This window comes from Artemia sp. Qi Xiang Cuo, chromosome 6 (assembly GCF_049724085.1).
Source record: "Artemia sp. Qi Xiang Cuo chromosome 6, ASM4972408v1, whole genome shotgun sequence".
Lineage (NCBI taxonomy): Eukaryota > Metazoa > Arthropoda > Branchiopoda > Anostraca > Artemiidae > Artemia > Artemia sp. Qi Xiang Cuo.
The window spans coordinates 70,778,845-70,850,933 of record NC_142799.1 but is presented as its reverse complement, the minus strand read 5'-3'; the positions used below and the strand labels follow the sequence as shown (position 1 = coordinate 70,850,933).

The 72,089-nt window shown below is 33.9% G+C and overlaps 1 protein-coding gene across 1 annotated transcript; it reads right to left on the bottom strand.

Annotated features, from left to right (window-relative positions):
- Window positions 1-15,763: 15,763 nt before the first annotated feature.
- LOC148951566 (uncharacterized) lies at window positions 15,764-27,506 on the bottom strand. The gene is made up of 8 exons (XM_089090336.1): window positions 26,590-27,506; window positions 24,751-24,921; window positions 21,354-21,524; window positions 17,416-17,497; window positions 16,790-17,271; window positions 16,455-16,738; window positions 16,069-16,118; window positions 15,764-15,985 (listed from the first exon to the last, which is right to left on the bottom strand). The coding sequence occupies exons 1-8, from the start codon at window positions 26,657-26,659 to the stop codon at window positions 15,793-15,795; spliced, it is 1,503 nt and encodes a 500-aa protein (XP_088946462.1). The 5' UTR covers window positions 26,660-27,506; the 3' UTR covers window positions 15,764-15,792.
- Between the last annotated feature and the right edge of the window lie 44,583 nt (window positions 27,507-72,089).

Sequence of the window (72,089 nt, the reverse complement as noted above, 5' to 3'; positions counted from 1 at the left end):
CTTCAAGAAAGTATGTACATATGATAGAGTTATCGTAGCATTGAATGCTGACATTGACACATATTTGAACTTTGAGAAAAGCACTAACAGTGACACCATTGGAAATGTATGTTTGCATTGTCATAACAGTGAGAGATTAAATTCTTTTGAGCTACCAAAAAAATTAATCATTACTAATGGAGGATATATTAGAATAAAATTCCCAGAGATGATATTGTTTAAACAAATTGCACACCTAAAAGTAATAGTTTAAATCGAGAGTAGATTCTTGCTAGCAGCGCGGGTAACACGTTACCTCTTGATAAGTCATACAGCCATCTTTCGGATATTAGCATTTAACGGAAGATAAAAAGAAGACAGTCATACTGCTACACCAATGTCATGAAACTTATCACGTCTCAGTGTCAGAACTGTTACCTGTGTATACAATTAGGTAATAGACAGTGAAATCGCCGGCAAAATAAAAGAGCATTGGCAGATAATATCACCATGGAAATTAATGACAATTCTAAGAAAAGCAAAGTATCGGTGAATGTTCCTAATATCGTCGACAGTTTACCATAGGATACTGTTAATGAACACAATAGTACCTATGATGAGATGTATGATGCAATTGTATTTGAAACCAGGTTAAAAGTCGTATATAACACCGAAATGGAATAAGTGCCCAGTCACGATAAAATATTATGAAAAAATGTTTGGAACGAATTCAAACATTTAAATGTTTTATATGATGATAATAATATCATGTAACGGTGTATATGCCATTATTTCAATCAAAATATTTTATGCATTACTTTTTTATGACTCCATTAATTTTAGGATACGGTAGCAAACCGAATGTTTAGAATGTTGATTAATATCGCCATAGAAATTAATGACAATTCTAAGAAAAGCAAAGCATCGGTGAATGTTGCTAGTATCATCGACAGTTTACCATCAGATGCAGTCGATGAACCCAATTAACAAATGGTTCAGTGAAGTGAATATTCTTGGAAGGGTACCAAAAGACAATGCTTGTTTTTTTATTGTACGCGAAGTCAAATACTTTGCTCAGATCCCTACTATCGACATCTATTAATTTACAGTCATAGATGGTGCCGTTTTTGTCTTCCTGTCCATTTACTACCATCTTTTTTTCACTAAGGCTATTGATATTGTCACCAGTGATTTTTCACTTACGTTACATTATGTTAACTGATTTTAACTTATGTTTGTTAATTAAAAAAGTATTTTTGTATAGAACAAATTCAATTATTTGGTAAATTCAAAGTCTTTCAATTGATGACTGAGTATCTAAAATTAATAAGGAAAAAATTTTGCATAGAACAAACTCAACTACTTAGTAAATTCAAAGTCTTTTAGTTGTTGAGTGAGTACCAAAAATTAAAAAAAATCTCTCTTTTATGGAACAAACTCAGCTACTTGGTAAATTCCAAGTCTTTTAATTGATGACTGAGCATCGCAAATTAATAAAAAAAGCACTTTTGCATACAACAAATTCAGCTACTTGGTAAATTTCAAGTCTTTTAATTGGTGACAGAGAATAAAAAATTAATAAGAAAACACCTTCGCATAGAACAAACTCAACCACTTGGTAAATTCCAAATCTTTTAATTAGTGACTGAGTATCAAAAATCATTAAGAAAACACTTTTGCATAGAACTCACTCAACTACTTGGTAAAAATTAATAAAAAAAAGTAACAAACTCAGCTACTTGGAAAATTCCAAGTCTTCCAATAGGTGACTGAGTATCAAAAATTAATAAAAAAAAAAGAGTAACACAATCAGCTACTTGGTAAGTTCCAAGTCTTTTAATTGATGACTAAGAATCAAAAATTAATAATACAAAGGACTTTGGCAAACAATAAACTCAGCTACTTGGTAAATTCCAGGTCTTTTAGTTGTTGAGTGAGTATCAAAAATCAAAAAATCCTTCTTGTATGGAACAAACTCAGCTACTTGATAAGTTCTAAGTCTTTTAATTGATGACTGAGAATCAAAAATTAATAATAAAAAAGAACTTTTGCATACAACAAACACAGCTACTTGGTAAATTCCAAATCTTTTAATTGGTGATTGAGAATCAAAAATTAATAAAAAAAAAACACTTTTGGATAGAACAAACTCAGCTACTTGAAAATTTCCAAGTCTTTCAATTGGTGACTGAGTATAATAAATTAAAAAAAAAAAGTAACACACTCAGCTACTTGGTAAGTTCCATATCTTTTAATTGATGACCAAGAATCAAAAATTAATAATAAAAAGTACTTTGGCAAACAACATACTCAGCTACTTGGAAAATTCCAAATCTTTTAATTGGTGATTGAGAATCAATATGAAAAAAATCACTTTTGAATAGAACAAACTCAGCTACTTGGTAAATTCCAGATCTTTTAGTTCTTGAGTGAGTATAAAAAATAAAAAAAAAAAGCCCTCTTGTATGGAACAAACTCAGCTACCTGGTACATTCCAAGTCTTTTAATTGGTAACTGAGCATAAAAAATAATAAAAAAGCATTTTTGCATAGAACAAATTCAGTTACTTGATAAATTCCAAGTCTTTTAATTCGTGATTGAGTATCAAAAACTAATAAGAAAACACCTTTGCCTAGAACAAACTCAGCTACTTGGTAAATTCCAAATCTTTTAATTAGAGACTGAGTATCAAAAATTATTAAGAAAACACTTTTGCATAGAACTCACTCAACTACTTGGTAAAAATTAATAAAAAAAAAGTAACAAACTCAGCTACTTGGAAAATTCCAAGTCTTGCAATAGGTGACTGAGTATCAAAAATTAATAAAAAAAACACATTCAGATACTTGATAAGTTCAGTCTTTTAATTGATGACTGAGAATCAAAAACTAATAATAAAAAAGAACTTTTGCATACAACAAACACAGCTACTTGGTAAATTCCAAATCTTTTAATTGGTGATTGAGAATCAAAAATTAATAAAAAAGCACTTTTGGATAGAACAAACTCAGCTACTTAAAAATTTCCAAGTCTTTCAATTGGTGACTGAGTATAAAAATTAATAATAAAAAAAGTAACACACTCAGCTACTTGGTAAATTCCAAGTCTTTTAATTGATGACTAAGAATCAAAAATTAATAAATTAATAAAAAAAAACACTTTGGCACACAACAAACTCAGCTAATTGGTAAATTCCAAATCTTTTAATTGGGGATTAAGAATGAACATAAAAAATCACTTTTGAATAGAACAAACTCAGCTAATTGGTAAATTCCAGGTCTTTTAATTTGTGACTGAGTATCGAAAATTAATAAAAAAAGCACTTTTACATAGAACAAACTCGGCTACTTGGTAAATTCTAAGTCTTTTAATTGGTGACCGAATATCAAAAATTAATTAAAAAAAACTTTTGCAGAGAACAAACTCAGCTACATAGTAAGTTCCAAGTCTTTCAATTGGTAAATGAGTATCAAAAATTATTAAGAAAACACTTTTGCATCGAACTAACTCAACTATTTGGTAAAAATTCGGTTATTTAATTGATGACTGAGTATCACCAATTAATAAAAAAACACATTTGCATAGAACAAACTCAGCTAATTGGTAAATTCTATGTCTTGTAATTGGTCACAGAGCACTAAAAATAAATAAGAAAGCACTTTTGCATAGAACAAACTTAGCTGCACGGCAAATTCAAAGGCTTTTCATTGGTGAGTGAATATCAAAAATTAATAAAAAAAAGTACTTTTGCATAGAACAAACTCAGCTACTTGGTAAATTCCAAGTTATTTAATTGGTGACTGAGTATTGCAAATTTATAAAAAAGTTGTTTTGCATAGAACAAACTCAACTACTTGATAAATTCCAAGTCTTTTAATTGGTGACTGAAAATCAAAAATTAATAATCAAAAATTAAAAAGAAAACACTTTTGCCTAGAACAAACTCAACTACATGGTAAATTCTAAGTCTTTTAATTAGTGACTGAGCATCAAAAACTAACAAAAAAAGCACTTTTGCATAGAAAAAATCAGCTACTTGGTAAATTCCAAGTCTTTTAGTTGATGATTGAGTATTAAAAAGTTACAAAAAAAGCACTTTTTCATAGAAGAAACTCAGCTACTTGGTAAATCCCAAAAATTTTAATTTGTGACTGAGCATAAAAAATCAATGAGCATCAAAAAGCTATGCAAAAGGGCTTTTCTACTAATTTTTGATGCTAATTCGCCAATTAAAAGACTTGGAACTTACCAAATGGTTAAGTTTGTTCCTTGCAAAAGTGTTTTCTTATTAATTTTTTATACTTAATCATCAATTAAAAGACTTGGAATTTACCAAGCAGATGGATTTGTTCTATGCCAAAGTGCTTTTTTATTAATTTTCGATACTCACTCACCAATTAAAAGACTTGGAATTTACCAAGTAACTGAGTTTGTTCTATGCAAATGTGTTTCCTTATTAATTTTCGATACTCAGTCATCAATTAAATGACTTGGAACTAACCAATTAGTTGAGTTTGTTCTATGCAAAAGTGTTTCTTATTAATTTTTTATACTCAGTCATCAATTCAAAGACTTGGAATTTACCGTGTACATGAGTTTGCTCTATGCAAAAGTTTTTTTTTATTAATTTTTTATACTCAGTCACCAATTGAAACTCAGAATTTACCAAGTAGCTGAGTTTATTCTATGTAAAAGTGCTTTTTTCTTGATTTTCGATATTCAGCCACCAATTAAAAGACCTAGAATTTACCAAGTAGCTGAGTTTTTTCTATTCAAATGTGCTTTTTTAATTAGGTTTTTTTATTCTCAATCACCAATTAAAAATTTGGAATTTACCAAGTAGCTGAGTTTGTTGTATGCAAGTGTTTTTTTCTTATTAATTTTTATTCTCAGTCATCAATAATAAGACTTTGAATTTACCAAGTACCTGAGTTTTTTAGTTTTTTTATTAATTTTTTATACTCTGTCACCAACTGAAAGACTTGGAAAATTTATCAAGTAGCTGAGTTTTTCTATGCAATATTACTTTTTTATTAATTTTTGATACTCAGTCACCAATTGAAAGACTTGGAATTTATCAAGTAGCCGAGTTTTTTCTATGCAATAGTGCTTTTTAATTCATTTCTTATGCTCAGTCACCAATCAAAAGACTTGTAATTTACCAAGTATTGGAGTTTTTTCTATGCAAAAGTGCTTTTTATTAGTTTTTGATACTCATTCACCAATTAAAAGAATTGGAATTTACCGAGTAGTTAAGTTTTATGGTATGCAAAAGTATTTTCTCCTATTAATTTTTGATTCTCAGTCATCAATTAAAAGACTTCGAATTTACCAAGTAGATGAATTTGTTCTATGCAAAAGTGTTTTCTTATTAATTTATGATACTCAGTCAACAATTAAAAGGCTTAGAATTGACCAAGTGGCTGAGTTTGTTGTATGCAAAAGTCCTTTCTTTTATTAATTTTGATTCTCATTCATCAATTAAAGGACTTTGAATTTACCAAGTAGCTGAGTTTGTTACTTTTTTTATTAATTTTTGATACTCAGTCACCAATTGACAGACTCGAAATTTATCCAGTAGCTGAGTTTGCTACTTTTTTAATTAAATTTTGACACTCAGTCACCAATTAAAAGATTTGAAATTTACCAAGTTGTTGAGTTTGTTCTATGTAAAGGTATTTTTTCTCAATTTTTTAAACTCAGTCACCAAAAAAAGGCTAGGAATTTACCAAGTAACTGAGTTTTTCTATGCAAAAGTGCTTTTTTATTTCTTTTTGATACTCAGTCATCAATTATAAGACTTGGAATTTACCAAGTAGTTGAGTTTGTTCTATGAAAATTGCTTCTTTTTTTTTTGTACACACTCACCAATCAAATGACTTGGAATTGACCAAGTAGCTGATTTTGTTCTATGAAAATGTGTTTTCTTATTAATTTTTGATACTCAATCATCAATTAAATGACTTGGAATTTACCGAGTAATTTAATTTGCTCTACACAAAAATACTTTTTTATTAACGAACCTAAGTCCAAATCAGTATATATAATGTAACCATAAGTGAAAAATCACTTTTGATAACATTAATAGCTTTAGTGAAAAAAAAAAGATGGTAGTATATGGACAGAAAAACAAAAACAGCACCATATATGACTGTAAATTAATAGATATTGGTAGTAGGGATTTGAGCAAAGTATTTGATTTCGAAAACAAAAAATAAACAACAATCGTCTTATGGTACCCTTCCAAGTACATTCATTCCACAGAACCATTTGTTAATTGGGTTTATTGACTGCATCTGATGGTAAACTGTCGATGATACTAGCAACATTCACCGATGGTTTGCTTTCCTTAGAAATGTCATTAATTTCTATGGTGATATTAAAAAACATTCTAAACATTCGATTTACTAGCGTATCCTAAAATTAATAGAGTCACAACAAAGTAATGCATAAAATATTTTAATTAGAATAATGACATATACATTGTTACATGATATTAATATCATCATATAAAAAATTAAATGTTTGAATTCGTTCCAAAAAATTGTTCATAAAGTTTTATTTTGACAGGGCACTTATTCTGTTTCGGTGCCATATACAACTTTTAACATGATGTCAGCTACAATCGCATCATATATCTCATTATTATTGTTTTTGTTGACTGTATCGAACGATAAACTGTCGATGATATTAGTAAAATTCACCGATACATTGCTTTTCTTAGAATTTTCATTAGTTTCCATGGTCATATTATCTGCCAGTGCCCTTTTTATTCTGCCGGCAAATTTCATTGTCTATTATCACATTATTTTTACACAGGTAACAATTCTGCCACTAAGACATGATATATTTTATGACATTGGTTCAGCAGTATGTATGTATTCTTTTTAAGTTCTGTTTAATGCTAATACCCGAAAGACGGCGATAGAATCCATCAAGAGGTAACGTGTGGCCCGCACTACGAGCAAGAAATTGAACCTCGTTGTCAACTTTTACTTTTAGGTATGCAATATTTTTAAACAATATTATATCTGGGAATTTTATTCTATTATATCCAACATCTGTAATGATGAATTTTTCGGTAGTCCAAAGAAGTTTAATCTCTCACTGTCATGACAATGCACACAAATATTTCCAATGGTGTCACCATTGGTGCTTTTTTCATAGTTCAAATATTTGTCTTTGTCAGCATTCAATACTGCGATAACTCTATTTTGTGCATTGACTTTCCTGAAGTATTTCATCTTAACTTTTTCATCACTCCTATTATTCTGTTCAATGATGGTATCTGATGGTAAACTATCTGTGATACTGTTAACGTTCAGTGATGCTTTGCTTTTCATTGAATGGTCTTTAATTTCCTTGTCGCTGTTATCTGCCCATACCCTTTTAATTTTGCTCTCGATTAAACTGTCTATTATCTCATTATTTTTACACAGGTTTCAGCTCTGACATAAAGACATAACATGATTTATGACATTGATGCTGGAGCAGACTCCTTTTGCTTTTAAGACCTGTTGAATTGTAATACAACAAAGATATTGACGTGACTTAACAAGAGGTAAGGTGTTACCCGTAAAATGAGCAAGAAGTTGGCCCTCGTCATCAACTATTAGTTTAGGCTTGCTTTATCTTTGAGCAGTATCATCTCTGGAAAGTTGACTCTGGCATAACTAAGACCATGACCATTCAATTTTTTCGACACCCCAATGAAATTCCATCTCTCATTGACACAACAACGCTCGCATACGTTTACAATGGAGTCACAATTAGTGCTTGCTTCGAAATTCAAATATTTTTCCTTGTCAGCATTCAATGCTATGGCAACTCTATCATGTAGACATACTTTCTTGAAAAAATTCATCTTTACTTTTTCAAAATAATACTTGTGTGTTTATCCTGCTAGTGCACAATCAATAATGATCGAAAACATAGAATAAACCACGTATTGTCAACAACCAGCCATAGAGTGCCAGTGGCGCGACCGCATAAGTAAAATCCCAAAACCTATGTTCACCAGATTGCATGTCATTTTAAAAAATGAAAAAAAATGTTCAAAAAAATCTGTCTTTTTTTCATTCTAAGAAAAAAGGGGGGTTCTGAGGGGGCCCTGGGGGAGAGTTGGGGCCCCTGGAGGTGGCGGCATGAAGTGGGGACTCGGAACCCTGGTGGGGGACTTTCGGCCCTGGTGGGGGACATGGGGTCCTGGAGTGGAAACATGGAGCCCTGGATGCGGAATCGGGGTCCTGGATGAGAATGTGGGGGCTCAAACTCATGCGCAAGCCAGGTAATGGAAAACCGATGTGCACAGTTCCATTAACCATCAGAAGAATCTGTCCGTCCAGTATGCATCTCAAATCAACGTTGTATGCATCTTTTCAGGAGGAAGCCATAAATGATAACCGGGAACAGATCACTGTTAACACCTATCAAAAATCCAATTGATAAATCGAATGTGAAAATAACTTGTTAAGATAATGTGACGCTTAACATCAGTTGGCCAACATCCCGGAAACAAAACATTGAATGCATCAGAACGTATTTCTAAAATCATAATATTTTCAATGACTTGTTGGCTCAGTCGAGTAACGTGTCGGTCTTTTACCATAGGAAATCATGGGTTTCACGTTCGATTCCTACATCAAACATAATTTTCATAAAAATCAATGGGAAGTTACTTAGAAGCTAAAAAACCGGCTGTTGGAAAGAAAACATATCACCATCTATAACTAAAGTTAACAATAACGAAATCTATGACTTTGGTTATGCAGTCGGTAGCATTGGAGGAATCGTCGTTAAACATTCTTCATTATCTAAGACCACATAGGAAAAAAAGAGTAGCACTTTCTTTATCTAATGAAAGCACAGTGCCAATACATTACAACAATGATACCTGTCCAGTTGTAGTCATAATCAATAATCAATATTCGGTTCAATACCATTAGAGTACAAAAAAAGATCTCATCCAATTGTTTATTATAACCTGTGATGTACCTTCATTTAAAAGATATAACATCGATTAAAATTCACTTCTAAACATTGGCTTGAGATAACGAGAGGCCCGCTCTGACAGTTGGCATTCTTATAGAAAAATTCCGAGAAATCCTTATCGCAAAACTCGAGATGAGAATTTTCGCTTGAATATATTACGCCTCTTGGTAAATGCAGAGGGGATATGAGGAATTAGTAACTCCAATATGGGCCCGGTTGTATGGTGGGACAGAGCACCGCTTAAAGTAATAGGCCACCTGTATGGTGGTACAGGGCCCGGCTTAAAGAAATAGGTCGCTTGTATGGTTTACAGGGTACCGCTTAAAGTAATATCCTATGGACCCGTTAAAGTTATTTCCTATGGGCCTGCTTAAAGTAACGTCCTATGGGCCCGCTTGTATCTATTAATACGATAAGGGGATACTGCCCACTTGTATCTATTAACACAATAAGGGGGTACTACCCGCTGGTATCTATTAACCCAATAAGGGCTACTGCCCACTCGTATCTATTAACACAATAACGGGGTACTGCCCTCTTGGAATATAGGGCATCTTGTTTTGTGGGGGTACTGCCCTCCCGGACGTATAAACACAATTCTACTGATATGGGCTTGAAACCTCTATAGTTAGGTTCTTGGATACACTGAATCTGATGATGTTTCATTAAAATTCTATGATTTCTAGAGGGTCTTTCCCTCTTTTTTTCAAAAATCAAACAAATTTTCTCAGGCTCTTAGCTTTTGATGGGTAAGACTAAACTTAATGAAACTTATATATTTAGAATAAGCATAATAAGCCAATTCTGTTGATATATCTATTGGTATCAAAAATATGCTGTTACTATTGAACCGGGTCACTCCTTACTTACAGTTTGTTACCAGGAACTGTTTGATTACCCATTTAAATCCAAACAGAGATCATTGAAATATTGATCGTTTTTCTGTGCTACCAAAAGTATTGCATTCATAAAACTTTACAGTTTCATGAAATGTAATTAAACACGCAGAAAAGGTTTTTCAACTAAATTAAGGAGCAAGTTTAAAACCTAAAACAAATATAAATTACTCTGTATATAAGGGAGACTGTCCAATATTCAACAACTTGCTCATTAAACAAAAGTTTTTTGGTGGTTAAGAAATCTTTTTTCCCAATTACAAATTTTCTTTAAAAATTTGGACAGGAGCCAAACTTCACAATAAAGAGTAAGGACCTAAGGGAGACAGCCCCCTTCATATAAAGAATGATCTGTTCAAATATGTTTCAAATCTTATTTTGCTTTCAGTTGACAAGCTTTTTTAATTTAATTTCTGACCGTTTTCCAAAACATACCCAGGCCTAAACAAGATATAATTTGAGGTACCGGTCCCTTAAATCCCCGGTTAATTGCTTTTAAAATGTGCAAATCAATAACTGAACGTGCATTAGTACCGTCCTACGTTTAAATTTTCAATTTAAATTTTGGATAAAATTTGAATATACTTAGAAAATTGGCGACGAATTGTAATTTTGGTAAAAAGTCCTTGTCAATATTACTACAAAATAATTTCGGTTGGATGAAAAGGAGTACCATATTATTGTTTGTATGGATGGAAATTCTGTGAAGCTTTTGATCTTCTACTTAACTGAAGCCATTACAACCTCTACAATAGGATTTTCTTATTGATAAATACACTACATACATTTATTTAAATACACTGAAGTACTTCATATAAATAGAAAAATAAAAATATTACCATTTAAAATTGCTGAAAACTAAGTTCCTAGCAGTATTTGCCACCCCAAAGAAATTTCCTGGCGGGGCGACCTTACCTTTTCCACCTATGTGCTGGTTGGTATGAGAATGTAATATTTTAGCTGTATAGAGAAACATTTAAATAATTTCTTTTCCCCCCTACCTCTTTCAACATTTATCTGAAGCCTCGTGAAGAGTAAGAAGTTTGTCCATTAAAATGTACCTTTTTAGGAAACTACCCTAACCCCACCTCAACCATGACTCAACCCCCCCCCCCATTATAGCTGATAAGCAATTACAGATCACCAAAAATAGCCTAATTTCATTACAAATAAAGCGAATCAACTTGGTTGAATCAAGTACTGCCACCGTTTGGCATTAACTCTTTTGCAACTAGGAAGCCAAAGATACAGTTACTGATACTTTTAAATCAATTAGCTACTCAGAATTTTAAATTGATTGCAAATTCCCTCTCTTTGGGGTAAAGTCGTAGTTTGTTGCCCTAAAATGGCAGAAAACAAGACCTACCCCTGGCCCAATCTGTATGGTCACTTAAAAAAGAGCTTTAACTCACGTTTGAATGAACTCCCTCCCAATTATCTTGGACCTTCAGTTTGATACAATTACCCCTCAGAAAAAAAAAACAAATAAACCTGCATCGACAATGTTTCCTCTGGAAAAAAAGCGAAATTCCATATTTTGAAGATTGGAGCTTGAAATCTCTACGGTAGTGTTCTCTGATATGATGTATCTAATAAAGAATAAGATCCCTTGCTATTTTGGCAATGTTTCCCCTTTTTCAAAATCAGGCTAATTTTCTCAGATTTTTGGCTGTGGGTGGGTAACAATAAACTGAAAGGATTGTATATATTTAGAATCAGCACAAAAACGATATTGCCGGTGTAGCAATTTAATTGCTCTGCATTTTCCTGCAATTTAATTGCTCTTTTTATTTATAGTCTAGTCGCTTATTCCACAAAACAGGATGATTCATGCGAATTTGGAAAAAAGTATGAAACTTGGTCCACATACGCAGTTTGATGTGCTGTTTCGAATGAGACTGGGACATTTTTATTTATAGTCTAGTCGCTTATTCCACAAAACAGAATGATTCGTGCGAATTTGGAAAAAAGTATGAAACTTAGTCCACATACGCAGTTTGATGTGCTGTTTCGAATGAGACCGGGACACAATCGATCCGACAACCCTAAGGGGGGAAACAAGGAGTAAAAGTCACCCAAACGCGGAAAATGCGAAAAAGTATCTTTTTGTCTATTTCAGCTTGATATTTGGTGAGTATATTCGTTATTAGATAGAAACTGAAGGGAAGTCATGGGAAAAGGGCTTGGATTGTTCCAAAACCCAAGGGAGGGTCATTGAAGAAAGGGCAATCCATTTTCTGAACCAGAAAACGACCTTCTTACCCTCCAAACAAGGAATGTCATGCCCAGTTACGTAGTACACGGCGCGAGGAACGCATACAAAATAGGACCCGGACAATACAAAAAGTTTACAAAAGAGCGACTGACAACATGTTCGAAGCCAGTCACAGATGTTATTAAGAAAAATAACCTGCCACTATTCACAAGTACGATAGCCAAGAAACCGTCAAAGGGGAAACAAGAGATTTATAGTCTGAAAAATAGTTGTTCTTTGTTTGGTAGATTGTACATTGCCTGCCAGTCTTGTGACAGCGACATGGACGAGTTTTTTAAGCAGTAGAACCAGCCCACTCCCACTGTATTGTCCGACAGTGGATCCCTCAGAAAAACTGTAAAATCTGACCTTACAGTTTGTTTAGAAGCATTGCTGGACATACCAACTAATATTCCTCGAGTCAGTGCAAAACTATTCAATGGATCAGCCTTGGTTCATATGCTTGCACCCAGCTCCTGCAAATTTTTCAAAGATTACGCGGACACAGTTTTTCTACCGTACATTCATAGACAACTAGAGACAGTCAGTCGTATCGACGTTATATGGGACAGGTACATCAAAAGCAGCTTGAAGAAAGGAGAAAGGAGGGATTTCGGACAGCCAGTCAGTCTAAGAAATTCGACTACTATCCCTCGGAACAGTGCTGCTTTCCTCCGTAACGAATAAAACAAAAAGCGAATGTTCTTCCTGTTACCACATCACTCGAGAAGCATAAATTTGGTTGGAAAGGAAGTTTATAGTGGAAAATATTCAGATGTTGTACCTTTGGTGTCAGCTGTTTGAGATGATTTTGTCCCTTGCGATCATAGAGAAACAGATGCGCGAATTATCCTCCACGTTCGTCACTGCTACCTGTCTGGTCACCACCAAGTTATTATGCGACCCGTAGATACAGATGTGCTCGTGCTAGCTGTGGCCGATTGCTCATACGTCCCACTTATTGAGCTCTGGGTGGGTGGACTTTGGTGTGAATCGGCAGTGCAGAATCATCCCAGCTCACGAAATTCCTCATACGCTTGGCCCCCAAAAGACAAAAGCTTTGCCTGGTTTCCGCGCGTTTACAGGCTGCGATACAGTATCTTCCTTTTCTGGCATTGGAAAGAAGAAAGCCTTTGATGTCTGGAGAAGTTATCCCGATGCAACTGACATGTTCTTAAATTTATCGTCTGCTACGAGATCGCGAACGCAAGAGCTACTAGAGAGATTTGTAGTTTTATGCTATGAGCGGACAAGCGAAGTCCAGGGTGTTGACGAAGCGAGAAAAGTGCTTTTTGCCAAGGGACGCCAGATTGACCGCATCGTACCAACATCCGACGACTTTCTTCAGCACACAATTACACTTTCAGGCTTCAAAACACTTTCAGAGTGGCCGAATTTGGGGAAGAGCAGCCGACCCCATTCAGAATCCTCCTTTCCCCCTCTGAATTTGGATGGAAGCTCGTAAATGATGAGTGTACTTCTGTCTTGACGACGCGACCCGAGGCTTCCAAGACGTACAATGAACTGGTAAAATGTGGCTGTAAGAAAGCCTGCAAGCCACCATGCAAGTGCATGAAGGCTTCACTACCGCGCACTAATTTGTGTGCCTGTAATGGAGCGTCCCCGGTTTCCTTTGTCCAGTGTTTGCCACCTACTTCCAGTAGTCATCATAACCGCCGCAGCCAAAATTGAAAAGAAACTCAGTTTGGCACTTTCCTGCCCCCCCAGTTTCCCCTCTTTCCCCTGTCCAGGATTTAGGATGTAATACTGTACCACTTGATCTTGAGAATGCCTCCTGAAATGGCGAGAACAAACTTAGAGACAACAGATCAGAGATTTCCCTTCTTTGGCAATTCCCCTGGGGGAAATATTTACCCCTGTTTCCCCCCTCCCAGAACATCCTCTACACTTTCGCCATGGCATTAAATTGATGACTATATAAGATTGAATAAACAAACCTAATACCAATTTGAAATAGACAAAAACAAATATTTCCCGTTTCCCCCGTTAGGTGAATCCCCCCCCCACCTCTCCCTTTGATGGTGGGACACTCCAATCACCTTTTCCATCACTTTGCTTCAATTTCTGTCTAATACCGAGTATACACACTGAATATCAAGCTAAAATAGAGAAAAAGATTTTTTTTTTTTTGCTTGCTCCTTTTTGGGTGGTTTTTACCCCCTGTTTCCCCCTCTTAAAGTGGTCGGATCGCTTGTGTCTCAGTTTCATTCAAAAGAACACATCAAACTGCCCCTGTGAACCAATTTTTACACTTTTTTCCAAATTTGCATGAACCTTTGACTAAGCGACTAGACTATTAAGAATTATTTCCTAAAAGTATTTAAAAATGAACTGATTCCTCGGAAAAAATATCCTGAAATATATTTCCTGTCACCCAACCACCACGGCTATTTTGGCGTCTGTCCCCCCTCCTCTGGAATTTATTCTACCGTCGCCCTTGAAAGGAACGTCACCAAATTAGAACACTCACTTAATGAGCAGACAGTCCCCCTTACTGAGTATAAATCTTGGTAACAATCACGTTTTGAAGATTTTCTTCAGTAAGGACAGACTAAAACCAGGATTAAAAATTATTCACAATGTTTCAATTCAAAGGATATGCAAATAAACTTTCAAAAAAGGCTGGAAAACATTAAAAGAAGAGTAAAATGGACTTTACAGGGGGTGTTAACTCAACCAGGGATACACATATAGACTTACTTGCAGGGGAAGGGAAAAAGTCATAGCTAAAGGAAGGAACAAGTTCAAACAAATGGCAAAAGAAAATCATTTAAGAAACGAACAAAAATATTTCACGAATCAATGAATCAAAAGGATAAGCAAAAACACTTGGCAAAATATGGTAAGAAGAATAAAATGGACTTTACAAAGGTGTTTACTCAATGGGCATACACATACTGGATTTGGTTGTTTTTTAGGGGGGAGCCATAGACAAAGGAACGAACAAGCTAAAACAATAAGCAAAGGAGAAATCACCGAAGAAATAAACAATAATATTCAAAGAAAAAAAGGAATTAATTAAGAAACTGATATAAACATAAAAAAGAGCAAAAAAAAAGAAGCAGAGGTATAATAAACAATAACAAATATATATATATATATATATATATATATATATATATATATATATATATATATATATATATATATATATATATATATATATATATATATATATATATATATATATATATATATATATATATATATATATATATATATATATATATATATATATATATATATATATATATATATATATATATATATATATATATATATATATATATATATATATATATATATATATATATATATATATATATATATATATATATATATATATATATATATATATATATATATATATATATATATATATATATATATATATATATATATATATATATATATATATATATATATATATATATATATATATATATATATATATATATATATATATATATATATATATATATATATATATATATATATATATATATATATATATATATATATATATATATATATATATATATATATATATATATATATATATATATATAAAAACAGATATACATAAAAAAAGAAGCAGAGGTATAATAGGGTTCAGCAAGACCACAGAAATTGTTATTTGTACAATGTGAACTAGCACTTTTTCGAAAAATGGGTTGTTATATGATTATTAAGATTTAATTTAGAAGAATATTCTACCTTGCATATATCACACTTAAACGGTTCATCCCTAGTGTGTACTCTTCGGTGCTGAATCAAATTGCTTAATTGATAAAACTTTTTCTCACAGAACTCACATTTAAACGGTTTCTCCCCAGTGTGCACTCTTTGGTGCTTAATCAAACTGCTTGACACACAAAAAGTTTTTTCACATACCACACATTTAAACGGTTTCTCCCCAGTGTGCACTCTTTGTGTTTAATCAAATGGCTTGACTGAGAAAAAGTTTTCTCACAGATCTCACATTTAAATGGTTACTCCCCAGTGTGTACCCTTTGGTGAGTAATCAAACGACTTTACTGACAAAAGGCTTTTTGAAATATCTCACATTTAAACGGTTATTCCCTCTTGTGCATTTTATGGTGCGTAATCAAACTGCTTGACCGAGAAAAATTTTTTTCACTTACCTCATATTTAAACGGGTACTCCCCAGTGTGAATTCTTTGGTGCGCTATCAAACGGCTTAACTGAGAAAAAGTTTTCTCACTGATCACACATTTAAACGGTTACTCCCCAGTGTGCACTCTTTGGTGTTATATCAAATTGCTTGACTTAGGAAAGGCTCTGTCAAAGACCTTACATTTAAATGGTTTCTCCCCAGTGTGCACTCTTTGGTGTGTTATCAAATTGCTTGACAGAGAAAAGGCTTTCTGACAGACCTCACATTTAAATGGTTTCTCCCTATTGTGCACTTTTTGGTGGTTAATCAAACTGCTTGACTGACAAAAAGTTTTATCACAGACCTCACATTTAAACGGTTTCTCCCCAGTGTGCACTCTTTGGTGCTGAATCAAATTGCTTGACTTAGAAAAAGCTTTCTGACAGACCTCACATTTAAATGGTTTCTCCCTATTGTGAACTTTTTGGTGGTGAATCAAATTGTTTGAAAAAGTTTTTTCACAGACCTCACATTTAAACGGTTTCTCTCCAGTGTGTACTCTTTGGTGCTCAATCAAAATGCTTGACTGATAAAAAGTATTCTCACAGACCTCACATTTCAACGGTTTCTCCCCAGTGTGCACTCTTTGGTGCTGAATCAACTTGCTTGACGCAGCAATAATTTTCTCACAGACCTCACATATGAACGGTTTCTCCCCCGTGTGCACTCTTTGGTGCTGAATCAAATTTCTTGACACAAAAAAAGTTTTCTCACAGACCTCACATTTAAACGGTTTCTCCCCAGTGTGCACTGTTTGGTGCTTAATCAAACTGCTTGACACAGAAAAAGTTTTATCACAGACCTCACATTTAAACAGTTTCTCCCCAGTGTGTATTCTTTGGTGCTGAATGAAAATGCTTGACTTAGAAAAGCTCTTGTCACATACATCACAAATATATTGCTTTATCTTTATATGGTTTTTTTTCAGTCTTTTCAGTGTTTTTTGTATTTTACTGCGCAAGGAACTGTTCCAATATATCTTATGATTGTCCAAGTTTTTTGTTTCAGAATCCAATTCGAATGAATTGAAACTAACATTTGTAGAATGATTCTGTGTGACAGCTAGCGATGCACTTCCCTGTAGTTCTAACTCAGACGAGCTTGGTGACAAATGTTTTGGGCCAAGGAGTTTTGGTTGATCCATACCATCAGAACTGCACACAGTAGAATGAATTAGCTCTGTAGTGAAAAAAAATTTTTTTATTAAAATTAAATAAGATGAAAACGATTCAATAATTAGACATCATAGCAATTACAAATGAAAGGTGAACATTCTATAACTGTTACCTGTTTGGGATCTACACTGCCTACCACTTTCGATGAAACAAAAATCTGTACCACTTTCTGAACAAAACTTGAAATTAGTTTCACTTCATAGAAAAATTAGAATTGGAAGAATAACCTACAAACTCTTTACTAGCTTTAAGACTTGAAAGTCATACAGGATTGAAAAAAAACTTGATAGGTTTTAACCAATAATTTCCTTTTCTACCCCTAGTTGAACTTATATTAAACTTGTATCATAACTTCAATTTGAAAACTAATTTAACAGCAACATTCCATAAATTAGGAAGGTCATTGTACCAATAAACTCATAAACAACAGAAAATAATTACGTAGCTCTAAAACTGGGGATCTACAGGGAAAAGTGCCCACCTATCACCGCGATTTCTGAACAAACTTAGGTTTAAACTAAATTGATTTTCAGCTTTTGTTTTCAGCCTACTAACATTTTTTGTAGACTGAAATGCTTGATTTTTATTTTTTTTTTAACGTTAATGATTTTCATTTATTTAGAAATTCCTTTAAGGGAAGAATTTTTTTAGCATTGCTATCAGCGTGATGATAGATGTCTAGGAGACGATAAAAGAGACGCAGTTGTTCGCAGAACTGTCATCTGGATTTTACATTGGTCAACACAATCGGCAGGCTCAATTCTTTGATTGGTTTAAAGTACCATGAACTTCAAAATAAAATAAAAATTAAGCCCTTAGTCCCATCTTAGGTCTATTCATAACTGAAAACCTCATTTTTTAATATTTTTATTTTGGTGGTTCAGAATTTTGAGGTTTCTCGGTGAGTACCGCATTTTCGCCAGTGTTGTCACCTTGAACTGTGACAATTAATAAGCAAAATTATTTAATTAAATTTGACAAAGCACAAAATTTTAATTATTAAAACTGAAATTTTGCACACTTTTATTGTTATTCATTGTTCAACTATACTTTGCTTCTTAACTGTCATTTGCTATTAAGGTGTCGTGATTTTTTTTTCATAAAAAAATTGCTCTATAAATAATTTCTTTCTTTCCCAAGACATGATAATTGACGTCCACCTTAAAAAATAAAATAAACCAAAATATCAAAAATTTTCATCATATTTATAGGCTTTTGGCAATAAGCCGGACTTGCCAGTTTCTTTCAAATTCCCAATTTTTAAAATAGTTTCAACACTTTTTTAGAAAAAAACGCACAAAAAACGCACCCTGAGGTCCATAACAGAAACTCGGGCTCCCTCTCCCATGGGCCGTAAATACAGGCGGAGGAGGAAGAAAGCCCCTCTAATGCATACTTAGCAGGGCCCACCGGCGTAGTGACACGTCTCGTGAGTTACATATCTTCTCCCGGCAATGGGTTAAATTGCATGTTGATGCAGAACATCATCGTGGAGGATCCTCTACAGGAGGACAACTGCAGCAGGGCGCAAGATCAAGATATATAAACAAAGGCCTCTGCAGAGGGCTGCCTTGACCCAGTCAGGTGCCTTGGCCCAAAGGACTGAGGACCTCACGATCAACTCTATTCCCACTTGAGGAGTAGCATCCCTCGAGGAAATTATATCCTAGTAAACGACACAGCATCTACACAGGATTCTGACTAATGGTTGGGGGTGTTTTAGGGCTAAAAACCTCTTTCTAATCAATTATCTACTACGGATTGTATTCAAAGATAACCTTATTCATTACGCTATTGTAAGGATAAATACAAGATCCTAGGATATATAGGAGTGCTGTTATTGATGCTAAAAGTAATGATCACCATCTAGTAGTGTCTATGGTTAATTTGAAGCTGAAATCTTGGAAGGGTAACTACCCTCTGAGAAGCCATGACATTGGTAGACTCCAGGATGAGAATTTGAGAGAAACTTTCTTGGAACAGTTGAATACAAAATTGGAGAGTTTAAAATTTGGCAATTTAGAAGATGGATGGGATAATTTTAAGGAAATAATTTGTGAGGTTGCTGATGATGTCTGAGGGAAGAAGGTTAGAAACGCAGCTAGGAATACTAGTGAAAATGATTTATGTTTAATAGAGAGGAGGAGGGGCCTGTACAAGAATTAAATGGGTGATAGATCATATGAAAATACCAGTAATGCAAAGAAAGCAGAGAAAGCATTAAAATATGATCTTAGGAGGTGTGAAGTAGAGACCATGGATAAAATTGCCAACGATCTGGAAGATGCAGCTAGACGGCATAATAGTAAAATACTGTCCTGGCAGATTAATAAATTGAGAGGGAGCAGCCAATCTGGACTTGCCCCACTAAAGATGGGAATGGAGCCAAAATTAGCGATAAGTAAAGACTTAAAGAGAGGTGGGCAGAACATTTTGAGAATGTGCTAAACCGGGATAAATTTACAGGAAAATATAAAGAAAAAATTAAAAAATTTGTGATACCTTGGATGTGAAGGAAGATTTGTTTTGTGAGGAAGAATTAGTGACAGTACTTAAAAGATTCAAAAATAACAAGGCCAAATATGATGTAGATGAAGTTTTAAGGGAAGAGCAGTGGGATTTTAGGAAGGGTAGAAATTTCGTATTAAAGCTATAATTTAGCTAGTTTTGTACTGAATTTCAAGTTAAGAAGGGGTGGGTTCAATCCCCATTTTTATATAGATCATTTTGATGGACATTGTCTTAAGGAGCACAGGAAAGGCAATGGGAGAACACGGAATAAGATGGAGAATTATAACTTTCCAGGACACAGATTATGCTGATGATTTAAACATCATAGATGAAAGTGTAAGCAAAATGAATGAACTTTTAGAGATTTTGCGAGTTGAAGGTGCTAGAATAGCTTTGAAAATTAATGTTAAGAAGAATAAGTCGCTAAGGCTAGGAATAAGTGAAAAAAAGGTGACTTTGGGTAACGAAAAGACCGATCAAGTGAACAGCTTTACTTACCTCGGTAGTATTATTAGTGAAGACGATGGGTACCTTGGAGATGTTAAAAGTAGAATTGCCAAAGCTCAGGATGTTTTTTCACAGTTGAAAAATTTTTGCAAGAATAGTAAGACATGTCTTCAGACCAAGATTAGAATATTGGAAGCTACAGTGATGAGAATGGTCAAATATGGTTCTGAAGTATGGATGCTCCGAAAAACGGAGGAAGATTTGCTAGATGTTTTCCAGAGAAATTGCCTACGCATTGTTTTGGGTACCCGACTGACTGACTATATTTCCAACGATAGGCTGTACAAACATTGTGGTTCATTTCCGCTTTCTATTGCTATAATTGAGAGAACGGTTGAGATGGATAGAGCCCGATCTGCGGATAAAAAGATACAGATTGCCAGAAGATTGTCCTTTTCGGCCAACCGTCTAGGGTTCGCGGTTGGGGTGGGAGAACGTCATAAAGAAAAATTAAGGGAAATGGGTACGTCCTGAAGGGTGCAAAGAGGGGCTTTGAATAAATTTTGATGAAGGAGGAGCGCGCTTAGCTGTGTTGGCCTCACGCGTTCTGGTGCTCTGGTGAGTCGTTAGTAGTACTAGCAGTATTATTTAACTCTGGAAACGAATAGTTAGTAATTATACTTGCAGCTTATCTTAAGCAAAAATTCTGAGTAAGCACGGGATGAGGTTGACAGTAGAAAGCATAATAACTGACACCATTTATTGTTGCCACATTGCATTTTATTCAGGCACTACCATGGAAAAATGTATAATAAAAAAAACACAAGAAATAGACTAAGCACTGGATTACAAAATATTTCTGTTTCAAACTAACTACACAACACTACTAGTTTCAAATATACCTTCGTCATTGTTGTCCATGGGAGTCCAATTCAGATTTTGAGAGTCCAATTCAGATTTTAAGTTGGATATTCTGGATGCAGTAGCCACAGGTAGCTGTTGATGCTCAGGCGATAGAGCATAAATAGAAGTTTCTATAATTGTTTCAGCTTCAATTGATGAAGTATCATACGCTTATACAACAAAAATAAAAATAAACAAAGAGACAGAAAATAATAAAATTACAATTAAATATACTCAATAATTTACCAAGAAATAATGAAAACCTTACAAGATTGACAGACTACAAATGTAAAAAATGAAACGAAACACAAGACCTGAACAAATTTAAGCGTTATAATTTTATGAAACCGTGATAATTAATGAAAGGTAATTTGATTAATAGCAAACCAATTTGATGACTTTACCGAGATGTTCTAAAACTATTAAAAACGCCCATATTAACAGTGGGGAAGGTACCGCTGCACTAAAATGTCACACATTTATATCATAAAAGTAGGTATGAGCTTACGACGCATATCTCAAAAGCTCAGAGTATCATTTGTACTTAGGTGGCAACATTTTTTTTGTGTGGTGTTCTTATTTTTCATTACACCAGCTAAAACATAAAAACAAAAATAATGTCTCAAGGCTTTTCAAGTTTAACAAATGCTATACTTAAATTAAACTCAAGTAATTTTAGTTCGTTATTATTTTAAATTCTTTTTTTTTATCTTGGATTTACAATATCACTTTTAGTTTCTTTGGGGAAATATATCTGGCAAAATTTAATTTTTAAAGTTTTATGTTTGCTCATTACAAATAAACGAAAAACTCAAATTGTACCCCTCTTTCTTTGATTGCCCTTTTGAAGCCCAACAGCGTCCACTACATAGTGGTGCAAAAAGCAAGGTTGCCATCAGAAGTGGACTCCTTTCAGAGTTTAATGAATGACCACCTTTCCAAGCCTTAAACCTGACTAATTTAGAAAATGATGGGAATAACGCTGTTAAACTTTACAGTTTTTTTTGTGAACATGGAACTTACAACAGAGTTGGCCAAACCATAAAACCTGAATGGTCCTGTAACGTCTATAATGGGATGAAAGTAAATTGATGCTGTGAGCTCAAGGTTTGTGACTCACAGTATGTGGGACCACAGTTTCGGAGGTGTATTCGCTATCAGTTACCTTGGCTTCTACTGGTATATTCTTTTCTCTTGAAATTCGGAATTGGAGGGATCGATATGGCATGTAGTAGATCAATACTTGAGTGGAGTGTGTGGGAGAATGGAAGATGAGTACTTTAGTTGGGATGGGGGATACGTGAAGTGGGGAATTTCCTTTTTCAAACTAATACTACAAAAAATCATTTCTGAGACCACACTGGCTAATCATGATAAAAGATAAAATCACGAAGAAAGGAAGAAAACGAGGACAATTAACAGCCAGTGAAAAAATTGAAAAATTTTGCAAATATTTCGGTCAAGACCTCCGCTTGACCGTCTTCAGTGCAGAATAAAACTGATAAAAATAAAAAAAAAAACATAAAAAAAAACCTAAAATAAAACACAAAACTAAAATTGGACGACCCTTTCTCAGTAGCGGTGAAAGGGCAACTGAAAAAAAAACACAAGGGTAAATGGTATATCACAATTTCATTTTATGTAAAGCACTCTTCTTCTTTTTTTTATCTCTTTTTTTTTAATCCCACCTCCTCTCCTCTAGGTGACATAATAATCTTTTTCACATAATTTCAAAACTTTAATGTCACCTACATTATTTAAAAAGGACATTTATTTTTTTAAATTGGGTATTCAAACAATATTGATGAAAACACGGTCTGCTACTATGACTATTTAACATGATCAAAATTTGTAATAAGGATTATTAGCCTTCATTATCATTTTCTGTGTTTTTATCCTATATTTTCATTTTTTTTTCCTTTTATTTCCTCTTTTTCCCTTTTACCCCTCATCTTCATTTTTCTCCTATTAAAAAATAAATTAAACAAAATTACAAACTTCAACCAAGTACTACCACCAAAAAACTTCTCTTCCTCTATTTTCTCCTTCTTTATACCTCTGAAAATTAAAAAACTAAATTAATCCAATACAATATTTTCATCATCCAAACTATAGACTCCCTTTTTCAAAAAAGAAAAAAAAATTAATTTCCCTTTTTATCCACTAAAAATGCATTAAGGCAATCAAATACAACAGGTTACTCTCCATGGCATACTACAACACAAATAAAAACAAAGCAAATACAACGCACGTCCTGCTTGTAGGATGCTCCCCCTCTTAGGAGAATCCTTTGGCGGTGGCTTCAATTACATTCCAAACTTTATATTACCCCTTCAAGCTTCCATAAGAAAAAAACACTCTTAAAGGCTAATCGTTTTCCAGTTAGATTATTATCAGAGATTCTAAACGATTGCACCATATAATTTTGTAGATGTATGTTAAAACGATCAGAATTAATAATTTCATCATAAATGGCACTTAGAAAAGTTTCTCCAGTGGAGAAAAGTTTCACTGGAGAAACTTTTCTGAGTTCCATTTATGATGAAATTGTAGTTCCATTATTTTATATTATAAAATATCTACAAAATCTTTGTCCTCTACTAAAAACACTATGATAAGAAAAATGTCAAAGCTGATGTGCATGTCATTGCTTTAAGTGGTTTTACTTTGTGACTAAGTTGTGACTGAACATTATAATGAACATCTCACCATTTAAACTTTTGTTTACTTGACCTTTGTTTAAAGTGGGTTTTTCTAGAGTTGCTTATGGAAATTTCTACATATGGTAGCATTCCCTTTAAAGGGAATGCGTAACAACTCTGTCTTTCCTTTTAAAAATAGAGGTCTATTTTAGGGGAATATTTGACACTGAGTGAATTGTTTTGTGTTTAACACTTAAATTGCTTTGATGTGTTTTTTAAAAATTCAGAATGAAAACTGATTCTTACTATAAACGTTTAATAATGCTATTTGAAAGCTTTACATAATAATAATAATATATTTTCTGCTAGATTACAACAATGGAGATAAAACAAGCAGAGTGAAAAAAGATGTGCCATCATCTACAAGTACAAAATATTTACACTAAAATACTACTTACTACTACAGTACAAGACAACACTAATGCTCAATATTTCATTTTGTAAGTGAAACAAGTTCTTTGAACAAAATTAGCAAATTTTTTATAGAGAAATTTGCGAATTCAAGAATTTGTAGGAATTGTTGTCCATAAGCCATTGCATAGTATCAAATTGTTTTTTTCCTCTTGTTTTGGCTTCAGCAGTTTCAAATCTTAAGATGATGAAGACCTAGCGAAGTGTAACTTGTTCCAGCTTTTCCCAGCAAAATATTACCCAATATATTTTAATATACATAAACCAAATGCTTGAAATATACCTTCACTGTCCAAACATGTGGAGCCCGTTTCCTGGGTGTCAAGTTCAAGTTTACATGGTCCTGAAAAACGACAAAAAGTACCCATAGGAACATCTTCCCTTTTAGGAGACAAAATGTAGTTTGGAAAGTCAAAAAAATCCTCATGGTCACTTGGTAAAGCCTCTGCGATTTCTGAAAGAAAGTATACATAAAAGGGATATAAAAGACATTCAATAGAAAAGCTTACACAACAAGCCCAACTGCTTCCCCTTTTTCAACAGAACAGCCACGAGAATGAATAATGACCCTTATAAGGACAGAAATCAAACTATCTTTGGCAACTAGCCAACACAAAATGTCTAGATTTAGAGTTCAAAAAGAGTCCTGAAAATTCGTCCACAGGTTGTGGTTGATAGGCTAATCATCCAGCAGCCACCAAACGATTGGTGGCAATGATGCTTTTTCCTTTCAATGCTAGTCCCAGTTTCCTTTAGCATCAAAAAACAAAATAGTTTGATTAATTCTATTTTTGCATCTTTTATTCATTTTGTTTCAGATTCAATACTGGCAAAATGATTTTGGAATACATATGCATATTCACAAGAGAAAATAGATACCCCACTTCCTGTTTGACAGAAACATTGAAATACCGCACTATAGCTGATAATTGGAATATTTTCCCTTCTAATTCTAATGAAATAACTGAAAGATTATCACCAATTATATGAATCTTTTTTACAACAACCCCCCCCAAAAAAATCTTCCTTTTTACAAGGCTCTCAATTGGCAGCAAATATGGCCTGAGGCGAGCTTGCAATTTGAAGACACAACGAACATACAAATCATACTACTTGAGGTCAAACTATCATTAAACAAGTCAACAAATCCATATGATGAAAACATTATTTACAATAAACAAAAAGACAATGTTTCCTGGAAAAATAAAACATGGAATATCTTTGGTAGGCTATCTATTAGATAATCACACTTAGCTACAGCAAACATATACAAATATTTATGCAAAAAACAATACTTGGAACATAAGTGAACATGTGGATGATGGGAAAGGGGAATTAGTCAAAAATCTACTAAAAAAAACTAGACATAATCAATTTTTTGCATCCCTCCTACTCAAAATCTATTGAACAGCTGAACAGCTCTTGATAACAAGTATGGGAAAACTGGGAAACTTGACAGAATTTGGACAGGTTGAAAAAATCTGATGGAATTATGTGCTTTTTACCAAGGAAATAATACAGATAAAAATAGCAAGACAAAGACAATAATGAATGTCACAAGATAAAAAACCAACAGCTTGTAGGTTAGTTACCAAGAGGGGAGCTTAGTGGTAACTGAAAAAGTAAGATTGTTTGGTGTATCCTCTTCCATTTGGCTTTGGTTTTAAAAAATGCTTATTATAAGAGACATAAACTAGTCCCTATAATTAATATATAATTATATTATTACAGACAATTATAATAAAACTAGTCCTTATAATTAATAGATACTTATTGTGGCTTCAACACAAAATAGACTCTTTAGTAGTAATGCTTTTTTCTTATTGCTTTCTAGTTTTTCTTATTGTTTATGCCTGCAAATAGAAAATAGTAAGAGAAAATTTTTCAGTTTGACGACTTGTTGTCTCCACAAAATGAAAATATATAGCTAATAAATTAGACTTTTGTGTAGCAAAATAGCCCAGCTATTTCATTGCCTAGCTTTTATGCAGTTGCATGTTCTTTCTTTTTATTATTTTTACTGAGGAGAACTTTAGAAGCATGAGGAAAAAGAAGCAATTATTTACTCTAGAAAAGCAGCTTTCTTTTTATTTTGTTACCAAATTTTTATTGGATAACTTACCCTTTTTAACAACAGAAGTCTTAGGAATGGTGATAGGCTCAGCCACGTTTGGAATTTGAGGCACATCCATTATATTATTTCTGAAATAAGTTAATGTCAACTATAGAACATACAATACTATCTACAACACTTGGGAATGGCACTCAAGTATTGAATTCTTTCCACAGACGTGCAGATTGTTATGTATTCACTGAGATAGATTTTCCAACTGATATTTTCTTTAAGTTTTTAACAACTTTCTGAAAATAATTTTTCTTTTGTCTAATTTTTAATGTCTTTTTTTAGTGCCTTGAATTTTATTGGAGTAATGCATATATGATAAAATTGCAGAAAGCAGGCCTTGAAATATTACCTTGAAAAAAACAAAACTTCCTCAATCATATTTAAAGCCCAAACTAGGACCCAGGAAGATGTATGACAGTTTACCAGCAAATCTTGTCTTAAGTCAAGTGCTTTCAAAATTACTCTGATGAAAGATATGTTGATGGTTTTAATGATGAAAAAAACTAAGGAATTTAAAAAAGCTAAAAAATAATTTATTGCTTACTTCAAATCAAATTATAGAACCAAGATGATAAAATGAATATTCTGTAGATGATCTAAAGATGTAGCATATGCATGTCTCTAAGTGCAGAAAATTTATTTATCCTTGTGGCTAATATGTTGTCACTTTATATAATAATATCAACATAGGACTAATTTTAGTAATTATCCAAGGCATTTACTATTTTGGTCATATAAAGTTATGTATTTTGCAAAGTCCATAATTAGCTGTTCCTGTCTGATTTAGTGACAATTGATCTAAAAGCAGATGCAAAAAGAATTTAAATATTCAAATGATAGAAAAACCCTCAAAAACAAATAATTAGCCACTGAAGAGTTGATAAGTGATCCCCCCAACCCCCAATAACTGGTCTTGGGTGTGGGGGTTAATACGCAACCCCCTCAAAAAAAAATTGTCTAATCAATACTATTGCTATATAATGGTTAATATTATTGCAATTGCAGCACAAACCTGTAGGAGAAAAATGGGACATAACTATACATGTTGGAACCAAAGTTGCAAGATGTATGTCTTTTTATGCCTGGCATGTATTAGTTCTGTGTTACACAAAATATGACCCATTTATAGAAGGGTTTAGGGCTAATTTTTCAATATTTTAATTAATACCTAAAACAAGATGACCTAATCATAAAAACAAGAACCTACTACTCAATGCAATCATATGTGGTTTTATCAATCAAATAAAACTGAGTAACAAAATAATAATAACATGAAACATACCTTACAAGAAATAAAATTACTTATGAGTGTATTGATGGGACAAGGATACATGGTTATTCTCTCCACCCCGTCCTAGATTTTGAACAAATCTTTAATGGTTATTTCAATCAAACAATACCTTTGCTTTGTACTTTCATTGAAAGCGAAATCTTCATGAAGAAAAACTTTTGTGAATGGACACACCCTGATTACACATTGTGGTCTAAAAATGGAGAAACTACAATATTCATTTACTGACATATTTATGAAATACTATCACAGTAAATCCATGCAGGTGCATTAGGTAACTGTGGTACATCAACTTAGCATTGTATTTTGAATGACATGGCAGGTTTTTATCTTAGTTCTACTAGATAATAAGGGGGAGGGGAACTGGAGCAAAGGAAGCTTTTATCAATAATAGGTAGACTAAATATTTTTAATGTTTATTACCAATCAGTCTACTGTTTCTGCTGTTCTTAGGAAAACCTTTTAGTATCAGAAAAGAGCCCCATTTGGTTTTTTACTATGACAGGTAAAATTCTAGTTTAGCTACTTTTTGCTATCTTGGAAAGGTGTTAGGTTAGGAAATGAAATTTTCTGCAATGAATCTAGGGCCAAAAGCATGCTCTAGAAAGGTATTGCCACACTTCCATGTTAACCCTCTTCTGATTTACAAGTCTTATAAGTTTGCCTACTTGACAGGTCACAACAATTGCATAAACATGCACTTTAATACCATTAAGTTTCAATTTTCTCATCTAGTTAATTTCTTTTAGAGTGTTCCTCAGTTTGTCCAGATTTTACATATCAGCAATATGGCATTGCTTGTATGTCTTCTGGAAGTTGGTGATGTTTGCATCTGCCTGCCCATCCTCACTATTAGAAGCTGTATCTCCATCAGGAATCTTAGATAAAAGAATAAAGTGTGTTGTCCTTTGATTTGATACTATTGCTTTACATACTTTAATTACAATATGTCAATTAATTGCAGTTCATACTTTAATTACAGTTAAAACTGTAATTAAATAAATTAAACTAATTATAACTTAATTAAACTAATTTAATTTACTTAATTCAGCCAATTCAATTATTTAATATATTTTTTTTACTAATTAAATTAAATTTGAATCAAATAAATAGTTAATTCAAAACAGTAATTAATACTGTAATGAAAAGTGCAATAAATAGTGGAGTTAGTAAGTTAAAATGTTAATTATATATATTATTTAAGAATATATGTTAATTATATTATCTTTTGATTAGATACTATCAATTTACATATGCTGGCAACGTGCATTGCCAGTTTAATATATGTATGCTGATATTTATCCCATAAAGTCTTAATAATGTTTTATTTATTAGGTTAGAAAAGTAAGAAGATATGAGTAAGGGGGAACAAAAATAGGCCAAGTAATTTTTTATCCCTGATTGGCTGTATTATAAGCAAACTATTATGTATCATTTGTGAGCCAAGTACCCCAGAGGATGGCTGGCCCCCATCCCCCCATTGCACTTCCTGGCTGAAGGGCCTTGAGATGGAGATAAGCACTGCCAGTTAGAACCTTAAGGGTCTAGTGCTGCATCCTTTACCTCTTTTACTTTAATCTAAGTTGTATACTATTGGAGACTAACCCAAGGGAGGATGATTGCCCAGCAGTAGAATGATTGCCAGTAGTAAATTGAATTCCTGTAGTAAAATTGCCAGTAGTAAATTGATAGGCAATTCCTGTTATTTGAGTAGAATTTTAATCTATAAGCTGTAAATGGTTTTTTTTCAAAATTTAGGAAATGTATTTGTGGATCTTTGAAACCTCATTGATCATTGAAATTTTGAAAACATAACATTTTACCTTGACTTTCAGTTATCAGTTTCTTTTTCTCTGGTTTTAGTTCCAAAAATGCAATTCCTGTTATATGAGTAGAATTTTAATCTATAGGCTATAAATAGTTTTTTTTTCAAAATTTAGGAAATGTATTTGTGGATCTTTGAAACCTCATAAATTAGGATTGAGCAAAGATGTAAAGCTGAAAATAGTTATGTTGTACTTCATTTAAGCAGAAGATCTATTTTGCAAGGTTTCATTTTTATAACACAAAGATCTTGAAAGATCATCAAAGGTCAGGACCCTCTAAAGGGAGAAAGAAAGGAGGTAGTTACTTCAAAATACCTTCTATTGACATACTTTTAGTCTGTAGACCCACCCCTGAAATTTTCATTTTCCTAACCTAACCCCTTCTTAGGATAGGAAAAATTAGTTAATCTAGAATTGTACCCTATGACAATCCCCTAAATGATCCAATATATAGCCCTGATGATATTTCATTATTATTAAATCCTACTATATATGAGAGGCTCTTTGTTGAAATGTGTCTTGTGTAGTGTATTGACTTGATACAATCTACTGTTTTGTTTGTTTATTTGCAACAAGACATTTCTTAATGGCAAAAAGTGCCAGTTGCAAAAAACAAGAAGGAAAAACTGGCTTATAATAAAGGCAAGTGAAAATTGTACCAGCTAGTTTTAAACAACAACAAAAAACAAGTTTTTTTCCTAAATTGACCATTCATCCATTGTTGTAATTTATTCTTATAGCCTAAGCTATATGCTCATGTGGTCTATGTGAATTTCATTTATGTGTAGCCTATGCAAACCATTTGTTGGTTTAAATTGGTTACAACATAAAAAACAAATTTTTATGTTAATAATTGGTCATAGTTAAAATATTGAAAGACTTTCAAAAATTCTGTTAATTTCTTCAAAAAGCTGATAAAAAAAAGAGTCAAAATACTCATGAGACAACATTTTTTAATCAAAAAGCACAATCCAGCAACCAGAATCACTTTCCACCAGCACTCTGGTTTTGCTTCTAGTCTAATTAACTCTTGTCTTCTTAAAAATATTGGGTAAAATTCTACTTTAGTTACTTTTGGCTATCTTGGAAAGGGGTTGGGTTAGGAAAATGAAACTTTCAGGGATGGATCTACATGCTAAGGTTTGTCCCGGGAAGGCACTTTGAAGTACCTACCTCCACTCATCCCCCCTCTATATAATGGTAAATTACTGCACATTACTAGTTGTTTTTAACTCATATTTCATCCTATATTACTATCATAAATATAAATCACTGCTTACCTTACACAACTTCTGCTTTTAACCTTGTTCATTAAAATATATTCCAAAATCCTATTTAAATCCTAAGCCATTTAATTTTCAACCCATGCTGACTTTCTTTATGGTATATGAAACCAGGCTTGTTGTGATGTCACACTTACCTTATCAGAAACCCTTACCCTTGAGGGTAGCAGGCACATGCCAAACACCTCTGTGTTGATAAGACCATTTAAACTGTATTAATTAGGGAAAGGATTTGACAAGAGAGACCAGTAAAAATAACCTAATTGTTTTTAGAGGACAAATTATGTCATGGGAAGATGTTTTTGAAATCCCTCTTCCACCCAAACTCAAAATTTTCTAAAATTCTACTTTAGAAGCTTTTAAAGTATTTCTAAAGTACTAACAGATTGAGTGCTAAAAACATCAGAATCAACCTCAGAAGAGAGGTTATGTCAGGGGAAGAGGTTTTCAAAATCCCCCTTCCCCCCAAACTCAAAATTGTCCAAAATTCTACTTTAGAAGCTTTTTAAATATTTCTAAAGTACAAATAGATAGAGTGCTAAAAACATCAGAATCGACTTCAGAGGACACATTATATCACGGGAAGAGGTTATTGAAATCCCCCTTCCCCCCAAACTCAAAATTGTCCAAAATTCTACTTTAGAAGCTTTTTAAATATTTCTAAACCATTAATAGATAGAGTGCTAAAAACATCAGAATCGACTTCAGAGGACACGTTATATCACGGGAAGAGGTTTTTAACCCCCCCCTTCCCCCTAAACTCAAAATTTTCCAAAATTTTGACTTTAGAAGCTTTTTTAAATATTTCTAAAGCACTAATAGATAGTGCGCTACAAGTTTCAGAATCAACTTCAGAGGACACGTTATGTCACGGGAAGAGGGTTTTAAAATCCCTCCTAACTCAAAATTTTCCAAAATTTTATTTTAAAAGATTTTTTAATTTTTCTAAAGTACTAATAGATAGAGTGCTAAAAACATCAGAATCGACTTCAGAGGACACGTTATATCACGGGAAGAGGTTTTTAAAATCCCCCTTCCCCCCAAACTCAAAATTTTCCAAAATTCTACTTTAGAAGATTTTTAAATATTTCTAAAGCTTTAATAGATAGAGTGCTAAAAAATTCAGAATCGACTTCAGAGGACAAGTTATGTTCACGAAAGTTTTCTTGAAAATCCCCCGTCCCCCCAAACTTTAAAATTACCAAAATTTTATTTTAAAAACTTTATTAATATTTATAAATCACAAATCTATAGAGTAATAAAAACATCAGAATCAACTTCAGGGGACAAATTATATTATGGGAAGATGTTTTTAAAATCCCCCTTCCTCCCAAACTCAAAATTTTCTAAAATTCTACTTTAGAAGCTTTTTTAAATATTTCTAAAGCAATAAGACATAGAGAACTACAAACATCAGAATCAACTTTAGAGGACAAGTTATGTCATGGGAAGATGTTTTTGAAATCCCCCTTCCCCCAAAACTCAAAATTTTCCAAAATTCTACTTTAGAAGCTTTTCAAATATTTCTAAAGTACTAAAAGATAGAGTGCTAAAAACATCAGAATCAACCTCAGAGGAGACGTTATGTCATGGGAAGAGGTTTTTAAAATCCCCCTTCCCCCCAAACACAAAATTGTACAAAATTCTACTTTATAAGCTTTTTAAATGTTTCTAAAGCACTAATAGATAGAGTGTTAAAAACAACAGAATCGACTTCAGAGGAGACGTTATACCACAGGTAGAGGTTTTTGAAATCCCCCCTCCCCCCAAACTCAACATTTTCCAAAATTCTACTTTAGAAGCTTTTTAAATATTTCTAAAGCACTAACAGATAAGAGTGCTACAAAAACCAGAATCAACTTCAGAGGACAAATTATGTTATGGGAATATGTTTTTGAAATCCCCCTTCCCCCCAAACTCAAAATTTTCCAAAATTCTACTTCAGAAGCGTTTTTGAAAATTTATAAAGCGCTAAGACATAGTACGCTACAAACATCAGAAACTACTTTAGAGGACAATTTGTGTCATGGGAAGATGTTTTTGAAATCCCCCTTCCCTCCAAACTCAAAATTTTCCAAAGTTCCACTTTAGAAACTTTTTAAATATTTCAAAAGCACTAATAGATAGAGCACTACAAATATCAGAATCGACTTCAGAGGACAAATTATGTTACGGGAAGATGTTTTTGGAATCCCCCTTCCCCCCACACTCAAAATTTTCCAAAATTCTACTTTAGAAGCTTTTTAAATATTTCTAAAGCACTAATAGATAGAGTGCTGAAAACATCAGAATTGACTTCAGAGGACACGTTATATCACGGGAAGAGGTTTTTAAAATCCCCCTTCCCCCTAAACTCAAAAATTTCCAAAATTTTACTTTAGAAGCTTTTTTAAATATTTCTAAAGAACTAATAGATAGTGCGCTACAAGTTTCAGAATCACACTTCAGAGGACACGTTATGTCATGGGAAGAGGGTTTTAAAATCCCCCTTCCCCCCTAACTCAAAATTTTCCAAAATTTTATTTTAAAAGATTTTTTAATTTTTCTAAAGCACTAATACATAGATTGCTTAAAACATCAGAATCTACATCAGAGGACACGTTATATCACGGGAAGAGGTTTTTAAAATCCCCCTTCCCCCAAAACTCAAAATTTTCCAAAAATCTGCTATAGAAGCTTTTTTAATATTTATAAAGCACTAATAGATAGAGTGCTAAAATCATCAGAATCGACTTCAGAGGACACGTTATATCACGGGAAGAGGTTTTAAAATCCCCCTTCCCCCCTAACTCAAAATTTTCCAAAATTTTATTTTAAAAGCTTTTTAAATATTTCTAAAGCACTAATAGATAGAGTGCTAAAAACATCAGAATCGACTTCAGAGGACAAATTATGTTACGGGAAGATGTTTTTGGAATCCCCCTTCCCCCCAAACTCAAAATTTTCCAAAATTCTACTTCAGAAGCTTTTTAAATATTTCTAAAGCGCTAAGACATAGAACGCTACAAACAGCAGAATCGACTATAGAGGACAATTTGTGTCATGGGAAGATGTTTTTGAAATCCCCTTCCCCCAAACTCAAAATTTTCCAAAATTCTACTTTAGAAGCTTTTCAAATATTTGTAAGGCACTAATAGATAGAGTGCTAAAAACATTATAATCGACTTCAGAGTACAATTTATATCACGGGAAGATGTTTTTAAAAACCCCCTTCCCCCCAAACTCAAAATTTTCCAAAATTCTACTTTAGAAGCCTTTTAAATATTTCTAAAGCACTAATAGAAAGAGCACTACAAATATCAGAATCGACTTCAGAGGACAAATTAAGTTACGGGAAGATGTTTTGGAATCCCCCTCCCCCCAAAGTCAAAATTTTCCCAAATTCTACTTTAGAAGCTTTTTAAATATTCTAAAGCACTAATAGATAGAGCGCTACAAATATCAGAATCGACTTTAGAGGATAAATTATGTTATGGGAAGATGTTTTTTGAAATTCCCCTTCCCCCCAAACTCAAAATTTTCTAAAATTCTACTTTAGGAGCTTTTCAAATATTTCTAAAGCGCTAAGACAGAGAGTGCTAAAAAAATTAGAATCGACTTTAGAAGACACGTTATATCACGGGAAGAGGTTTTTAAAATCCCCCTTCCCCCAAACTCAAAAATTTCCAAAATTTTACTTTAGAAGCTTTTTAAATATTTCTAAAGCACTAATAGATAGAGCGCTACAAATTTCAGAATTGACTTCAGAGGGCACGTTATATCATGGGAAGAGGATTTTAAAATCCTCTTCCTATGATATGACGTGTTCTCTGAAGTCAATTTTGATGTTTTAGCACTCTATGTTTTAGCACTTTAGAAATATTTAAAAAGCTACTAAAGTAGAATTTTAGAAAATCTATGAGTTTGGGGGAAGGGGGATTTTAAAAACCTCTTCCCGTGATTATAACGTGTCCTCTGAAGTCGATTCTGATGTTTTTAACACTCTATCTTTTAGTGCTTTAGAAATATTTTAAAAGCTTCTAAAGTAGAATTTTGGAAAATTTTGAGTTTGGGGGAAGGAGATTTCAAAAACATCTTCCTGTGATATAACGTGTCCTCTGAAGTTGATTCTGATGTTTTTAGCACTCTATGTTTTAGCGCTTTAGAAATATTTAAAAAACTCCTAAAGTAGAATTTTAGAAAATTTTGAGTTTGGGGGAAGGGGGATTTTAAAAGCCTCTTCCCGTGATATAACGTGTCCTCTGAAGTCGATTCTGAAATTTGTAGCACTCTATCTATTAGTGCTTAGAAATATTTAAAAAAGCTTTTAAAGTAGAATTTTGGAAAATTTTGAGTTTGGGGGGAAGGAGGATTTCAAAAACATCTTCCTGTAATATAACGTGTCCTCTGAAGTTGATTCTGATGTTTTTAGCACTCTATGTTTTAGCGCTTTAGAAATATTTAAAAAACTCCTAAAGTATAATTTTAGAAAATTTTGAGTTTGGGGGAAGGGGGATTTTAAAAGCCTCTTCCCGTGATATAACGTGTCCTCTGAAGTCAATTCTGATGTTTTTAACACTATCTATTAGTGCTTTAGAAATATTTTAAAAGCTTCTAAAAGTAGAATTTTGGAAAATTTTGAGTTTAGGGGGAAGGGGGATTTCAAAAACATCTTCCCGTGATATAATGTGTCCTCTGAAGTCGATTTTGATGTTTTTAGCACTCTATCTTTTAGTACTTTAGAAATATTTTAAAAGCTTCTAAAGTAGAATTTTAGAAAATTCTAAGTTTGGATGGAAGGGGAATTTCAAAAACATCTTCCCATGACATAATGTGTCCTCTAAAAAGGAGTGGGTTATTTTTACTGGTCTCTCTTGTCAAATCCTTTCCCTAATTAATACAGTTTAAATGGTCTTATCAACAGAGTTGTTTGGCATGTGCCTGCTACCCTCAAGGGTAAGGGTTTCTGATAAGGCAAGTGTGACATCACAACAAGCCTGGCTTCATATACCATAAAGAAAGTCAGCATGGGTTGAAAATTAAATGGCTTAGGATTTAAATAGGATTTTGGAATATATTTTAAAGAACAAGGTTAAAAGCAGAAGTTGTGTAAGGTAAGCAGTGATTTATATTTATAAGAGTAATATAGGATGAAATATGAGTTAAAAACAAATAGTAATGTGCAGTAATTTACCATTATATAGAGGGGGGGATGAGTGGAGGTAGGTACTTCAAAGTGCCTTCCCGGGACAAACCTTAGCATGTACATCCATCCCTGAAAGTTTCATTTTCCTAACCCAACCCCTTTCCAAGATAGCCAAAAGTAACTAAAGTAGAATTTTACCAAATATTGGTCTAACAGCTTTCTGCTGAATAAGACAATAGAAATTCTTCATAATTCCTAATTGCTTCTGTCACAAATTGCATCTTGAACCCTTAAAGGGGCCCCAAAGGTATTTTATAGGCTATGAATAATAAAAAAAAAACATCAAAGGATATTTTCACTTTCATCCTAGCTAAATTATACTGCCACCAAGAAATTTACCACTAGGTTTTTTTTTCAGAAAATGTTTAAAAGGATTAAAAAAAAGGTGCAAAACAATAGGTCTAGGAAGAAACATTGAAACTTCTGGCTGGATGCACAATAGGCTACAATACATCGGGCCTAAATGCTTGGCTGCTTAAATCTAAATATATAACACAGTGCAAAAAATACATTCTTGGTTATTCAAATCAAAACATGAAATGATTGAGCATAAAATAAAAAGTTAGAAATTACTAATAAAATGCTAAAATCCAACATAACCAATATTTTTAATAAATCATTTCTTCTTTAATAATAGCAATAGCATCCACATTCGTCCAAACTCCAAATCCCTAAAAAAAAGGTGTGGAAAAGAAATCTTCTTTTTCGAATAGCTCAGCCTAAGTAATAGGCGATATGGGCACAATGTATTATGATTTTCTGACCAAGGCACTTCGTATAGAAGGAGTTGTCGTTGAAACTTTGAAAAGAGCTCATTCGATTAGAAATATTTATCTCTAGTGTCCTTTTTAAGAATTAAAAGTGATTGGAGGACAACCAGTCCTCTACCTCCATCATCTATCCAAGAACATTATATCAAATTTTGAGATAGCCATTGTGTTCAGCATAATTGAAAAGCCCAGTAATTACGTCTTTGAGGATGCCCCCCACAGCCCTCACGCCAAGCGCTAAAAGTTGTGTTAGATGTCTATTCTTAACATATTCGTTATCCACAAAATTAAATTATTCTTATCTTCGCCTTGCTTCCGTTTATTAGAACAGTCAAAACGTACAAAAATTGAAACTAGTAGTCATAGTCAAGTGACTTGGGTTCCAAAAACGGGTTCAAAATATAATATCATTGTTGCATTAATGGAATGACTCTTGTATAGAAAAAAAAAACTTGATGAAACTAACATATTTAAAATCAGCATAGAAATCCAATTCTTTTCATGCATCTATTGGTATCAAAGTTCCGTTAATTAGAGTTTTTGTTACTATTGAGACGAGTCACTCTCACTATACAGTTCGTTACCACAAACGGTTTGAAAGCTTTAACATAAACTTCATTAATCAGATATTTAATATATTCTATATGGTCTGGTCGTTAGGATACCTGATTTTCACCTAGTTGGCCTGAGTTCAATTCCTGGTATCACAAATTTTTACCTATGATGATTTCGTAAAGAAAAGACATCCTTACAAGTATTTGGAAAGGAAAAGTCAAATAAGTAAAATGATTCCTTATAATACTTCAGTTACTATGGACTAAAGTTCATTCTTTAATACATATTTAAAGTCTAAACAAAACTTCTATTAATTAGTACTACATTAGATTCTCTTGACTGACATCGATCCTTTATGTAATTTTCAGTGGAAACTAAACAAAACTTCCATTAATGACTAGTACATGAAACCCACCGTCTTGACTAATAATACCGCTGCAACCCTGATTAATATAAAATCAGAAACAGGAATAAGCATATGGCTTTTTCCCATTTGCAATAGCAAGAGACGAACTTCAGAGAATCAGACAGCTAACTAAGTCCAATAAATAATAATAATAATTTATTTATTACCCAATATGAACAAAAAGAAGTGGAGTACATCAAGAACAAAATTAAAAAAGCAAACTCGCACACTTAACAATTATTTACATAAAACGACGTAAATTATGGTGCGCAGTAAGACCTGCAGATAACAACAGCTTTCCCGCAAGGACAGTCACTTTTTCCCGTAGATCAGGGAGGCCAAATCGCGATATTAGATGCCGGTTTCGGAACTACGGAGAGAGGCACAAAAGTTACCGAGAAAATTTAAAATAATAAGTCCGGATAGATTTCAGATCTTTAGGCTTCAGAATTGGAAGAAAACAGGATAAAAAAAGAATAGAATGATCGTAAAATGAAGAATATAACTTCCCATGCGCTTTTCTATTGTACCTCCCTCTATTTGCAAAAATTTTTGAATATCCTTTCTTTTTTTTTTTTTTTTTTTTTTTTTTTTTTTTTTTGCATTAGAAACTGTCAGAGCCCGAAGTGCTTTGAGATTATTAGTAATGTGAAGATCAGGCCACCAAAAAGAAGAGACACAGGGAATAGCAAAAAACCACAGTTAAGAGGGAGACTCGCACTCGAATTAAATGAAGTATATTCGTACTTAACTTTAGCTACTTTTGGCTATCTTGGAAAAAATAAAAGTCCAAAATAGGGATAAAATCCTTTTTAATAGACAGTTTTCACAAAAAAATACCAGATATTTCGGTCACATATTCAGTGACCGTCATCAGTAGTAAAACTAAGCTAAAACAATTTAAAACAAAAGTTTATATACTAAATCAAATAAAACTACATATTGTTTAAATCTCTAATTCTTTTCAAAGCAAAAGCGGAACATAGCCTCTTTGACCTTCTTGGATTCGGTTCATTAGCGTTCAATGATATAACATTTGGACAAAGGGCAACTACATTGGGTGAATTGAACTTTACTCTGTCAGATTTTAATAAATTATCATACATAGAGTTCAGCCCATATTCACCTGTATCCCGATTCAAATCAATATTCTTGAATAAGATTTTCTTTATTTCAAGCGTTTCACGAAAATTTTGCTTTAAACCCCGATCCCTAGAAATAAAAGAAACATTCTCAAAAAAAGTAGTCTTGTATGGAAAATTAAAAATAAGCTCCGAAAGGGATGAAGTGAATTTTATAATAATCGAATCTTCTTTTGAAGCCAACACCATATCATTTTTGTCCGACTTTAATTTCACTTTCAAACTTATGTTGTTACATTTTGTGTATGAACTACCGCAAGTACATGGATCTGATAAACCCCACTTTGTTGCCGCAATGAAGTTAGATCCTTCCCAGAATTTAGAAAACTACCCAAAGTATTATTGCTCTTTAAAGCTACCCTTAGACCATTGCTTTGTAAAATTCTTTTAAATTTTTCACTTAAACCGGGTACATATGGTAAGGAACAAAAAAATCCCTCTCCCGAGTTGGCTCCACGACTTCCTTAGAAATCTTTAGAAATCTTTTTCTTGTTTTTGAAAAAGTCTGGTTAATTAGCCACTCTGGATACATGTTGCTTATTAGTATTTTCCTTAGAAAAGACAACTCCTCCTCAACAAATTTTGGAGAGCAAATACTAAAGATCCGATCTGTTAAAGAAATGATCAAACCAATTTTTACTTGGCGAACGTGACCGGAACTATAAGACAAAAATTTATTGTTATTTGTCAGTTTTCTGTAAATTTTAAAATCCAGACTATTTTGATTTTTCAAAATAATAAAATCAAGAAAAGGAAGTTTCCCATTCTCTTCCAATTCAACAGTAAAATTTAAAATCCCCCCCCCCCCCAAACAATTAAGATGTTCCAAAAGTCCTTTTAATTCCTCCTCCCCATAATCCCATACTGAAATTATGTCATCCATATACCGGCCCGAAAAAATATGTTTAAAAATATATTAATCCAATGCAAATGTTTTAATACTCTCTACAAATATATTAGCTAATAAAGGGGCCCCAATAAGTAAGCCATTCACTTGCTCGAAATACTCACTTCTGAAATGAATATAATCAGAGAACTTATTGCACAACCTTACTAAATACATAATTACAGAAACTTCCAAATCTGTTTTACTACTAACAACTCATCGCAGCACCAAGCCGCCTGAGGCCAACACAGCTACGCACGCTCCTCCTCCACCCCAATCTATTCAAAGCCTCCCTTTTTACACCCGCCCACGAAGTTCCCATTTCCTTTAACTCTTTCTTTATGACGTCCTCCCACCCCAGACGGGGACGACCTGCTTTCCGTTTAGCCCTAGATGGTTGGCCGACAAGAACAATCTTCGGCAATCTGTCATCCTTCATCCGAACAACATGCCCTAACCACCTCAACCTTTCTTTCCTTATAGACCTAGAAAGCGGTATTGAACCACATTTTTCGTATAGCCTATTGTTTGAAATACGGTCAGTCAGCCGGGTACCCAGAACAATCCTTAAGCAATTTCTCTGGAAAACATCTAGCAAATCTTCATCCGCTTTTCGGAGCGTCCATGCTTCAGAGCCATATTTGACCACTGTCATCACTGTAGCTTCTAAGATTCTAATCTTGGTTTGTAGACTTATCTTCCTATTCTTCCAGACTTTTTTTAACTGTGAAAAAACACCCTGAGCCTTGGCTATTCTAATTTTAACATCTTCCCTGCTCCCACCCTCTTTACTAATAATACAACCAAGGTAAGTGAAACTGCCCACCTGATCAATCTGTTCATTACCCAACGTCACCTTTTCATCTTCACTTATTCCTAGCCTTAGTGACTTGGTCTTCCTAACATTAATTTTCAAACCAATACTAGCACCCTGAACTCGCAAAACCTCTAAAACTTCATTCATTTTGCTTACACTTTCATCTAGAATGCTTAAATCACCAGCATAATCCAAGTCCAGGAGGCTTTTTCCTGCCCATTTTATTCCGTGGTCTCCCATTGCCTTTCCTGCGCTCCTTAAAACAAATTCCATTAAAATAATCCATATAAAGGGGGATAGAAAACAACCCTGCTTAACTCCTGATTTTATACAAAACCAGCTGCTAACCTCATTTCCTACCTTAACCGCAGCAGTGTTATTCTCGTACATAGCACTAATCACTTTAATGTATTTGTCTGGTATACCATACAAGGATAAAACCTTTACTAAAGCTTCTCTATCAACAGAATCGAACGCTTGCTCATAATCTATAAAACTGAGGACCAAAGGTGTTTGAAAACTTAGGCACTTCTCAATTATTAACCTAAGAGTGAAAATTTGGTCAACACATCCTCTACCTTTTCTAAAACCGCACTGCTCTTCTATCAAAACTTTGTCTACGGCATATCTCAGTATAAAAAGTATCATATTGCTAAGCAATTTGGTATATACAGACACCTGACTAATGCTTTGATAATTAACACACTAACTTTTATCATCTTTCTTATAAAGTGGCTTAATTAAGGTTTAAAATCATTAGGTCCTTCCCCTTTTTCAAAAATCATATTCATAATCTCCAATAACTTATTTCTAACCTCAGAGCCACCATATTTAAGAAACTCATTTACTACCCTATCAGCACCTGAAGCCTTATTATTCTTTAATTCTTTTAGTACTGTTTCTAATTCCTCCTCACAAAACAAATCTTCCTTCACATCCAAGGTATCACAAACTTTTTCATTTTCCTCTATATTTTTTCCTGCAACTCTATCTCGGTTAAGCAAATTCTCAAAATGTTCGGCCCATCTTGCTTTAGCTTTTGTCTTATCGCTAATTGCCACCCCATTCCTATCTTTAACTGGGACAAGTCCGGATTGACTACTACCTCTCAATTTGTTAACGTGCCAGTACAATATTTTACTATTATGCCGTCTAGCTGCATCTTCTAAATCCTCGGCAATTTTATCCATGGCCTCCACTTCACACCTCCTTAGTTCATATTTCATTGCTTTCTCCACTTTCTTTACATTTCTTTTGTTTTCATGTGATCTATCACTCAGATAATTCTTGTACAAGTCCTGTCTCCTTTCTATTAAACTTAAAGCTTTTTCACTAATATTCTTAGCTGCAGTTCTAGCTTTCTTCCCTAATACACCTTCAGCAACTTCACAAATTATTTTTCTAAAATTATTCCAACCATCTTCCACATTATCAAATTTTAAACTCTCAAGATTAGTATTCAAATGTTCCTGGAAAGTTTCTCTCAAATTCTCATTCTGGAGTCTACTAACATCATAACTTCCCGGGAGGTAATTACCCTTCCGATTTTTCAGCTTTAAATTAACCCTTGACACTACTAGATGGTGATCTTTACTTTTAACATCAATAACAGCACTCCTATATACCCTAGTATCTTGTATTGATCCAACCAGTCTTCGATTTACTATAACATAATCAATAAGGTTTGCTGTCTTACCATCACGTGAATACCATGTTAGCTTATGAGCCATTTTATGACCAAACACCGTATTGGTTATAACTAGATTGTTATACCTACAAAATTGCAAAAGTCTGTATCCATTACTGTTTTCTTTTCCTACACCAAATTGACCTAAGCTGGGATACCATCTATCCATATTTCTACCAACCTGGGCGTTAAAATCTCCCAGCAATAACATCATATTTCTACGTGGGACCTTGTCTATTTGCTCCTGTAACTGTAAGTAGAATTCCTCTGAGTCACTAGTATCTCCATCAGTCGGTTCTACAGGGGCGTATACTACTATAACTGATAACTTAAACTTTCTAGTCATAAAATGAGCAATTAGTATTCTATTATTAATACCTTCCCAGCCTAAACAAGGCTTAGCAGCTTCCTTATTCATCATGAGCCCTACTCCCTGTCTATGTAACCCATCCTTCCTGCTTGAGTAAACAAATTCTATATCACCTAATTTCATGCTTCCTACCCCTGGGATATGAGTTTCTGAAACTCCTAATAGATCCAGTTCGAATCGTCTGAATTCGTCAGTCAAAATGTCGATACGATAGTCATTTTTTAATGTCGTAACATTCCAAGTTCCAATTTTCATGTTCTTTAAATCATTGAAATTTTTTTCTCCTCAGGAAAAGCAATGATCCTGGATACCAGTGCAGGATGAGGATCCCATATCTTCTCAAGTCTACATCGAAGTGCTTAAGCCGGCTTAGAACCGGACAGCAAGAAGTCTCTGGGACCTCCAAGAATGGAGGCTTTGTGCAATCCTGGGCACATCTTGGTCACAACATGGTTTGCAGCACTTGGCGATGCTCTTCTATCAACAAGAGTCAAAATCCTGCACTGACAATCTCAAGCCTATTACCTCTGACTCATTATATATTCATGCCTACAAATATTATGCTACTATGGGGAGGCAACCCGTAATAGATAAATTAGCTAGGAAGAGGTTTTTCAGCCCAAAGACGCCCATCAAAACATACCAATCCCAGAAGAATTGTCCATTAGTCAGAATCCCGTGCGAATGCCGTGTCGTTTACTAGGCTGTAATTTCCTTGAGGGGTGCTACTCTTCAAATGGGAATAGAGTTGACCACAAGGTCCCCTGTCATGCAGTTACCCCGAAAAGGTCAAGGCAGCCCTTAGCAGAGGCTGTTGTCCATAGATCTCAATCTCACGTCCTTCCTTAGTTGTACTCCTATAGAGGATCCTCCCGCGCTGGTGTTCTGCATCACCATGCATTTTAACCCATTGCTGGGAGAAGGTTTGCAACTCATGGAACTTGTGGATAAACAAGTGGGCCCTTTTGAGTGTACCTTTGAGTGGCCTTCTTCCTCCTCCGCCTGTATTTATGCCCCGGGCAAGGGTACCCCAGATTCTATTATGGACCCCCAGGGACAAGGTTCCCCCTTGGTCCATGCCTCCTATGGAGGTACACTACATATATGTAGAGTGTTCCCCTATCGCTACCTGGGGAAATGCTGAATGGCCTGGGGGAGGCCAGATAAACGAATCACTTTTGTTTTGCAAAGGCAATAACTCAGTGACATATTTAACCTACTACTTATAAATATACATAACTCACTGACTAGGCCTATATAAGTTATACAGAAATATGTAACTCAGTGACACATTAAACCTACTACTTATAAATATGTGTAACTCACAGACTAGGCCTATATATGTTATATACAGAAATATATAACTGAGTGACATATTTAGCCTACTACTTATAAATATGTGTAACTGACTGACTAGGCATATAAGTTATATACAGAATTATATAACTCAGTGAAATATTTAGCCTACTACTTAAAATATATGTAACTCACTGACTAGGACTATATAAGTTATATACAGAAATATATAACTCAGTGACAAATTTATCCTACTACTTATAAATATGTGTAACTCACTGACTAGGCCTATCTAAGTTATATGCAGAAATATATAACTGAGTGACATATTTAGCCTACTACTTATAAATATGTGTAACTCACTGACTAGGCCTATATAAGTTATATACAGAAATATATAACTGAGTGACATATTTAGCCTACTGCTTATAAATATGTGTAACTCAATGACTAGGCATATAAGTTATATACATAAATATATAACTTAGTGATATATATATATATATATACATATATATACATATACATACATACACATATATATATACACACATATATATATATATATACATATATATATATATATATACATATACACATATATATATACATATATATATATATATATACATACATATATATATTGGAAAAAGCAACAAGTTTACTTAATTACAATTCTGAACTGTCTAACACCCTACAAGAATATTCCATCGGGGAGGGTTTAGGGTAGGTATAACCGAGCAGAAGTTGAACCTGGAATAGAAAACCCCGTCGAATATAAAACGGTCCTTGGCATTCTCCCTGCTGAAGAATACTAGACATAATGATTCTAACTCCCCTGTAGCCTATAGTCCCTAATTCCCTAAACGAAAGAATACGCAGTATAACCATGAAAAAACTAACAGTGCAAACTGCCTGGAAGTCTAAATTATACTGATTCAAAAATGAACAAAGGATTACAAGGTAAAAATAAAATTAAGAAGTAGAGCTTAGTATGGTGTGGCTTAATGACCAGCACAGGAAAGGTAATATACAGTAGCGAAAAGTCATATACTCTCCATTGAAAATTTTTGACACAGATCTAAAACCACACAAGTTTCATGACCCCGCCTTCGCGTACGCGTAATGATAAATGTTTCCGATGAAGACCAAGTAGCAACCGAAACTCTGGCTCTGACGGTTTGTAAACTTCCCAAATTACACGCTATGAAATGTGTGTCATGTTTGGAGAAACATTTCTCTACTGTATATTCCCTTTACTCTGATGGCAAGGTAATTTGGTGTATAAAGATAGTCCAATTTTAACATATGAATTTTCAAAAAAGATTGGTCAAATGATTTTTAACTATAATTTAATACTTAAAAAACTTGACAGGGAGTAATTGGAAACCGGTTTGTAGTTGCAAGCAATTTTTACCGTATGTGGATCAAACTTACGAACATGTTGTAACGGGGGATTTGTCCATTATAAAGCATCTTGATCTTCAAAATATGATGAAAATGGGGGCTAAATTCCGTATTTCCTACCACATAAAGCCAGTAAGTATTCTTAGGGTATTAAAGAATGATTTAAATTTATTTATTGATAAATGGTGCAAGAAGGAGAAAATTTTAGAACTTGTTTCTCTTTCATGGGGCACAAAGGAGAGCTTTTAAATCTATTCAATTATTTCCAAAAAGTATTTTTGAGCAATTACTTTTCTTCCTTTCCTTTTTTTTGCAAATTCGAGAGGCATATATAGAATACGCGACTTAACTCCATAAAAATAGTGTTCGTCCAAGTTAGCTTTAGGAATGCCAGCTTATATTTAAAATAATAATTCAGCCCCCCCCCACGAAATCATTAGCTATAAAATCCTGTTTCACAAAATATGACAAAAGATACGATTGATAATTTTAGTCTTGTCTTCCTTTGTTTTTATTCCCATTTTTGCTTTGAAAGTACATAGAAATGATAAAAAATGTTGAGTCAAAACAAAATACAGTTTTAAGAATTATAAGCTCTAAACATAAAAAAGCAAATAAAAAGAGGTCACACAAAAAAGGAAAATCACGCTATAGTCTTTGTTCCATCATCTCCATACCTTATCTTTAACCAAAACAATAAAAAGCACGCTATGCACATAAATTCTATTCCAAACAATCTTCTATTTGCTTTCTCTTTCAATTCATTTTCCAATAAAATCCGAATAAATAAAATTGGCCTTTCCTTCGGTTTAGATCTACGATTTCAGACTGGCAACCCTCCTGTCATAAGACTGAATGTTTGACCATGACAGACTGTATCTCACAAGAAAATTAAATCAGAATATATATAAGATATTTTAATAGAAAATCTGTTTTGCCAAATCTGTTTTGCCACTAATCAAATCCAAATTTCTTAACAGATTTCCTTCTAGAAGAGTTTCGGCTGCTTCTACATCAATATTTGTGTACATTGATACAAAGTCGAAGCTTGAAAGCAAAGAATTTGGAGAAATTTCTACTTTTTTCAGTTTTTTAACCAAATTCGAAGAATTCTTAATATACGAAATTTGTGTAGACAAAAGTGGTTTACAGATTCACACTAACCACTTGCTCAAAACACTTGTTGGTCACCTTGTACTTGAAACAATTGGTCGTAAAGGTAGGCTAGGCTTATGAATTTTGGGAAGTCCATATATTTTAGGGCACAAGAAACTGCGTGACAGGCATTTGTAATAAAGTTGAGGTGTAATTTTTTCTTCATTCTCTAAGCACGTCATTTCGTTCTTAAACGTATTTGTAAAAGAGCCTGTTGGATTATGCGATAGCTTTGTGTTTGTTTTTTCACCATTTAGCGAACTTCTTAATTTTTATTCGTTGCCCTCAGTATTCGTTATAACTAAACTGTTGCTCTTCTCTTGTTTTTTTAATGGTAATTGAACCATCCTTTTTTAAGTTTTTAAGAATTCTTATGTCTTTGATGGTCGTCCTAGGAAATTCCAGTTTCAATACAAAATTAGACAGGGTTTTTACGGTAGAAGCTCTTACTAAGCTAACATCTTTTATTAGCTTTGTGTTTTTATGCAAAGATGTTTCTATTGAAGAGATAATGTCTTCCCCGGGGACTTTATCCGGTTTAAAACAAAATTTCGGACCCTTTTCAAGCACTAATTGTTCTTGTACCGTTAAAGTTATTGATGAAAAATTAACCACACCTGGACGAAGGTATTACCCCATTATTTGTTGATAATTTCGAAAACTTTTTTAGCAATCTTTCTCTGGAAAGGCGAAAGTCATGATTGAAGTGATTTTTTCCTGTTTGTTGAATAAAACAAAAGTCACTTACACTAACCTTTTTTTATATAAGTTTTTCCAGGGAAAGCTTATCTCTCCTTATTAAAGTTCTTTTTCGACTTTTATCCTTAATAATATGATTTAAAGTCTTGAAATGTAAGCTTCGTTCAAACTTTTTTTCCTTGAAAGTTCCCAAATGTAAATTGAATTTTAGTGAAGGTTGGCACAATTCTCACCTTTTTACATCATAGAAGAAAATCCTGCTGGTTGATAACACTTGCATGCTTTATCTGAGCGTTTATATATTTATAAACATTTTTGGTCAAATCATCCCTATAAATATGACGTAGATAATTTCGGAGACCACACTGCCTTTCCATGACGATAAAATAAAAGTTCAAAATAGGGATAAATTCCTTTTTAATAGACAGTGTAAAATAAATTTCATAAGAAATACCAGATATTTCGGTCACATATACAGTGACCGTCATCAGTAGTAAAACTAAACTAAAACAACTTAAAACAAAAGTTTATATACTAAATCAAATAAAACTACAAATTGTTTAAATCTCTAATTCTTTTCAAAGCAAAGGCGGAACCTAACCTCTTTGACCTTCTTGGATTCGGTTCATTAGTGTTCAATGATATAACATTTGGACAAAGGTCAACTACATTGGGTGAATTGGACTCTGCTCTGTCAGAAATTAATAAATTATCACAGATAGAATTCAGCCCATATTTACCTGTATCGCGATTCAAAGCAATATTCTTCAATGAGACTTTCTTTATTTCAAGCGTTTCACGAAAATTTTGCTTTAAACCCCGATCCCTAGAAATGAAAGATACATTCTCGAACAAAATAAAATGGTCTGAAAAATTTAAAATATGTCCCGAAAGGGCTGAATTGAATCTTTCCGACATAGAATAGTGCTTTACAGCCGAAGAAATATAATTCTAATCCGGTAATAATCTCATTTCCCAATTCTGGTTGGTACATCTCACATGTTAGCTTTTTCAAGTATGTGGGATCTGATGAATCACAATTTGCTGCCCCAATGAAATTAGATCCTTCCCAGAATTTAGAAAACTACCCAAAGTAATATTACTCTTTAAAGCTACCCTTAGACTTCCAAATCTGTTTTGCCACTAATCAAATCCAAATTTCTTAACAGCTTTCCTTCTAGAAGAATTTCTGTAATTATGTATTTAGTAAGGTTGTGCAATAAGTTCTCTTATTTTTTTATCAATTCAGAGGGGAGTATTTTGAACAAGTAAATGGTTTACCTATGGGGCCCCTTTATCCCCTTTATTAGCTAATATTTTTGTGGAGAATATTGAAACAATTGCGTTAGATTCATATTTTTTAAAACATATTTTCTGGGGCCGGTATATGGATGACATTATTTCAGTATAAGATTATGGGGAGGATGAATTAAAAGGAACTTAGGAGCATCTTAATTTTTTGGGGGTGGGTTTAAAGTTTGCTTTTGAATCGGGAAAGAATGGGAGATTTTCTTTTCTAAATATGATGTTGTTGAAAAGCCAATATAGGCTGGACTTTAAAATGTACGGAAAACCGATATATAACAATAGACTTTTGTCTTATAGTTTCGGTCACGCTCGCCAAGTAAAAATTGGTTTGATCATTTCTTTAACAGATCGGATCTTTAGTATTTGCTCTCTAAAATTTGTTGAGGAGGGGTTGTCTTTTCTAAGGAAAATACTAATAAGCAACATGTATCCAGAATGGCTTAATAAGCAACATCTTAATTGTTTGGGGGGGATTTAAAGTTTACTGTTGAATTGGAAGAGAATGGGAAACTTCCTTTTCTTGATGTTCTTCTTTTGAAAAATAAAAATACGCTGGACTTTAAAATTTACAGAAAACATACAAATAACAATAGATTTTTGTCTTATAGTTCCGGTCACGCTCGCCAAGTAAAAATTGGTTTGATCATTTTTTTTAACAGATCGGATCTTTAGCATTTGCTCTCCAAAATTTTTTGAGGAGGAGTTGTCTTTTCTAAGAAAATACTAATAAGCAACATGTATCCAGAATGGCTAATTAACCAGACTTTTTCAAAAAGAAGAAAAAGGTTTCTAGAGATTTCTAAGGAAGTCTTGGAGACAACTCGGGAAGAAGGATGTTTTTTGTTCCTTACCATATGTACCCGGGCTAAGTGAAAAACTTAAAAGAATTTTACAAAGCAATGGTCTAAGGGTAGCTTTAAAGAGTAATAATACTTTGGGTAGTTTTCTAAATTATGGGAAGGATCTAACTCCATTGGGGCAACAAAGTGGGGTTTATCAGATCCCATATACTTGCGGAAGCTCATATGTGGGACGTACTAACCAGAGTCTGGAAATGAGATTATTACAACATAAAGATTCTATTTCTTCGGCTTTAAAAAAGATTCTAAGTCTGAAGATTTTACTTCAGCCCTTTCAGAACATATTTTTAATTTTCCAGACCATTTTATTTTGTTCGAGAATGTTTCTTTTATTTCTAGGGATCGGGGTTTAAAGCCAAATTTTTGTGAAACGCTTGAAATAAAGAAAATCTTATTCAAGAATATTGCTTTGAATTGGGATACAGGTGAATATGGGCTGAACTCTATCTATGATAATTTATTAAAATCTGACAGAGTAAATTTCTTACTCACCCAATGTAGTTGCCCTTTGTCCAAATGTTATATCATTGAACGCTAATGAACCGATTTCCAAGAAGGTCAAAGAGGCTAGGTTCCACCTTTGCTTTGAAAAGAATTAGAGATTTAAACAATATGTAGTTTTATTTGATTTAGTATATAAACTTTTGTTTCAAATTGTTTTAGTTTAGTTTTACTACTGATGACAGTCCCTGTATATGTGACCGAAATATCTAGTACTTTTTGTGAAATTTATTATACACTATCTGTTAAAAAGGAATTTATCCCTATTTTGGACTTTTATTTTATCGTCATGAAAAGGCAGTGTGGTCTCCGAAATTATCTACGCTATCTTGGAAAGGGGCTAGGTTAGGAAAATGAAACTTTCAGGGATGGGTCTAAAGGCTATAGTATGGGTACTTATATACTATCTGGAACACACGCGAAAAATGAAGTTTGGTTGATGCTAATGAAGTAAAACAAAATAGAATAAAAATATAATAGTTTAGAAACAAATTTCGGCTATATATATGCACATTAGGGGTGGGGGGGTAAAGCGGAGCATATATTAAATGCATAACCTAACCAAACCTAGGTACCTTTTTTCCCCCTAAACCCCATAAAACAATAGTTTAAATATTGTAAACCCAATAACAAACCGCGTTTTACAATTCATTTCTCTATTGAAAAAAACCCGTTTCGAAAGAAATCCGTATCTTCCCTATATTATATAGCGCATATGTTCCAGATAGTACATCAGTATCAAAGTATGTCCCCGGAAGGTATTTTGAAGTCCCCACCTCCACTCCTTCTCCCTCTAGAGAGACCTTAAATTTGCCTACATAACAGGTCTATACTTATTGAAATTTTGACAAAACAACATTTTACCTTAATTTTCAGTTATCAGTTTCTTTTTCTCAAGGTTTACTTTCAAAAGTGCAATTCCTGTTATTTGAGGAGAAGTTTAAGCCATACCAATGTTTTTTTCTTCAAAATTTAGGAAATGTATTTGCATATGTTTAAAACCTTATAAATTGGGATTGAGCAAAGTTGTGAAGCTGAAAACAATTTTGTGGTACTTCATCTAAGCAGAAAATTTATTTTGCGAGGTTTCAATTTTATAACACACAAATTTTATGAGGCGGCGAACAAGAGATTTGATGAGATCTGATGAGTGGGTCAAAGGTATTCAGAAAAGACAGGATTCGTGGCATTATTATTTCAACGGTTCACCTCTGAAGGTAGAAAAAAGGAAGTCTTTCTTTTATTTGTGCCTCGATTTGATTTCTTCTTCACTTCAGGTCCGAGTGCCACTGTTTTCCTGATTGGTAGATATATCTTACTCAAGTGTCTTCTGTCGGCCTGCTATTACGCCATTGATTGTCTGATTTCCACCATGAAAAAATGCAGCTGCTTTAAAACGTGTAATATTATTTGGGAGAAATTTTTTGTTGTAATTTTCTGTTCTTGTAAAATAAATAAGATTATTTTTTGGTATTTATTGATGCTTCAGAAAGAAGAAAGGGAAACTGAATCCTGAGAACTCGATATTAGACTGTAGACCTAGGAAATTGAACAAATCTAGTGATGGAAATCCAATAAAAGAACGGGAAATCCAGCAAACAAGATGGAAATCCAATAAGGATCTTAAAATCCAACATGTGTTTTGTCAACAAACTGAAAATTCAATTCGGGTATGGGAATTCAATATTTTTATTTCTCAACAAATTGGAAATTCAATAATGACCATGGAATTCCAAAATGGTCTCCAATACTCAATTTCAGCTTTTTAAATTCAAATTTTGTTGTTGATAAACATTAAAACAATTTTTGTTCAAGCTCAAACGATTTTTTTTACAGTTTGGGGCTGTTGGGCTAGCAGAATTTTAAAAAGTGATCTTTAATGGAATGGCACTCATTTTTAAGGCAGATCCCGGGAAGGCAGATTTTAAACCTAATACTCGTATCTGCGTGCTTTTTATCAATTTCACCATCCAAAAGTGAGATCTAGCACTAAAAACGGCACTTTTGGTACCACTTCTTAAGTGGAAGAGTTTTAAAGCATAAGACTGTACAATTGCAATAATTATGGTCCAAAGCCCTTAACTGGAGGCTTATAGATCCCATCATATATACTCCCCATCAAGACTCTCCTAATAAGTTTCATAAATCAACTAGTCAATATTAAAAGTATAGGAATATTGTGAAAGCAAATTAACTAAAACTAAAAATTTTGCAAATAAACATCTACCATAAATTAAGCTTGATTGATCAAAAGTCTTTAATTGATCCTTCAATCTTCACTCTGTGGTGAAGCCTGTGTGCTAGTTCTAACGGCGGTAAAAGAGAGGAAAGGACGTCCTTGTCCCCTTAGTTTTTGCTCTTGCCTATGTTTTGAAATCACCTTTTTTGGTCATTTCATTGGAAAAGGTACTTGTTTCATTTAAAAAAGTTGGGGAAACAACCGAAAGTGTACTTTGTGTGAATGTGCTATCAAGTCAAATTTATCAGAGATTAAGTATAAATATAAGCTTTTAAATGAACCCTTAAACAGCTTTCTTTTGTTACAGACGCCTTCTAGTTTCTGCTAGTCAGTAGGTCATTTATAAAGCCCTGTCTTCATTATGGCTTTTTCACGCGAAGTTGGCTGAGAAAAACCAGCTTTTTGCTCATCGAAAAACAAACGTTCCTGAAAAAAATGTATTGTGTTGTGAAGTATGGATAATGAACTTTATGTTATAGACTAAAATTTGTCTTCGCTTTCAAGGTTGTTTGCAGAATTTTTAAAGCTGTCTTATCTCCCCTATATCGGTGATAATTAGAAATTATCTTAAAAATAAGTTTTCAACTGAAACTAAGAAGTGACCTTAAAACTTAAAACGAGCATAAATTATTCCGATAAATAAAAAAGATCACGGCAGCGCTGTTTCTGCATTAAATTTTAATAAAAAACAAACAAAAATTCACTTAAAAAAACAAAGTTTTTCCGAGGTAAGCAAAGAGCGAAGTTGAAACTTAAAATGGACAAAAATTATTACTTCACAAACTATTTAATATATATTAGTATAAATAGTTCAAATAAAGCAACTAATTATGTTTCCCTAAGCTTTTATGATTATACAAAAATAGCGCTTTACTGAAAACATAAAATAATATAGGAGTTTTGGTTAAACGTAAAAGCAAACCAATTAAGGACAACTTTTATAGGATCAAAATATTATAAATTCTCTTTTAGGATCACTCACTTTTAAGATAAAGTAACAATCCATTTTCGAATTTACTTTATTTTTTTACGTTTAATTTGGTATCACTTCTGCGCAATGGCTCAGTTCAATGACTGGCTCTCCTTTTGGTTCTTAAAAGGACATCTCATGATTACTTTGTACAAAAGTTCAAATTAGGGCTATCTTGATAGTATTAGGAATATAGACTAACTTTAGAATTTGTATCATAGCTTGAAATTCACTCTTGTATAGAGAAAAAATAATCGGATTTCCAGAGTTCAAATTATGTCTTATTTGATCTTCATTTCAAGTGATACTAAAGCATATTTCTTACAAGTTAAGACTGTATATTACACACTATTGGTATTATGGCTGGTAAGAGCAAAATGCTGCTTGATAAATCGATCCAATATCTTTGTATGCTATTCAATTACTTCGAGGTTATTAAAAAATTTAGTTTAGTGGTTATGTTTTTAAGATCATTTTAATTGTGTACTGAAAGTTACTGATGTCACAACTGGTGTAACACTATAAAAAGCTTTATAGATTTGTTTAGTGTTGTCCGGCTACATACTCACTTTTGACTCTTAAATCAATAATCCTGTTTTTTATACTTGACTTTTGTGTTTTCAGCAAAGCGCTAGTTTTGTATAATCATAAAAGCATAGGGAAAAATAATTAGTTGGTTTATTTTTACCAGTTATATTAATATATATTATATAGGCTGTGAAGTAATAATTTTTGTCCGTATTAAGTTTCAACTTCGCTCTTTGCTTCCCTCGGAAAAACTTAGTTTTTTTTTTAATTAATCGTTATAAATATCTTGCCAGCGATTGCCTCTAAAAATCAATACCCCCCGCTTCGTGTCAAATGTTTCAGGTGTATGGAAAAACAATGTTTCATGGACGAGCTGATTAAGGCGCAAAGTGTTTCATGGACGAGCTGATTAAGGCGCAGTTCTAATGGAAGGTAATTGACCTTTTGAGTCCTGGTGGGGTCAAGAACTATAGAAAAAAGAAACAACTAAAGAAAGAAAAAATGTGTTGAGCGTTTCGGGCGAAAAATGTCAAAAGGTATTACCTGGCAGTGATGGCTGCGCAATCATTACGTGACCTTACATAAAGTGTGTGCAGCCATTGAGTTGAAGAAAGAAAAAAACGTTGTACGTTTCGGGCGAAAAATAAAATGGCAAAAAAAGTATTACGTGACAGTGTTCCACAATCATTATGTAAGGTGTGCGCTCTCGTTACGTTATAAACGGGGACTCCCACAGGGGTACCTGAGACGGGGTTACATAAAATTGCGTCAAACATATTAGACCGGTCCGTTTTGAAACGGGCTAAGTCGTTTGACGTCATTGGGGATCAGAGGGGTGTGTCGTGACCGCATTGCGTAGGTGTGACGGCTTGAGGGGTTGGTAGCTTCACTTACCTCTACCCTCTAAAGCACAGGAGTGTTTGGCGTGACGTCAGAGGGCATGCGCTTGAAATATACAGGGGTGTGTTACGTGACGAAACATGCGCCTGAAACGGGGGTGAGTACCGGGACGTCAGAGGGCATACGTTTAAAATCCAATACTATCTTTCCTATGACTGCCGTGTCGTCAGAGGATTCACACAGAAATACATAGGGTTTTCTCGCGTGAATAAACAGGGAATGCGCTTGAATCCTGGGCAGGGCTCTTAAAGAAATAGACATGGGTGTGTCGTGTGACCTCAGAGGGGTCCGGTCGGAATCTTGCCAGCTGACCGCATTCTACAGATGAGAGGGATTCCCCTTGTTATTATTGCTTTTCTATTATCCCGGCCACATTCCAATTAATTGAAACACCTGGGAATTTTGCCTAGAAACCGGGCATGCACTCGGAATCTTGGCAGCCGTCCGCTAGAAACAGGATGCAGTGACGTCAGAGGGGATGTCACAGAAATCCTATGGGAAAAGGGAGGGCATGTCATAGAAACTGGGGAGGGCATGTCATAGAAATGTTGCCAGCTAGAAACACGTGCGAGGGGCTCCATTTATTGCTATTTGTGTATTTTCCCGACCACATTCCAAGTCATTAAAACACCCCTGCACTCTTGCCTAGAAAAAGGGGCATGTCATAGAAACAGAGCCGTGTGACGTAAGAGGCTCCCAGGGAATAAGCTAATACCTACAACTAAAAAAAGTGTCCAGGTCGATATTCGAAGGGGGTGGGCTGTGCTCGGACCTTAAATGCCCCCACTACTCCCATTTGATTTCATGTTCTCCAATTGTCTTTCCTGTGCTCTTTAAGACGAAGTTTGTCAAAATGATGCATACTGAAAGGGATAGAACACAACTCTGCTTAATTCCTGATTTAATACGAAACCAGCTGCTAACCTCATTTCCTACCTTAACCAGAGCAGTGTTATTCTCGTACATAGCACTAATCCCTTTAATGTATTTGTCTGGTATACCATACAAAGATAAGACCTTCGCTAAAGCTCTTCTATCAACAGAATCGAATACTTACTCATAATCTATAAAACTGAGGACCAAGGGTGTTTGTTTAAAAAAAATCATATTCATAATCATGAGTAACTTATTTCTAACCTCAGAGCCACCATATTTAATAATCTCATTTACCGCACTATCAGCCCCTGGGGTCTTAGTATTTTTTAATCCTTTTCATACTGGTCGCTAATTTTACCTCACAAGACAAATCTTCCTTCAAAATCAAGGTACCACATTTTTTTTTCTCTATATCTTTTCCTGCAACTCTATCTCGGTTAAGCATATTAAAAAAATGTTCTTCCCATCTTTCAATATCTCTTTCCTTATCACTAATTGTGAATCCGTTCCTATCTTTAACTGAGATGAGGCCAGATTGACTACTCCCTCTCAGTTTTTAACATGCCAGTACAATATTTTACTATTATGCCGTCTAGCTGCATCTGCCAGATCCTCGGCAATTTTATCCATGACCTCCACTTCATACCTCCTTATTTCATATTTTAAAGCTTTCCCCACTTTCTTTACAATCCTCTTGTTTTCATATTATCTATCACTCATATAATTCTTGTCCAAGCCCCTTCTTCTCTGGATTAAACACAAAGCTTTTTCACTAATATTCCTCTCTGCATTTCTAACTTTCTTTCCTAAATCACCATCAGCAACTTCATAAAGTGTTTTCCTGAAATTATTCCATCCATCTTCTACTTTGTCAAATTTTAAACTCGCCAGTTTAGTATTCAACTGTTCCTGGTAAGTTTATCTCTAATACTCATTCAGATGTCTGGATACATCATAACTCCTAGGGAGGAGGCTACCCTTCCGGAATTTCAGTTTCAAATTAACCCTAGATACTACTAGATGGTGATCTTTACTTTTACCCCCAATAACAGCGATTCTATAAAACCTAGTATCTTGTATTCATCCTGCCAGTCTTCTATTTACAATAACATTACCAATAAAGTTTGCTGTATTACCATCATGTGAATACCACTTTAACTTATGGGTCATTTTTTGACCAAACACTGTATTGATTATAACTACATTGTTATACCTACGAAATTGCAGCAGTCTGTAGCCAGTACTGTTTTCTTTTCCTACACCAAATTTACCAAGGCTAGAATACCATCTATCCCTATTTTTACGGACTTGGGCGTTAAAATGTCTTAATAAAAACAACGCACTTCTATCTCGGACCCTGTGTATTTGCTACTGTGACTGTAAGTAAAATTCATCTGAGTCACTAGTATCTACGTCAGTCAGTTCTACAGTGGCATATACTGCTAAAATTGATACTCTGAGCTTTTTAGTCATAAAATGACTTATTAGTATTCTATTATTATTGCCTTCCCATCCCAAACAAGACTTAGCAGCTTCCTTATTCATCATAAGCCCAACTCCCTGCCTATGTACCCGACCCTTCCTACCTGAGTAGATAAATTCTATATCACCTAATTTCATGCTTCCTACACCTGGGAAATGAGTATCTGAAATTTCTCTCAGTCCCTCATTGAAGTTTCTCTCAAAATCTCATCGTGTAGTCTGCATACATCTTAACCCCCGGGAGGTAGCTACCCTTCCGAAATTTCAGCCTTAAATTAACCCTAGATACTGCTAGATGGTATTCTTTACTTTTAGCATCAATAACAGAACACCCTACAAACCGTAGTCTGTTGTATTGATCCTACCAGTCGTTGGTTTATAATAACATAATCAATAAGTTTTGATGTCTTACCATCACGTGAATACCTCGTAATCTTATGGGCCATTTCATGACCAAACACTGTATTCATTATAACTAGATTGTTATACCTATAAAATTGTAGCAGTCTGTAGCCAATACTGTTTTCTTTTCCTATGCCAAATTTACTTAGGTTAGGATACTATCTATCCCTATTTCTACCGACTTGGGCGTTAAAATCTCCTAATAAAAGCCATATTTCTATCAGGGATCTTGTCTATTTGCTCCTGTAACTGTAAGCAAAATTCGTCTAAGTCACTAGTATCTCCGTCAGTCATTTCTACAGTGGCATATAACTACTATAACTGATACCCTGAACTTTTTTGTCATAAAATGAGCGACTGGTATTCTATTAGTAATACCTTCTAAGCCCAAACAAGACTCCCTGTCTATTTACCCCATCCTTCCTGCCTGAATAAATAAATTTTATATCACCTAATTTCATATTTCCTACCCCTATAGGAAATGAGTTTCTGAAACGCCTAATAAGTCCAGTTTGAATTGTCTGAATTCGTCAGTCAAAATGTCGATACGACAGTTATTTTTTAACGTAGTAACATTCCAAGTAACAATTTTCATATTCTTTAAATCATTGAAATTATTTTGGGCTCAGGAAAAGCAATGGTCCCGGATACCATTGCAGGACGGGGACCAACACATGTTTTCAATTCTACACCGAAGCGTTTAAGCCGGCTTAGAACCAGACAGCAAGAAGTCCCTGGGACCACCAGTATGAATTGAGGCTTTGTGCAATCCTTCGCTCATCTTGGTCACAACATGGTTTTCAGCCCTTGGCGATGCTCTTCTATCAACAAGATTCGAAATTCTGCACACACAGTCTCAACCCTATTACCTCCGACTAATTGTATATTCATGCGTAAACAAAATATGCAAAAATATGGCACCCCATATTAGACAAACTAGCTAGGAAACGGTTTTTCAGCCCTAAGACGCCCGCCAAAACAACCCAAGACCAGAAGAATTATCCATTAATCAGAATCCCGTGTGAAACCTGTGTCGTTCACTAGGCTATAATTTCCTCTATGAGTGTCATTCCTCGAATAGAAATAGAGTTGATCGCAAGGTCCCCAGTCTTGTAGGTACCCCGAAAGGGCCGAGGCAGCAATTTGCAGAGGCCGCTGTCCATAAATCTGGATCTTACACCCTGCCATAGTTGTCCTCGTGTAGAGGATCTTCCCGCGATAGTGTTCTGCGTCACCATGCAATTTAACCCATTACTGTGAGAAGGTTTGTAGCTTACGGGACGTGTCCACACACCGTCGGGCCCTGCTGGGTGTACATCTGAGGGGCCTTCTTCCTCCTCCCCCTGTATTTACGGCCCCGGGCGAGAGTATCCCAGTTTCTATTATGGACACCCAGGGAAAAGTTTCTCCCTTGGTCCGTGCCTCCTAAGGAGGTGCCTTGCATATTTGTAGGGCGTTCCCCTATCGCCAACTGGGAACGCGCTGGTTGGCCTGGGGGAAGCCCCTACTGCAGCACTTGATTTTGAGTTAAAATCAAGTTGCCATCAAGCCATGGCTAATTGGAGAAAAAGCCAATACAGATACTGTGAGTGACAAGCAAAGCCGGCATTAGCCTTTTTCAGGATTATAGAAAAATTCTTCATTTTCACTTGTTGATAGATAGTCTATAATTCATCCATCCTAGGTCATAACTAAGCTAGGTAGTCATAGAAATATTTATTTTTGACAAAAGTAAATACAAATAAAAAAGATAAAAGGGATATTTAAAAAACGGGGAAGCAAACAAATTGAAAACATGGGTAGCGCCTGTACCAATTGATAAGAAGAGGAAAACTAGCGGGATGTTTTGTTTATTTCTTCCATAATTGGGGGGGGGGGCGCAAAGATTCCTTCTTATCCAGCAAGATACAGTAGCGAATAGGAGACAAGGTAGGAACGGGCTGAGAAACGGCCCGAGAAGGGCGGGATCTAAATGGGTTTTTCAGAAAAATGTGTTCCATGGGAAGGTTCGTTGTGGCATTATTTAAAAATGGAGGAACACAAAACCTCAGTAGTAACGCCATGTGGCATCCCATGAGCCAGTACCCCATTCGAATCCCTATCCTGAAACTTTTTTAAACTTCTTCAACATGCAGGTGTTATTAATTTTCTTCGAGATGCAGGTGCTTGTTACGTAGTAGGGTTTGTTTTCTAATAGATTTAGGTGTCTGTTACGTAATAGTTTCTTTAACTGTTTAAAAAACCTGCGAGGGCCAGAAAAAACCTTCAGGAGGCTCCGTGAAATCATGATTTTTTTGGATGATACGTAATAGGGAATGTTTTCATCAAGACATTTCAACACGTTTTGTAAGACTTTTTCTTCAAGACGTTTTTCAAGACATTTCAAGACGTTTTTTCAGAAATTTTTCTTCAAGACGTTTTTCAAGACGTTTCAAGACATCTCAAGACATTTTTTAAGATATTTTTCTTCAAGACTTTTTCAAGACGTTTCAAAACATTTCAAGACGTTTCTTAAGAAGTTTTTCTTCAAGATGTTTTTTCAAGAAATTTCAAAACGTTTTGAAGACATTTTTCTTCAAGACCTTTTTCAAGATGTTTCAACACAATTCAAGATGTTCTTAAGACATTTTTCATCAAGACGTTCTTCAAGACGTTTCAAGACATTTCAAGACGTTTTTTAAGACATTTTTCTTCAAGACGTTTTTCAAGACGTTTCAAAACACTTCAAGATGTTTTTTTTAAACATTTTTGTTCAAGACACTTTTCAAGACATTTCAAGACAATTCAAGACGTTTTTAAACACATTTTTCTTCTAGACTTTTTCAAGACGTTTCAAAATACTTCAAGACGTTTTTTTTAAACATTTTTGTTCAAGACGATTTTTCAAGACATTTCAAGACGATTCAAGACGTTTTTAAAGACATTTTTCTTCTAGACTTTTTCACGACGTTTCAAGACATATCAAGAAGTTTTTAAGACATTTTACTTCAGGATGTTTTCAAGATATTTCAACACATTTCAAGAAGTCTTTTTAAGACATTTTTCTTCAAGACGTTTTTCAAGGCGTTTCAAGACATTTTAAGACTTTTTTAAGATATTTTTATTCAAGACGTTTTTCAAGACGTTTTTCAAGACATTTCAAGACTTTTTAAGTCATTTTTCTCAAGACATTTTTCTTCAAGATATCTTTGTTTCTTACGTAATAGGGGAATTTTTACCCGTGTTAAGGATGACGAATTCTTGATTAGCTTGTTTCTTCAGGGGCCGTGGGGAATCCCCACTTGTAGCTGAAAAGGACACACATGTAGATGTTACGTAATGTCAATGCACACGTGGGAAATTAAATAATACTTTAAGAGATTTTCTTTTCTTTCAATGCGTTTTTTCCTTTTTTTCCTCGTGGAATCCTTATATCTAACGATTTTTGTTTTTTCTTTCAATACTTTTTTTTCTTCGTTTGTCTCAGGTAACCTTTATAATCTAAATGTTTTTGTCCACATTAGGATTTGAAAGAGATTTTCCCCTCCACGGAAGGGCAAATAAAACTCAGAGAGGGAAGAAAATAACAAAGTGAAAAATAAAATCACAAAAGGTGAAAAAACGTGGATTTTGTCAGCCAGTGGCGAACCATGAAAAAGAAGAACTAAGCAAATATTTTGACAAGGACCTCCGCCGAGTCATCCTCAGTGCTAAAAAATAAAGAAAGAAAAGAAAAAGAAACCAATGAAAATCGAACCTTTCGAAGTTTACTTGCCAACGACAGATTAGAAACTAAATAAGAATCAGGTTAGAATCAATGAAAAAGAAATCTACCAAGATGATCGGGCAATAATCCTTTTTTTTGCTATAGCTTTGGCTGGCCTACAAATTCGTTCATCATTTGATGTGCAAATAGGTATATCAAGTTATACCGGGTTAAAATATTTATTGAGTCCTTCAAAATTTCGGAAAATGATACAATAATGACCCTTGTTCGTCTTTGCAACAACTTCTCCTCGTATTTTAAATTCCGAAAAAAAAATTTCCTTCAAATCATGGGCCTATCCATGGGCACTCTCTTGTCTCCTTATTTGGCAAATTTTGACATGGATTTCATAGAACAATCTGCTTTAAATAGTTTCCACTTAAAACACTCTCTCTGGTTTCGCTTCGTTTATGGTATCCTATCTGTTTGGGAATTTGGAAAGGAATCTCTAACAGATTTTTTGGCATATTTGAACTGTTTCGATTCGAATCGCCAGTTCACAATGGAACTCGAAGATTCAGGTAAGCTGCCTTTCTTGGATGTTTTGATTATAAAAACTGCTCCTAGCCTTTATTTTTCTATATACAGAAACCTGACCCATAGTGATCGATATCTACATTTCTTTTCCCATCACCTTCCTTCTGTGAAAAGAGAGGTAATAATCTCTTTGGTCGACAGAGTTTTAAAAATCTGTTCCGTAACCATATAAATTCTGAATTAAACTATGTCAAGGATATTCTTTTCTCCAATGGTTACCCAATCAAACTTATTGAAAATATCATAGATAGACGATTAAAAAAGATAAAACAACAAAATAGGGAGCCCGTCCCCATTGATTCAGTTACCCCGGAAATTTAAAAAAAAAAATTTCATCACCTTACCATACATCCCGAAACTTGGCGATAAACTTGGAAAAATTAAAAAAAAACATAATCTCTCTGTTTCTTTCAAGACCGAACAAAAAGTTGAACATTTTTTCAACCCAGGAAAAGATAAAATTGACCCTGTACTGGGTAGTGGTGTCTACAGAATCCCTTGTTCATGTGGGAAATTTTACATTGGTAGGTAAATAATTTCTGAGACCACACTGGCTAATCATGATAAACAAAAAATCGCGAAGAAAGGAAACTTTCTTCGCGATTTTTTGTTTACATTGGTAGGACCCATCAATAACTAGGTGAACGTTTGCATGAACACAAAATTTCAATAGATAAGTCCCTAAGATTAAAAAATAACAGTGACAACTTTGATTCGGCATTGGCTTCGCATATTTTCTTAAATCCGACCGATCTGGTTCTTTTTGACGAGGCAACTTCAATATCTACTGTAAATGGCCTACCACAAACTTTGAAAGAGGTAATTGAGATAAAAAAAATACATGAACCGAAATTTATCAATAAATAGAGATACTGGAGATATTTCATTAAGCCCAATTTACGACAGTTTAATTTTGAAGGACTGATTCAATATTTTCACCAGGTATAACTTGAAAGAACCAATTTGCACATCAAATGATGAACGAATTTGTAGGCCAGCCAAAGCTATAGCAAAACAAAGGATTATTGCCCAATCATCTTGGTAGATTTCGTTTTCATTGATTCCAATCTGGTTCTTATTTAGTTTCTGTTTTGTCGTTGGCAAGTAAACTTCGAAAGGTTCGATTTTCGTTGGTTTCTTTTTCTCTTCTTTCTTTTTTGCTTAGCACTGAGCACGACTCGGCGAAGGTCCTTGCCGAAATATTTGCTTAGTTCTTCTTTTTCATGGTTCGCCACTGGCTGAAAAAATCCTCGTTTTTTCACCTTTTTTATTTTATTTTTCATTTTGTTATTTTCTTTCCTCTCTGAGTTTCATTTGTCATGTATAGCCAGTGTGGTCTTAGAATGTTTTTACGTCAAGCTTACGGGGAGTATTGGACTAATATTGTTATAGATTTTTAAAATTCTGTTAAAAAACATGCAAATCTTATTTGCATGTAAAATTCTAAAAACTGGAATTTCAATAGTTTCAACAAACACGTATTTTCCTTCCTAAATTTTGTCCTGGCCCTCCTTTGGAAAATCTATCCTGTAAGGTTTTTACATCCAAGGAACTAAGTATTTTGTCAAAAGGACCAAAATTTCCAATGGCTCAAACACACGTAAATACATCAGAAATTACTACGGGCGTGGAGTCTGCTATTTTTAGCTCTCATGGTGAAGTCAAAAATCCAGACCTGCTCAGAGGTGAAATTGTAAAGAGTATTTTTGATTATAGGCCATATTTGTCACTTTCAGCTCAATCAAAGGAAGAAATTAAAATCCTCCAAAACTTGAAAAAATACAAAACACAGTGAGTATAAGAGCGGACAAGGGAAACACAGTTGTAATTATGAACTCTGCAGATTATGAAATAAAAGTTAACACCCATTTAATGGATAAAAATATTTACACAGAAATAAAAATTGATCCCATGGACAAATACACACTGCTGTTGAGAAAAGAACTAGGAGTTTTCTTTTTCTTTTCTTTCTTTTTTGTTTAGCACTGAGGACGACTCGACGGAGGTCCTTGTCGAAATATTTGCTTAGTTCTTCTTTTTCATGGTTCGCCACTGGCTGAAAAAATCCTCGTTTTTTCACCTTTTTTATTTTATTTTTCATTTTGTTATTTTCTTTCCTCTCTGAGTTTCATTTGTCATGTATAGCCAGTGTGGTCTAAGAATTTATTTACGTCAAGCTTACGGGGAGCATTGGACCAATATTGTTTAGATTATTTAAATTATGTTAAAAAACATGCAAATCTTATTTGCAGGCTAAAAATTGATCCCACGGACAAATACACACAGCAGTTGAGAAAAGAACTAGGAATTTTCTTTTTCTTTTCTTTCTTTTTTGTTTAGCACTGAGGATGACTCGGCAGAGGTTCTTCTTTTTCATGGTTCGCCACTGGCTGACAAAATCCTCGTTTTTCACCTTTTTTGATTTTATTTTTCATTTTGTTATTTTCTTTCCTCTCTGAGTTTCATTTGTCATGTATAGCCAGTGTGGTCTTAGAATGTATCAACGGAATGGATAGCTAGACGCCTATACCAAGAAACCCTTTCAAATATTATTATTCGGGGAATACTTTCTATGTAATAACCTATTCCACAGAGGGAGAATTCCCTGTCCCGGTTTCTAGAATGATGAAATGGATCGCTTTTTTCCAACCTTTTCCATATGAGAGGACGCAAGCACGCCAATGCTATTGATTTTTGATTTATTAAGGGCACCTGCCTGTTACAGCCTCATTAATTTATTAATGTAACCTAGACAGGATAAGTTAGCTATTGAATCTATGAGATGTTACATAGCATTGGCTTTAGATATTTCATTGCTTAAATGATTACGTATTGAAGATTCATCCTCGAACGAGAAATCTAAGGAATGATGACTTTTTTGTACATATAAGTTTATTAATAGAAAAAACATTATAAAACCATGAAATCACAGAAAAAGCCATTAAAACTCAACAAACGGAAAAACAAAACGTGAAATCACCTGATATATTATAAAATATTAGGAAAAATAAGCGTGAATTAAAGAAAGGCGGCGAGGGGGGGGGGGGAAGATACCAATTCCAGAGAGGAAGGGTGGAGGGTTGTATTTAGAGCTAAAGCTAAGTCATATTAACAGATATTTCTGGGAGGTCTAAATAAAAATGCATAGTTTCAATTGTTCTATTAGATGCACCTGCAAATAAAACGGGACACATTTTGCATTAGGTAATTTCTGAGAGGTTTTAAAGAAAATGCTACGTTTCTTTGAGCCACAGTGACAATATGTGGCTGGCTTACTCTAGCAATCAATCCCAGGGGATTTGTTATTAGAGGTAAATTTAAGCCATATTAAGAGGTATTTCTGGGAGGTCTTATTGAAAACGTATTCTTCGTTTCTTTGACTGGGTGTTAAATTTCAGTCTCCCTCCTCCGAAATTTTTGTTTTAACACCTCCCACCTTAACTTTAAGCTGTATAGCATGTCAGTCCAAGCAATTCACATCATCGTGCCAAACTATGAATGGCAAACGGCCCCCTCTAGCACCCCTTCATCATTAAAAGGCATTTTTTTTAGATATTTTTATTATAAAAATATGTTTTAAATCCATTGATTTGTGTTTTAGCGATTCGCCCCCAAGGTGATACCTCACATGGCAGTTCACGCCACCGTGACCAACTATGGATGGCACAAGACGTCCTCTGGCACCCCTTATTATTCCTAAGACATTTTTTCATGTTTTTTCTTGATAAATTATGCTTTAAATCTATTGGATCATGTTTTTGCAAGCCACCCTCGACTCGTTACATCCTTTCGATTCACGCTATTGTGCCAAACTGAGGATGGCACACGGCACCCTCTGGCACCCCTTATCATTATTAAGGCATTTTTCAGGTATTTTCAGGTTCTTAGGTTGCATTTGGGGTCGTTTAGGCTTAGTAAGCGTCGCGTACGCCAAAAAATCAGCTGTGGAGCCATCTATAATTTCAGAATTTTTGAGGAACTTGAAATTTTTACAAAATTTTGTTAATAAGTTGTGTGATTTTGATCATACCACTTAAGGTTATGATAATGCAATAGAGGATTCACATTATATGAGACAAAATTTTGACAATGTAGTGCAAGATGTTTGATAAAATCAGACAAAATTTTGGTAATACCATACAAAATTTTGGTAATACTTGATAATATTTTGACAGTAGCAGACACGATTTTGCTAAGACAATTCTAATTTTGATAATAACTTGCAAGATTTAGGTAATGCTAGAAAGGATTCTCATAATATCACACATGATTTTGATAATGTAAGACAATTTTTTGTAATATTTAACAAGTGCTAGACTTTAATAATATCATGAGGTGTTGGTAATATTTGACAAGATTTTGATAATCTTGATAATAGCATACCTGATTTTGATAGCACTATTTTAAGTTTTTGTAATAGGTAATATGATTCCGATAGCACAACATTAGATTTTGGTAATAGCAGACACGTTTTGATTATAGCGGAAAATATTTTCTTAATAACTTAGGTAATTAAATGATAATACCTTGCAAGATTTTGTTAATAACTTGCATGATTTTGATAATACCATGTATGGTTTTGATATTGTCATAAAGGATTCTCATTAAACCAGTCGAGTTTTTTATAATATAGTGCGAAATTTTTCGTAATATCAGGTAAGATCTTGATAAAATCATTACTGAGTTTGGTAATACTTGGCAAGATTTTGATAATCTTGACAATGACAGGAATGATTTGATTGCACTATGTTGAATCTAATAATAACAGACACGATTTAGATAACTTCATGTCAGATTTGACGATATCGGACACGTTTTGATATTACCAGAAAAATATTTTTGTCAACATCAGGTAGAATTTTCATAATAACATGCATGATTTTGTTAATAAGTTCCATGATTTTGATAATACTATGCAAAGGTTTAATAATATCATAGATGATTCTCATTATACCATGTGGGATTTTGATAATGAACCCAAAGATATTTTATAATTTCAGGCATGATTTTGATAATATCACACAAGATTTTGGTAATGCTTGATAATATTTTGATAGTACCAGACACGATTTTGCTAGCATCATTTAAGATTTTTATAATTAACTTGCAAGATTTAGGTAATACCGGAAATGATTGTCATAGTATCCCACAAGATTTTGAAAATACAAGACACGATCTTATAATATTTAAACAAGATTTGATAATATCATGCTAGACTTTGATAATATCATGTAACTTCTGGTATTATTTGACAAGATTTTGATAATCTTGATAGTATCATGCAATAGTTTAGCAATACTTGGCAGATTTTGATAATCTTGATAATGACAGACACGATTTGATTGCACTATGTAGAATCTAGTAATAGCAGACACTATTTAGATAACATCATGTCAAATTTGACTATATCAGACACGTTTTGATACTACCATAAAAAAAATTGTTAATATCAGGTAGAATTTTTATAATACCATGCATGATATTGTTAATAACTTTCAAGATTTTTATAATACTATGCAAAGCTTTGATAATTTCATAGAGGATTCCCATTATACCATGTGGGATTTTGATAATGTAGTACAAGATATTTGATAATTTTAGGCATGATTTTGATAATATCACACAAGATTTTGGTAAGGCTTGATAATGCTTTCATATTACCAGACAGAATTTTGCTAGCATCATTCTAGATTTTGATAGTAACTTTCAAGATCTAGGTAATACCGGAAAGGATTGTCATAATATAGCAGAAGACTTTGCAAATGCAAGACAGGATTTTGTAATATTTAAACATGATTTGGCAATATCATGTAAGACTTTGATTATATCATGTAAGATTTTGATAAAATTTGACTAGATTTTGATAATCTTGATAATAGCAAACATGATTTTGATAGCACTATGTTAAACTTTGTTAATAAGTAACATGATTTTGATAGCACCATATTAAATTTTGTTAATGGCATACACGTTTTGATTGTAGCTGCAAATATTTTATTAATGTCATTTTTCATTTAAGATTTTTATAATACCATGCAAGATTCTGTTAATAACTTGTAAGATTTTGATAGCACCAGCGAGAATTTTTATTATATCCTTCGAGATCTTGACATTGTAGTGCAAGATGTCTGATAATATCAGGCAGGATGCTTATGGCGCCACATATCATTTTGGTAATACTTGGCAAGATTTTGATAGTCTTGTTAATAGGAGATACGATTTCATTGTACTATGTTAAATTTAGTAATAGCAGACATGATTTTGGTAACACCATTTTAGATTTTGACAATGTCAGATAGAAACAGAAAATATTTTATTAGTGCCGGCTAGATTTTGATAATATCGTGCAGGATTTTGTTAATTACTTGCATGATTTGATAATACCACTTCAGGTTTTGATAATGCAATAGAAGATTCTTGTTATATCAGTCGAGATTTCGATATTGTAGTGCAAGATGTTTGACAATATCGGCCAAGATTTTGATAATACCACACCAGATTTTGGTAATGCCTGATAATATTTTGATAGTATTAGACACAATTTTTCTAGAGCCATTCTAGATTTGATAATAACTTGCAAGATTTAAATAATGCCCGACAGAATTTTCATATTATCTCACAAGACTTTGATAATGCAAGACAATATTTTGTAACATTTTACAAGATTTGGTAATAAAATGCAAGACTTTTACAACATCATGTAAGGTTTCGATAATACCAAAGAGAATTAGCATTATATCCGTCGAGATTTTAATATTGTAGTGCAAGATTTTTAATAATATCAGAAAGGATGTTTATGGTACCACACATCATTTTGGTAATACTTGGCAAAATTTCAATAATCTTGATAGTAGGAGATGCGATTTCATTGTACTACGTTAAATTTGGTAATAGAATACAGGATTTTGATGAAACCATTTTGGATTTTGACAATATCAGCCACGTTTTGATAGTACCAGAAAATGTTTAATTAAAACTGTGTCAGATTTTGATAATACCGTGCAAGATTTTTTTAATAGCTTGCATGATTTGATAGTATCGTGTGTGGTTTTGATAATACACTAGAGGATTCTTGTTATATCAGGCGAAAGTTTGATAGTGTAGGGCAATATGTTTGATAATAACAGCCAATATTTTGATAATATCATACAAGAGTTTAGTAATGCTTGGTAAGATTTTGATAATTTTCGTTATAGCAGACACGATTTCATATTACTACGTTAAATTTTTGTGTTTAGCGAACAAGATTTTGATGACACCACTTTAGATTATGACAATATCCGACACCTTTTGATAGTACCAGAAAATATTTTGTTAATGTCAGTAAGATTTTGATAATACCATGCATGCTTTTGTTAATAAATTGCATGATTCTGATAATACTACTTCAGGTTTTGATAATGCAATAGAGAATTCTGGTTATATCAGGCGAGATTTTGATAACGTAATGCAAGATGTTTGATAATATCAGACAAGATTTAGGTAATGCCCTCGGAGCGGAATTGGCGGAATCGAAATCGTGGAATTGGGAGCAGAAGTAGTGGAACTATAACTGACAGAACCAGAATCGGTGGAACCGGGACTGGGACTCGAACCACAGTTAGAGCAAGCAGAATCGGAGATGGAATTGCTGTAAGACGGGGAGCGAGAAGCGGAGAAAGCGGAGGAATTGGATATCATTTTATAAAATAATCTGAAAAATGTATTAGGAATGATTAGGGGTGCCAGTCATAGTGTGGCAAGGTGGTCTGAATTGAAATGATGTATCACGTTTAGGATGGCTTACGAAAACACAAACCAATGGATTTAAAGCATGGTTTTAACAAGAAAACGCCAGGAAAATGCGTTAGGAATGATGAGAGGTGCCAGAAAGTGCCGTGTGCCATCCATAGTGTGGCAAAATAGCGTGAATTGACTTGAAGTATCTAGTTGAGGGTTGCTTGCGAAAACACGATCAAATGGATTTAAAGTATATTTTTATCAAGAAAATACCTAAGCAAAATGTCTTAGGAATGATGAGGGGTGCCAGAGAATGTCGTGTGCAAAGCAGAATTTGCCACGGTGGCGTGATTTCCCATGAAGAGCCTCACGTTTGGGGTGGATAGTTAAAACACAAATCAATGCATTTAAAGCATATTTTTATCATGAAAATATCTGAAAAATGCCTTTGGAATGATGAAGGGTGCCATAAGGTGCCGTGTGCCATCCATAGTTTGCCACGATGACGTAAGTTCCTTGGACTAACATGTTAAACCGCTTAAAGTTAATACGGAAGGTGTTAGAAGAATGTTTCGGTGGAGGGGGGGCTGAGATTCAACACCAAGTCAAAGAAACGAGGCATTTTCATTAAGACCTCTAATAAACATTTCTTAATATGGCTTAAATTTATATCTAATACCAACCACCTCCAACTAGAATTGCTTGCTAGAGTAGGCGGCGTCTAATAGAACAATAGAAACGATTCATTTTCAGTACAAAATTCCACCCCTTCTTCCTTGGAATTGGTTGCTATGGCACCCCGATTTTCTTTAATTCACGCTTTCTTTTCCTTATATTTTATCCAATATCAGGTTTTTTCACGTTTTGTTTTTCTGTCTGTTGAGTTTTAATTGATATTCTGTGATTTCAAATTTTTTTGTTAATAAACTTGTATGTACAAAAAAAGCCTTCATTCTTTAGATTTCTTGTTCCAGGATGAATCTTCAACACGGAATGAAATATCTAAAGCCAATGCTATATAACATCTTACATATTTAATAGCTAACTTAACCTGTCTAGGTTACGTTAGAAAATTAATAACGCTGTAACAGGCAGGTGCGCTTAATAAATAAAAAATCAGTAGCATTGGCGTTCTTGTGTGATCTCATATGGAAAAGGTTGAAAACATGTGATCAATTTAATCATTCTAGAAAGTGGAACAGGGAATTCTCCCTGCGTGAAATAGGTTATTACATAAAATGTATTCCCCAAATAATAATATTAGAGAGGGTTTCTTTGTCAAGGCGTCTAGCGCTCAATTCCGTTGAGGGGATCGAAATCTCTTTCGAATCTTAATACAGGCAAAAATCGTTAGATATAAAGATTCCACGAGGAAAAAAAGGAAAAAACGCATTGAAAGAAAAGAAAATCTCTTAAAGTATTACATAACACCCCACGTGTTCATCGACATTGCGTACCATCCACGTGTGTCCATATAAAGATTCCACGAGGAAAAAAAGGAAAAAACGCATTGAAAGAAAAGAAAATCTCTTAAAGTATTACATAACACCCCACGTGTTCATCGACATTGCGTACCATCCACGTGTGTGTCCTCCTCAGTTACAACTGGGGACTCCCCACGGGCCCTGAAGAAACAAGTCACGCGAGAATTCGGTATCCTTAACACTGGTAAACCTTTTCTATTACGCAAGAACCGAAGAAATATTGAAGAAAAATATCTTGAAAAAAAATGTCTTAAAAACGGCTTGAAATGTGTTGAAAAACGTCTTGAACAACATTTTTCTTGAAATGTTTTGAAATGTCTTGAAACGTCTGGAAAAACATCTTGAAATGTCTTAAAAAGTCATGGAAAATATCTTGAAGAGGAATGTTGTAAAATTGTCTTGAAACCTCTTGAAATGTCTTGAAAAAAATTTTGAAGAAAATATCTTAAAAACGTCTTGAAATCTTGAAACATCTTGAAAAACGTCTTGAAGAAAAGTTTCTTAAAACACGTCTTGGAATGTCTTGAAAAAATGTTTTGAAGAAAAATCTCTTAAAAACGTTTTGAAATGGCTTAAGATGTCTTGAAAAACGTCTTGAAGAAAAAATTCTTAAAAAACGTCTTCTTTGAATGCGTCTTCATTCTTTGAATGAAACGACATTCTTTGAATGTCTTGAAATATCTTGAAAAACGTCTTGAAGGAAACGTTTTGAAAAATGTCTTGGAATGTCTTGAAACTTCTTGAAGAAAAATGTCTTAAAAACGTCTTGAAATGTCTTGAAACGTCATTCTAAACGTCTTGAAACAAAATGTCTTTAAAGAGTTTTGAAATGTCTTGAAACATCCTGAAAAACGTCTTGAAAAAAAATCTGTTAAAAAAGTCTTAGAATATTTGGAAACGTCTTGAAAAACGTGTTGAAGAAAAACGTCTTAAAAACGTCTTGAAAAATCATTAAACGTCTTGAAAAAAGTCTTGAAGAAAAATGTCTTAAAACGTTTTGAAATGTCTCGATGAAAATATTCCCTATTATGTAACATCCAAAGAAATTATGATTTGGCAGGGACCTCTAAAGGTTTTCTTTCCTGGCACTCGTGGGTTTTTAAACAATCAAAGAAACTATTACGTAACAGACACCTGCATCTCTTAGAAAAGAAACCCTATCACATAACAA

Excerpts from the sequence above, each read along its gene's own strand:
- LOC148951566 (XM_089090336.1), bottom strand. The coding sequence starts at position 26,659 with ATGGATGTGCCTCAAATTCCAAACGTGGCTGAGCCTATCACCATTCCT. Across the intron at positions 17,498-21,353 it reads CATGGACAACAATGACGAAG|AGCTAATTCATTCTACTGTG; the intron begins GTATATTTGAAA and ends TTTTCACTACAG. Across the intron at positions 17,272-17,415 it reads AAACATTTGTCACCAAGCTC|TAAAATACAAAAAACACTGA; the intron begins GTCTGAGTTAGA and ends TTCCTTGCGCAG.